At 39.0% G+C, this 72,089-nt stretch overlaps 2 protein-coding genes across 3 annotated transcripts; both read left to right on the forward strand.

The window, feature by feature from the left end:
• Positions 1–4,566: 4,566 nt before the first annotated feature.
• On the forward strand, positions 4,567–6,154 carry rgs5b (regulator of G protein signaling 5b). 2 transcript variants are annotated; one of them, XM_041803801.1, is made up of 5 exons: positions 4,567–4,712; positions 4,842–4,931; positions 5,031–5,095; positions 5,194–5,357; positions 5,483–6,154. In XM_041803801.1, exons 1-5 carry the CDS (start codon positions 4,669–4,671, stop codon positions 5,657–5,659), a joined length of 540 nt encoding a protein of 179 aa, XP_041659735.1. In that variant the 5' UTR covers positions 4,567–4,668; the 3' UTR covers positions 5,660–6,154. The 2 variants fall into 2 exon arrangements, with proteins under 2 accessions (XP_041659735.1, XP_041659736.1); XM_041803802.1 differs by having other exon boundaries at positions 5,034–5,095.
• A 29,629-nt stretch (positions 6,155–35,783) lies between these two features.
• LOC121520584 (carboxyl-terminal PDZ ligand of neuronal nitric oxide synthase protein-like) lies at positions 35,784–69,740 on the forward strand. Its single transcript, XM_041804106.1, has 10 exons — positions 35,784–36,282; positions 38,879–38,950; positions 42,692–42,784; positions 42,869–42,927; positions 43,215–43,323; positions 52,709–52,838; positions 53,231–53,358; positions 59,570–59,731; positions 68,200–68,368; positions 68,823–69,740. Exons 1-10 carry the CDS (start codon positions 36,178–36,180, stop codon positions 69,353–69,355), a joined length of 1,560 nt encoding a protein of 519 aa, XP_041660040.1. The 5' UTR covers positions 35,784–36,177; the 3' UTR covers positions 69,356–69,740.
• The last annotated feature ends 2,349 nt before the right edge of the window (positions 69,741–72,089 follow it).

A 72,089-nucleotide genomic window follows, 5' to 3' on the forward strand; every position in this document is an offset into this window, starting at 1 on the left:
CTAGCATACAGCCTCGCTAGCTTGGTGGGACTTTGTAAAGCTGGAGTTTTCACTCATCAACCTTGTTGCTGCCTGGACGACAGGAGGAGAGACGCGGACGGTGCTTGCTGTAATACTGCGGAGCTCAACATTTCCCTGGTGTGGAGAGAGGATGTTTACTGATGGCTAGTCTGCCACGAGGAGCCTTGAGTGGTAGAGACCTTGAACACCACTTGAGAAAAAAATTTTAAGGCACCTCTTTTATTTTAGCACTGCAGAGCGAAGGGAAAAATTAAGTTTTGGGCCACACTGAACCCGAGCATCGACCCAGGCCTGCCACTAAAGTTATAGCTGTAAGTGCTGGCTTTGGTAATGTAGGCTATTTGGTGCAGTTTGTTTACATGTGGGCCCACATTTTGTCAGCTTAAGTTTTGTCACATACCAGACTGCTTTGGAACAACATTTTCTGAGTAAATATTCCAAAATTTAAGATTTACTTAGTTTTCATTGTGTTTGTAGTGATTCAGATATTTTTACAGATTTAAAGTGTTTATATGTGAACTGTTTGGGGTACAAAAGTGCTAAAATCCACAGAAAGGAAGCTATTAAGTTAAAGTAAATACCTGAAGAGTTTTCTAACTTGGGGATATAAAAAGATTTTAGAGTTTTCTATCCAAAAAGTTAAAAGGAGTAATAGACATTGCATTATTAAGGAAACGGCTTTTCTTAGTTCAGTTCACTTACCAAGCTAATAAAATCACATTTCTCAAGCTAAACAATACACATACAGAGTTTAAACAAACTGTTTTAGTTACAGCTAAAAGAACTCAGGGCCCTGCTATGAGAGGGAGCAGGAGCTCTGCATAAGTTTGGCACAGGACTTAAAATCCTTGTGTGTTACATCTTTTTGCCTGTCATGTTCTTTGAGAAATTTCTATTGTTGCGAGATAGAACAATGAAACTGTCTAATCAGTTTACCTAAATTATTATTTAGTTTTATTGAAATGAAAATGTGATACCGCATCGTCAATAAGGTGGCTGTTTGGATCTGCTTTCTTCTTATGTTTTCTTACAGCACATAGACACACTGTAAAGAGACATTTTCCTGCACTGTAAATCATTATGGATTGCTCTCTTCTTACTCTGAGAAATCACATAACCGTCACAGCTAGAGGCCTTTTTTTTTGTGAGATATTTCCTGGAAGTTCCTTTCTCTCCATCAGGCCTGTGAGCCGGAGACTGAAGGCGTAGAGCGGCTCATTATTTGAGCCTGTGTCGGTGACCTGCTGCTGACACAGAGCCGTGTGTCGGACACAGCTGCAGGCTGGAGGTAAAGAATTGTTTGTGGCTGCCTGCAGAGGAAGTCGACTCGGACACTTCCAATCAGCTCTTCGCCTTTTCATCCGGCTGTCTGGGTTTTTTCTTTCAAGAGCAGTTCTCCCGGAACTGCCAGAGATATAAATCATTAGAATTTACTGTTAGCTGGCTCTGTCTGCTCTAAATATAGATGTTTTTATTTAACTCAGCAGACAATAGTTTCCACCACCAGGCTTGTTATAGGAACAATTTGCTGGAGATATTCTGGAAGCAGGAGGAAGTATCAAAGCAATCAAAGTGAAGATTGTGCAATCTTCCTTATGATACATGAAATTGTCACTTTTTTGTCACTGAACCTGTGAGGACTAATATAAATAATTCCTTCATTATCTTCCTGTAAAATAACATATAGTTAAGGAGATTGAAATTGGAGTACATACAGACCTTCACGGCCAAGGTGGCAGTCAAAGGCCATGTAGGTGGTTATGTAACTTACCAGCAGGGCATCAGGATCAGTAGTGAATGCTAATAGGTGGAACTAGGGTGCTGCCAGTCTCTGAACCCATCAGCAGTCATCATCTGTCATCATATGATGAAGGCTTTTTACCTCTGGAGCGGGGATGGGTTTTTCTCTAGTTGCAGTGGAACTAGCGCTTAGTGTTAAATGACTTCCAGGCAAGATTTATGAGAAGATTTACAGAGTACACACACAAGTCCATCAGTATCCGTATGCATTTCAAACCTCGAGCATAAATGAGCAATAAAGAGTCCCAGCTCTAAAGTAGATTGTAAACATGATACTGAGGCTTTACTCAAACCTATTCCAACAGTAAAACCTGACGAGGAGATAATTCTTTTGTGATTTTCTCAAAAATAAGAGGATGTGAGTTTGCTGAAATAACATCATGATGCATCATTGTTCCCCATCGATTACCTTGACTATGGCGGCCCACCATAGTCTAATCTTTACCACCGCAGTCTAATTTTTCCCACAAACGTTACATTTTTACTAAGGCTGCGCTGCTCAGCAGTACATCAGCGCATGAGCCATGCTGTGCACAGTACAAACAATTTGCACCATGTGTTTGAGCTACAGATGCACATAAGCAAATGCAGACAAACATTTCTGGATAAAGACAGACCTTTACTTGCACTTGACCATCTGGGTCATCAACAGAACAACAAAAAGCCTCTTGGACCCATGCCTAAATCCCAACAGGAAGTCCACTAGCTTCATCTATATTTCAAAATGAGGCCGTTTTAATGGTGCCAAAAACTTGAATGTGTTCTTACAGCCAGTACTTGACCATTTGGGATGTGCATGTTTTTTAACCTTTTTTGAACTAATTAGAGGATATTGCGGTGGTTGGCAAGCATTCAGTATCTCCCAAATTTGACAGGAAGTTGGCATAACTCTTATATGCCACTTCTGATTTTATTCAAATTTCTTGTGTATTATCAAGGTCTGCTCCTCTACATGTTAAAAGGTTAATTTTATGGTTTTGCTTACCTAGGGTAAGAAGCCATAACACCTTGTACATAAAATGTCCTAATGTCCTTTTAATTTTACATGATAAACATCATCACCTCCCAGATCACATTTATTAGCATCTTGCTTTGTCATTCTGCCACATAGTGTTCACAGCCAGTATTACCTCATCTATAAAATGCAATGTGTTAATTATTTCTTTATCCAATGACAATCCTGTGAGGATCTACAAGCTCTTTCTGCTGCGCTGCAGCACACTGCACAATTTTTTCCCCAGTTTGTTAAGGTAGAAGTGTATGCATCAAAAAGATGTGAATCCCTTTTCTCAAGAACAGAATCATAATGGGTTAGAAGTGGCAAAAAGGGCAGAAACGATGGTGAAACTGGAATTTTCGAAGTAACAGAAATGGGTTATAAGTTGCAAAAATTGGTGAACAGAGGCACTGATAGCTATTAGTGGCAAAACAGGAAAAAAGGTGGTGTTAAAGGTTTGAAAGTGGCAAAAAAGGGGTGAAAAGGGGTTACAGATTGCAAAAATGGTTTTAAGGTGGCACAATGGTCATAACAAATAGTGAAATGTGGTTAAAACTGGCTAAAATAGGTGAATGTATTAGTGAAAAGGGGTTACTGTTAAAAATACCTCAAAAGAGGAAAAAAAACTGGAAATGGTTTAAAAGTAGCAGAAATTTGTGGAAAGGTGGTAAAATGTGTATAAAGTGACAAGAATGTGAAGAAAAATTGATGATAAGGGGTTAAGAATGGCAAAAATGGCTCAAAAGAGGCAGCAACAACTGGAAAGTGGCAACAACAGACAAAAAGTGTTGGAAATGGTTTAAAAGTGGAAAATGGCTAAAAAAAGATGCAGAAATGGGTGGAAAAGGTGAAGAAATGGGTTTAAAGTGGCAAAAATGTGTATAACGTGGCAAAAATGGGCAGAAACAAGTGATGAAATGGGTTAAAATGTGGCAAAAGTGTTAAAAAAAAATAGTAAAAAATGGGAGAAAATTGATGATGATGAAAAGTGGTGAATAATAGTGTTAAATATGGGCAGAAACAGTGGTTGAAAGGGATTAAAGAGCAGCACAAATAAATGATTTCAACGTCAGAACCCAATAATAATTTCAAACACTTTTCTGCTCTAAAAAGAGGGAACTGTTAGCCGGGATGCGCTGCTGATCAAACACATGTATCAATACTTGGGGAGGGCCCATTCACCTGGTTTGTCAGGGGCCCTGCCAATTATGTGGGCAGGCCTGATTATGGAACACAGTTTTGTGGATTCAGGCATTGATTTTGCTCTTAAATTGTACAAGATTGACGCAACTTTAAAATGTCCACATCTTCCTTCGTAGTCACTAAAGTGTCCAAAAATCCTGTTGGAAACAATGAATGGAACAAACGTGTTCAGTCATTTAGATCTGAGGTCTTGCAGTCAAACTTTAAAATCTATAAAATCTTTAGTAGCCCACATGCAGGGATTTTCTGTCAGTGTGAGAACGTGGTTCTCCTCACAACATAACATTCACACTTCCTCAGATTACACACATTATCCCCACACCCTGACTGAGTACTAAAACATGTAAGAGCTGTGAAGTAACTCAGTCATCAAACTCTCACACACATTGCAGTGGCGAGTCAGTTGTCTGGGGGAAAATCAGTGTCGAGGAGTCTCCTTATCCTCCCACGCGTCTGTTTTGATTGGCTGAGAGGCGTGATGTCACAGAGTGGACTGCCCTATAAAAAAGTGACTCTGCCACACAGACGGCAGACAAGCTGAAAGCTCACTCACATCCAGAGGGGAAGAAAAGCGCCACAAGACGCTGCATTCTTTATAAACAAACATCTTACTCTTGGAAATATCCTACAGCGGGAAACATCTCAATATGTGCAGAGGACTGGACTCACTGCCTACCACCTGCCTGGAGAGGTGAGGCTTTTATGACATTTTTCGTACTTTTCATTGAAGTGATGACTTGTGTACTACATTTACATTTAATATGGATTAAGTTTCATTGAATTTCATGCATGATAATTATGTTTTACTTTATTTTCCCAGGGCAAAGGAGCTGAAAGCTTTGTTTGGAAGTTTGCTACACAAGTCAGAGCACAGCATCACCAGCCAGTCAAAGAAAAATGACAAACTGAGGTAAGACAAACATTTAAATCATTATTTATCAAGTCAGGGTAATCAGAAAGCAAAACAGTGATTTATAGAACTTTTCCTAATGATTTGTTTTTGTTGCAGCAGGTTAAATGAGAATGAGCCTTTAAAATGGAAGGAGTCCTTCGACAAGCTGCTGTGCAGTCAAAGTAAGTTTTAAGACCATTGATGCAAATGCTTCAGATATTCCAGATGTCTTAAACTATAACCAGATGTTAACTTACTCTTTTGTATCTTTTTCCTCCAGATGGACTGTGCCTGTTCAGAGCATTTCTAGTCTCAGAGTTCAGTGAAGAAAACATCGCTTTCTACCTGGCATGTGAGGACTATCAGGCGTCAAAACCCTCCAAACAAGCAGCAAAAGCCAAGAAAATTTATGACGAGTTCATCGCTACTGATGCACCACGAGAGGTAAATATCAAAAAACTCTCAACAGACAATTAACAAGGCCATATCGCTTTGATTTCCTCACATACAAAAATTTAAACTATTTGTGGTGAATAGCCAATAATCTTAAACTCTTCTTCCTCTAAAAGGTAAATCTGGACCATCTAACCAAAGCCATCACAAAGGAGAACGTTGGGCACCCTGGACAGTCCTGTTTCGACTTGGCCCAGGCCAAAATCTACACCCTGATGGAGAAGGACTGCTACCCTCGCTTCTTAAAGTCCTCCACATACCTTGAAGTGAGCAGAAAAGCCAAAACAGGCTAAAAAAAAAAAAAAGGATGCAGCTGTTTTCAAAGGGACATAAGCTTTCTGACGCACAACAGAGACTGAGAAAGTTCTCCTGGAACAGCAACTTCAGTCTAGGGACTTATAGTGCCAAGTTGTGGAGGTATTTAGGAGATCTGAAGTTGCAAAGAGGTAGAGGCCCAAGCCCGAAGAAATCGGAGACACCAAGCTGTGAGAAAGGACTGAAAAAGACTGAGCCGCAGGCAGTGTCTACCTTTCAAAGACACATCTGTACTGGACGACCACGGCTGCATGAAGGAGAGCAGCCACAGTGGCAGAAAAATGCAGAGATTAAAAAATTAGTCAATTTCACACAACAAAACTACCACTGGGACAGATTCCCTTGCACTAATGATTATTTATTCATTATTTATTTAAGTTAATTGTAAAACATGTAAATGTTTTTTTTTTTTTTTTTTTATCAGAAGTACTGTATGTGAAAATAAGTGCAATGAATTAAAGATGATAAATTTTCCAGACACAAAAAGTGATTGTTTTGTTCCTTGGAGACTTGATATTTAGAGATGGAGGATGTGGTTAATGAGGTCAGGAAGAAATGTAGAAGAAAGGAAGAGGAAGACTTGCTCATGAGCGCTGTCATAGTTACTGATTTATTTTTGGGCCTCAGTGGTTCCACTTCAAAAGTATGTGACGGTATGACACCCTCTCTCTAAAGTTACAGGGAATGGAAGATATGAAGCAGGTTTGTGCATGTACAAGTGTGACTGTTCGTTTTAGACGCTAGGAGTTATGACATTATGAGCATGTTCTCCCTTCCACAGGATAAGAATAGGTGTTGGAATAAGTCAGTCAACCAAACAGCACCAGTTCATAAGAAAACATCTCAAGGCACTTTATAAAAAGAGCTGATAGAAACCAACAGGGCAACTACAAAAACAACAAACACAACAGATTTGTTGCTGCTGTGCCAGTAATAATGGTAAAAGTGTGTGTACTATTAGCAGCAACAGCAAAGTATAATCATGAGTCCAATATAAAGATTAATAACTATAATGAGGATAAAATGGAGAGTTGAAGCAGTTAAAGTCCAGCTGATTTTGTATTTACATTAACATTTATAATGAGGACAGTAGGGATTGGAGTGTGGCAGTAGGCTGACAAACCTACGATACATGAGAGCACAGACACTCCCAGAAGATAAGTGCTGTGAAAATGTCTTTTTCACAAAGATAACCCAAATAAACATAAAAGGCAGTTTTGAAAAGATTAATTCCTTTATAAAGGGAAAAAGCCATCCAAACCTACCTGCCACATTGTGAATAAGTCATTGCCCCTAAACCTAATAACTGGTTGTGCCACCCAACAACTATAAGCAAGCTTTTACGATGACTGGCAATCAACCTTGGAGGGTTTTCATGCATGAGCGCCTGTTTTAGGTCATGCCACAGCATCTCAAACAGATTTAGGCCCACACTTTGACTAAACCACTCCAAAACCTTAATTTTTTTCAGCCAGACAGAGGTGGACTTGCTAGTGGGTGTGTGTGCCAGGCAGGTTTGGATGACTTTTTCCCCTAATAAATGAAATCATCATTTAAAAGCTACTATTTAAATTTACTCGTTATCTTTGTCCTATATGAAAAATATGTTTCATGATCTGAAACACTTAAGTATCACAAATATGCCAAATAATAAAGAATCAGTATGGGGCAAACACATCTCTGCTCACAGCAGCATCTGAAAAGTTCCATGATGTGTTCAAGGGAGCTCGGTACTCTGAAGTTTCCGACCTCCAACGTAAATGCTGTGACACTGCTTTAAGTCCGACCTCCAACTCTGAAACATGGAGGAAAAAAAAGTCTATTTGATCTAATCGATAAAAATGAATGTTTATGTTATTTTCCCGGTGTTTCATCTAGAAAATACAAAGTTTTGATCCGAGAAATCCAGAGTTTCGAGTTTCATTGAAAGCAGCAGCTCCTGCAGTGGCTGCCATCTGATTACGGGATGCCGGAGTGTGTTTGTGTGTGTAATCTCGGGCATGCACAGCTCTGTTACACCTTTGTGTGAATTGCTTGTTGCGAAACAGAGATGAGCATTCCTTTTCGCCTTTATTGCGGAATCTCTGTGTAAAAACGGCTTAAAACACAGCATTTATTATTATTTTCAAATTTTTCTTGTCTTGGTGTGTATAATTTTGTCAATATTCATTTAACCTTTATTTAAACTTAAAAATCATTGAGGGCATTCCCTCATTTCCACTGATGTAGAGAGAACAACTAATGTCGAGTGTACAACCAATAAAATGCATGAAACAGCTGGTTTTCATCATAGTTATAAAAAGGACCAATAGGAACAAGTGTCTGCAGTTTTAATATTCTTTGTAAAGTGTACCATCTGAATGAAGCAGAGAAGTTAAAGTAGTTCTTCTAAATTAAGAGTTTGCTTGTGGAACTTCAAGCATCAGCCAGTCACTCTATCATGCTAATTAATGATTTTGAGACTGGTTTAACAAAGATATTGCATATCTGATGGCATTTTGCCAATTAAGGCTTTAACACAGACAATATCCAATGCCTCTTAGGTCTTACAGTTGGGCGTGCCCAGTCTGGAAACTTAAGCTCATTTATGCACTCAGTAATTTGTTTGAGCTCCTTTTGCATGAATTACTGCAGTCGTGTAACGTGGCATGGAGCCAATCAGTCTGTGGCACTGCTGCGGTGTTATGTAGCTCAGGTTTCTCTGATAGCAGCCTTCGGCTTGTCTTTATTGTTGAGTCTGGTGTCTCTTATCTTCATCTTGACATTTCCCCAGAGATTCTCTATGGGGTTCAGTTCAGACCAGTTGGCTGGCCAGTCAAACACAGTTACACCATGGTCAGCATGAGGTGCTCTAAAATCTCCTGGTAGATGTATGACAGTGTTGACTCTGGACTTGATAAACAGTGGACCAACAGCAGCAGATGATTGGCACCACAAACCATGACTGACTATAGAAACTGAAAACATTGGACTGTAAGCACCTTGGATTCTGGGTCTCTCTGATCTTCCTCTAGACCAATTCTTCTCAAGCCTGCGACCCCCAAAATAAAGGTGCCAGAGACCAGGGACCCCACTTTACCTAAGGGTGCTTGAACACAGCTGTTCACAATTAAGAAAAGTCATGTGCAGACAAGGCTGCCCATAAGGGGGGATAAGGGGGCTTGTCAGCTTTCTGGGGTCCAGCTAAACTGGGGGCCCATGGAGGTCAGCAAAAAATAGTCACTGTGAAGTTAAGCTGTGATATCTATATTTTATATTTAACCTGAATAATATGTTTTAAATTCTTTAGTGCCATAATGGCCTTCTTAAAAATGTTAACTAAGGCAGAAAATAGGCCGAAATTGGTGGTAATGGGTTAAACTAGCAAACGTGGGTGTTAAAAGCTGAAAAAGTGGTTAATGGAGTCAATAATGGGTCTACAGAGGCAATAATAGGCAGGAAGTGGCAAGAATTTTTTTCAGAAATGGCAAAACATACAGGGAAAAAAGTGTTGAAGAGAGTTTTAAATGTACAAAAATGGGTTTTAAGTTGCAAAATGGGTTAAAATTGACAAAATTTGTGGAAAAAAGTGATTTAAAAATTAAAATTACGCATAATTGGTGTAAAGTTGCAAATTTGTATTTTAAAAAGATATTCTTTTTTTCAAGACATCTGGAGATCCCCTTTCAGTGTTTCACGACCCCCACATTGAGAACCACTGCTCTAGACTCTGGAACCTTGGTCTCTGACTGAAATGCTGTATTGACTGTCAATTGATAACAGGGCTATGGAACATTTAGCAACCTTCCAGTTCTTTTTCTCCTTAGCCATGGTGAGAAGCTTATAATATTGTATCTGGTTCATGATTGGCTCCACACAAGGAACACGACACTTGTAGTCCACTTTCCTGTACGCCTCGGTGTGCCGTGGCTCTTGTTCCACTGACACCAGCCTCAGTTCACTTCCTATGAACAGGGCCGTTTCTGGGCATAGGCAATATAGGCGGTTGCCTAGGGCGCCATGCTGATGGGGGCGCCGTCATGAGACCTGTACATTTTGAATATTTCCACCAGTTTAACAGATCATCATCACCTGCACACCTGTAACCTCTGCGCACCTCGTTTGTGAAACAGTCTAGCCTCATCTCCACCACTCTCTCTCTCTCCATGCGCACCCCCGGCACCCGCACACTGGGAGCCGAGCAAGGCATTTAGAGGAAATAAGTTTTCTTTTTCCTCGTTCAAACAGCGCTGAACGGACAGGATTTAGAGAGAGAGCCCTGTGTTGGACAGCTAACACCCTACCTGCCCTTCCCCCCTGATTTCCTGACCATTAACACCTGCGCGTGCAGTGTGTGTCATCCCACCTGCACCCTCAACATGCGCGTCCAATTCTTCCTAAAGTCTGACCATCCACGTAAAACATGGAATGACAGAAGCTGCATTCAGTTTAAGAAATTATAATATTACATTCACTTAAGCACTGCCCTTGACAAATAAGGTGTTTTCACTGTTCTCGTCAGTTTTCTCACTGAATGGAGCATGAAAGATAACACTTACATCCTCATCAGCCATAACACTCCAAAAACATCGACTATAACAGCTGGAAGCCTGGACTAATTTAACGCTGGTTATATTAATAAGAGTAACGTCAGGGTCATATTTACAGACTTCATGTACACATCCTTTGTTTTTTAAGCCATCATTGTTCGCAAGTGCCAAAAAGCGCAGCGCTCCGTCAGCTCTCTGAGAGTTTGTTTGTACTCTGTTTGCCCCTCTCTGTCCCTGTCCTTGTCTGTCAATGAAATTCTTTATGAAAAGAGGCCAATTTTTAAGTTCACCCAGGACACCAAAATGGCTAGAAACAGCCCTGCCTATGAAGTTCCCTTTAATTCTTTAATCTGCTTTAATAGACAATCCTCTGAAGGCTGAGCTCCCCCCCCTGTTTCTTGTACACCTTTTCTGGCCACACTTTTCCCTTTAGTCAGTTTTCCATGAATACAGCCTCTGAGAATAGCCTGCCCTTTCAACAATGACTTTTAGTGGCTTACCCTCCTTGTGAAGATTGTCCCCTGGACATTTGTCAAGGCAGCAGTCTTCCCCATGATTGTGGTTGTGTGTCTGAACCAGAGCAAGAGAATGCAGGAAACTTCTGCAAATTTGACTTTTTCACATTATTTTAATAGTTTGAGATAGGGAGTTTTTTATTTTAAAAAGTTGTGAGCTAAAATTTTAAGGGAAGTACACTATATTCACGATCTTACCAAGTACAAGAGCAATTTTTTGGTACCAATCTGATGTCAGTTCCCTAAATAAAGCCAGCCATGTTTACAGCAGATGAGCTTATAGCCCAAGTAAACAAAGGGAAACAGCCAGCCGGCTCTGTCAAATGTAACCTTTAGACAAAACCAGGCAACCTGTTGACCCACTTAAAGCTTTTACACCAAGCCAAGCTTAAGTACGCTACGCAACAGATGATTGTAGTTTCATGTGTTACAATTTATTATTATATGTGGCTGTCCAGAAACAAATCAGAGCATTTTCTTTGACAGCTTTAAATGCGATGGACAGTTGCCTTGGAGACAGCGGTCACCTTTATTCTAACCACCTCCATGGTTGTTTACTACTTTAGCAGCAGCTCACCGTCTGTGAGTCACTTCATCCTCACCTCTTTCTTATACATAAGCCCCTTCTCTCCATTCTTCTCCTGTCGTCTATCATCACCACCCCCTCCCACTACTACTTTACACTCTCCCAATCCATCACCAGAGTCCTGTTCAAACACTGAAAGAGGTCCCTAAAGAGGCGAGGGCAAAGCCATTAGGACTGCTCTTACAGAGGTGGAAAATAATCAAGGCCACTCTGCACTTCATCGCTCTTTCTCTCACACAGAAGTGGTGTGTAATGAAGCCTCCTCTGAATGAGGATGTGCAGTAATAGAGATTAATTGAAAAACACACATTTGTGTTCAGCTCAGCTTGCTAAAACTCAGAAAGCTTTCCCTCAATAGACTTGACTTATTCTGTATTGTGCCCTACTGATTAGTACCCCGATATGCTCTGGATTTGGCAGATACTCATGATTCATGTCTTCTGCGTAATATCGTCATATACTTTTAAAAGCATGCAGAGACCTGATGAGGTGTGTCTGCATGTGGGTGGGCACACCATGTTGCCGTATCTGTCTTTATGTAACTTCGAATTGTGCTATCACGAAGGCGTAGTCAGGAAGCTTTTGAACTTTTATGACAGATAAAAAATAGAAATGATCAGGAGGGGAAACCAAGGGAGACAGAAGAGCTATCAAGATCAGTAAAAATAATTACGAATAGTTTCACTGCAGCAGTAATTTTCACAGAATACGGATACTATTAAAGTCACAGCGTCTGGCTGTAAAATTCTACCTCTAATTGAAAACAGGGAGGACTAATGGAGGCTAAACTCTGCATTTTTGTATGATGCGTGTTAGTTTCAAACAGATGTGGACAAAAGAACAATGAAAAAGTCATCTTGAATTCAAAGAGTCTGAGCGTGACTGGACTTCAACTCACTTCCTGTTCTCCCTCGCTGCTTTTATCCCTTTCTGACCCAAATTAAATAATGACATGCCACATGTTGGATACCTGAAACATTTGAATGAATATATTACTTTTTTCACCTTTATTGCTCAAAATCCTGTATTTTTATTATTTTGGAGAAATCTAACATGAACGGGGTAGAGGAAGTATTCATATCTCAAAATTTATTATAAATTTAAAAATACTTTTATAAGAAACTAGCCTACATTCAAAACTTTGAGTAAAAGAAGTCTAGTCTGTAGAGTGGCCTTCACTATTCATAGTGTTAGATCATAATAGCTGACTTTTGAGGGAAGTTGTGACCACCAGTATTTCCTTGAAAAAATCAATCTGTCAAATTGTATGGAGTCAAAAGTATAATATTATCATCTCAAGACTCCTGTGAGAAACTTTAACTTTGTGTCCATTTTGGCACCCCCTGTGGACAAAGTGTAACCTGACACACCGCATAACTGTTTCCTATAGCCACTGAACAGTATACATTTCACATTCATCTGAGAAAACTCCCAGAAGAAGCGTTTGGGAGGGGTAGGACCTTTAAAAAAAAAATATATCAGAAAATAATTGGATGAATATTCTGTCTGTCAAATTCAATACGGCAAGCCCCACCTGCCCTGATCGCCCCAACAAAAATCCTGACAAATTACACATTTTTAAATTTATTGAACTAACACCAAGTAATGTAGGAGGCCATTTGTGCCTGACAGGTAACTGGTGTAGCCTTTGCCATGCGTCGTTCCTGCTGTCGATACTCAGTGAGTTTTCTCTTAAAGAAATCCAGTGGCTTGGTGACGTGACTTGGTCGTGTTGTCTCCAGGTATCTCCTCAATTTGTTGGGCCTCATGCTGTCTGCTGCTTCTGTTTCAGAAACAGAACACACACGGGTCTCTCCTCTGCCCCCACCACTGTTACCATGAATCCAAAACCTAGATAACTCTTGTCATATTTTCTTTTTGGTTGGCTTTTTGGTTGACTTGGCCCGTCTGTCTTGTGTGTGTGTGTGATGCCGCTGGCTCACCAACCTTGGCGGTCCGTGTCACAAATCTACCCATATTGTTCAGAGTAGCCTGCTACCGTGTTTTGTGAAAGTTTGCTCTGTTCCGCTGCAATTAACATGCCGACATTAGATTTTTCTCCCGGTTGCCTATCAAATGCTGTATAATAATTTATTGTTCTTTTAATTTCAGCTACATGTAGGCTATTGTGTGTGGGTGTTTTGTTTCGAGTGAATGATCTTTATTGTTAAAATTATTCACTTTTTACTGATTTGGTAATTGCATATTTTTCTGCCGGACAATCACCTGTGAAACTGGCCAAAGGCCAGTAAATGCTGGCTAATGCTGGCAGTCCGAGTGCATCGGTCCGTGGAGCCCTGGATCGGTAAAAAAGCGGCATGAACTGGCCTTTGGGCCGGTTTTAATGTTAGAGATCGGTTCATTCAGGCTCTGCTGCTTGTTTTCATAGCCCATTCCACCATGCTTTGGCTTAGCGTCTGTAATCTTACATGACCTATGGTTCCAATCGCCGTCGTCGCCTAAGCGTCTTTCAGTTGTAGTTCTGCACCTCAGAAGAAAGTCATGTAAACTTTATATGAAGGAAGGATAACTTTCGAAATGTCTGCCCGTCTGTACACTCATGAATCTCACCTGTTGAGGCGGTGGAGCTAAAGTTTAGCTAAGAAGCTAACGCTCTACGCAGCACAAATAGACCCGAACATAAACACTTTCCTTAGTTTAAAATGGGAGAAGTCTTCAGTTATCACTGTAACAACAGCCCTTTTATTCACGGGGTTTACAACCATAATGTGTTGTTGGAAGTGATTGATTTGGTGATCATCTGAGCCCACTGATATGATATTAAACAGAGAGGACTTGAAAACAATCAAGAACGGTCAGATACACAGAGAAAGGAAATAACAATGTTTTTGCAACATGTAGATTGAATACTCACATTTGGAGGAATTATGAAAAGAAAAAATTGTATAGAAAGCTGTTTTAATTTGAGTGTTTTCAAATTTATTTTAACCACTTGTTCTCCTGTACTAGCAGACACACAGAGCTCTGTCTATCCAAATCTCCTTGTGACTTTAAATTCGTTTTAATTTGTGCTTCTGGGGAAAACTTGATATTTAGTTTGTACAGTTATTGGGATTAATAATGCTAAGGAAGTTACAAGTACAGAAGGACAAACATGTACCAGTAGCACAGGAGGCCTGGCATTTAGTCTGTTTTATAAATAAGATAAAATAAACTTAGATTATTATGGAATTATCTTGTTTTCCCCTGTTTTGCTAATTTTTTGTTAAAGCAAAAGGTTATTTTGATTCTATAATCAGATTGTACGGATCAAATCAGACCAAACCAAATTGGATCGGATTGAATCGTTCTGTATTTTAATGAATCATCAGTGAATAGAATCATAGTCTGTGAATCGAGATTTGAATCAAATTGTCCTGGGAAGGAGAGATTCACACCCCACCTCCCACTGATCTTATTCCGCTGGTGATAACAGCAAGTCTTGACTCTTCATTTAAAGAGAACTACAAGAAGAAAGAAATGCTTTTACAGGTTCATAACTTCTTGGAAATTTCCTGAGCTAAATTTCCCAAGCTATTTTTAGCCGCTGGAGTTTCCTTCAGTAAAAGGCTGCCAATCCAAACCCTAACACTAATGGAAAATATGAGGAAGGATTTTGACAACCGCTCAAAGTAAGAGAGAAAATCGTGAGGGAAACAGCTGGCAACATTTAAAATAAAAGCCTCTTGCCAGCCAACAAGTGTCAAGATGGAAAATTTGTTACTGAAGTGTAACGATATAATAAGAAACCAAATTGATTAGTTTTTAAGTGCTTCGTATTAAAACTGTGTTTTCTGTAAAACTAATTTTATACTTTTCATTTCTTTCCTTTCCTCCTTTCTTCTTTAGCATACAACCCTAATTCTAAAAACAATGGTGTGCTGTGTAACGTAAATAAAAACAGAATACCATGACTTGCAAAACTCAAACACATATTTTATTCAAAATAGAACAAACAACATACCAGATGCTAAAATTGAGACATATCAACATTTCATGAAAAATATTAGCTCATTTGAATTTGATGGAACCAACACATCTCAGAACACTAGGGGCAGGGCCATATGTAGCATCCCCTCTTATTTCAACAACAGAAACATCTCTAAACATCTGTAAAGTGAGGAAAACAGTTAGGTCTAATGTTTTCTTTTGGTGAAAGTTCTGGACTGCAGGCAGGCCAAGTCAGCACCCAGACTCAACTGTGAAGTTATGCAGTTACGATGGATGCGGTTTGTGGTTTAGCATCGTCTTGCTGAAATATGCAAGGCCTTCCCTGAAACAGACTTTGTCTGGATGGAAGCATATGTTGCTCTAAAACCTCTTTATATTTTTCAACATGTTTCAAGATGTTTAAGCTACCCACACCACAGGCACTAATGCAAGCCCATACCATCAGAGAGGCTTTTCAACTGTGTCCTGATAAGTTTTTTACTCTGCAGGACACTGCATCCTTTCCAAAAAGAAATTCAAATTTTGATTCATCTGACCTCAGAAAAGTTTTCCATTTTGCCTCAATCCATTTGAAATGAGCTTTGGTCCAGAGAGGAAAGCAGTGTTTTTTCTTACATATGGCTTCATCTTTGCATGATAAAGCTTTAACTTGCATTTGTGGATGGTATAATGTCCACTGTGTTAACAGACATTGATTTCTGGAAGTGTTCCTGAGCCCATACAGTGATTTCCAGTACAGAATCCTACTTGTTTCTAATGCAGTGCCACCTTAAGATCATGAACATCCACTAGTGACTTTTGGCTTTTCCCTTGCACACAGAGATTTCCAGGTTCTCTGAATCTTTTTGATATTATGTACTGCAGACGGTGGGATGTTCAATATCTATGCAATTTTATGTTTAGAAACATTTTCCTGATATTGTTCCACAATTTTTAGACGCAGTCTTTTACAGATCGGTGAACCTCTGCCCATCTTTACTCCTGAGAGGCTCTGCCACTCTAAAATACTTGTTTTATACCCAATCATGTTACTGACCTTTCGCCAGTTAACCATAGTTGCAAGCTGTTTTTGACTGATACAACTTTTCCAGCTTTTTGATGCTCTGTCCATACTTTTTTGAGATGTGTTGCTACCATCAAATTCAAAATGAGTAAATATTTTCTATGAAATTTTTAAATGTCTCTGTTTCAATTTCTGTTTGTTTTCTTTTGTTGTTGTTGTTGTTGTTGTTGTATTTTAAATAAAATATGAATTTATGACATTTGCAAATCAACACATTCTGTTTTAATTTACATTTTACATATTGCCCCAATTTTGGGGGAATTAGGATGGAAATTGAAATGCAATTGCTAACATTTTATCCCTATTCATATCAAAATTGAATTTAAAATGCCTCATTAAAATACATAAAGAGGAATTTTGTCCATCATATTTTGATTTATTTCACTATTTTTTGCCCCCCCCAAATATATAAATAAACATTATTTTCACTTACTAAGCAGTTATTTCCAGCTGGCTAGTCATAAACATCCAGTGTTTTTAACAGAAGAGCCAGTTTTATTTCAGGACATCCTTCTCCAAACATTCAGCATCATAAACTTTTACTGCCTGTGTTGTAAACATCCCACACCAGTATGAGCTGGCCTGGGAGAGGCTGCACCCTCGGTGAGTGTTTCTAAACGGGGATCGGTTTAAGTGGACGGCTTTAAATGTCAGCAAAGTGTGGCAGCAGAGAGGCGGAGCTCTGTTAAACGCTGGATCTGTCTCATCTGGGTGCCCACTCCACCAGTTAAAATGAGTCAGAGGGCTCATTTAAAAACATATTCTCTGGGTGAGTGGTGATCAATTGTGTCGTCGCCCGCAGTGCTCAGATTTGAGAGACTGGTGTAAAAACAAAGAGCTGGAGTCATGGTAACCAGGTTACTAAGGGAACAAACTCATCACTGCTGAGTGATAGTCTACTAATGTTCACTTCAAAATGCTCAAAAGTACCACAAGAGCTTCATTTTCATCTCATTTGGATTGCATAATGTAAAAAACAGGCTACAAATATACTCTTTATGAGCTCTTATTTTGGCGATCCTCTTGTCAGGCATCGTTAAGAGTCATGATTAGAGGATATTTAAACAAGTGTGATATTTGATAACTTAACTCTGGTCTGTTTTGTTAACATCTGGTCGACATTTTTCCTTATAGGCCATATGGATAGAGCGAACAGTGATACATGTTTGCCTTCAATAACTTTGAGAGACATGATAATGATGGTAAAAAGCGGTCTGATATTTTTCAGTTAAATGGTTGAGTGCAGTCCCACCTCAGGGCTGCTTGTTTCCTCTTACAGTTTATAGACATGCAAATCAGATGTAAGTGAGACGAGAGAGTGGGAGTGTGATGTGGTTGGTCTGTGTGTTTAGGCCTGTCCAGGGTGTTTCCCTCTTTTCTACCCAGTGTGGGCGGAAACAGGTAGATAGAGAGGCTGTATTACAGGCAAGTTATGAAAACACATCTTTGGTTGTAGCAGACAGCCTAGTGACGTGAATCTGCTTTACTCTGTAACAATTATGATTCTGTATATGTGGGAGAATACTAGTAGTAGTATTAGTCAAGTAAGTGGAGGAAGATATTGTTTCATTTTGCAATTCATGAAAGAGAGTGACAGTGCCAAGGGAAGACAGCAAAGTTGAGAAAAAAAGCTGAAATGTCAAGAAAAAGTGGACTCCAATGTCGACTCCAAGATTGCAGTTCAAACATTATTCTCAAACTTTCAACTTTATTCTTGACATTTCAACTTTTCTTAAAGTGCATAACAAAAAAAACAACCTCCTCTTCTCATTTTTTCTTCCTCATGCCTGGCCAAGACACTTGCTGTTAACACACATGACACGTGAACACACACATGTGGTAGAAGCAGTGTGGAGGCGGAAGAGGTTTGACATTCAAACAGCAGCTGAGACAACAATGATTAGCTTACAAGTTTTCTTTAAAAAAAACTGATAAATGTAATCCACAGTTCTTCATGTGTACAATGTGGTAATAAGTGAGAATTATGTCTGTCAAACCAGCTGGGATGGATAAATTCAGTTTTAGAGATAACCTGTAAAAATCAATATAAAAACTGGGCTACAGTTCAGTATTTTGACACAATAATGAAAAACTTAACGGAAACATTCATGAGGACTCTGTTTTTATCAGCTGCTGTAACGATGACATTAGTCTGTGCCCAGAGGACAATGTTGTGGAAAGAACAGATGGTGTAATTTGATATTGTGATGTCCACTGATCTGATCTGATTGATTATTGATGTTGATAGGTTAGTTCTGATCTCAGAACCAGCATTGAAGTAACCTCCACGAGTGTCCCCATATTTACAGCTTACATTCCACACATCTGGTAGTTGTACAGTGCCTATAAAAAGTATGCACCCCCCTTGGATGTTTCACCCTTTTATTGATTTTATTTATTGTATAAGTGATTGAATAAGTATTCACCCCCTTCAAGTCAGTATTTAGTGGATGCACGTTAGGCTGCAATCACAGCCCTGAGTCTGACGGTCTGTATAGTAAGGTCTCAATCAGACGCTGCATTTTTACTCCATTCTTCTTTGGAAGACTGCTCAGGTTCTGTCAGGCTGCATGGGGATCAGGCATGTACAGCCCTTTTCAAGTCAAGTCACAAATTCTTGGTTGGATTGAGGTCTGGGCTTGAGCTCGGCCCCTCCAGAACATTGAATTGCTTTTGCTGTATGCTTCTGGTAATTGTCTTGCTGGAAAATAAATCTTCTCCAAAGCTGTAGTTCTCCTGCAGAATGAATAACCAAACATAGCATCTTGTCTAATGGCCAAAAAGTGCCAATTTGGTCTCAACAGACCAGAGAACTTGAGACCTGTTCTCAAGAAAACTTCCATTTTGATTTTGAGCCATAATAATTTGAGTTTCAGGCCAAGATATAATAAGAATGAGCAAATAGTGTGTGTGAATGTGTCTATTCAGAGAGTCCCTCTGTGGTTTTGCCTATGACTCCACCACATGTCCATTTTAATGAAAGTTTCCTCCTGCCACACATTTCAGTAAACTTCATGATTGAAAAAGCCTCTTCCTGGGAAAATTAGCCAGTTGTCTGCGACAAGCAACACATATCAAGATTAAGGATTACAAAACGTCAGCAACAATCCCTGTCCCACATTTTTCCTATAGGACATTTACTCTAACATTTTATAATTTCCTTCTAAAAGGTGAGTAAATCTTAAGTGCTGAGTACAAGAAGCACTTCCCACCATGCTTTTGTCAGCTTATTTACTATTTCTTTATTTATTCTGCATTAGTTTGATGCTTTCCTCTAATGGGATTTTACTTCAGACAGAGTTGTGAAATTTAAGACGCCATAAAAGCTTGCGAGTCATTTAATATGCTGGACAAGTTCAGACATAAATCAGACTAACTGTGCAGTGATGCTGCTGATAGCATTAAGATCCATTGCCTTATCTTCAGTAGATTATTTAAATGGGAACATGACGTTCTGAAAAGAGGAGGAAAGAGTCAAAGTAAACAGAGTAAACTGAGGCCAACATGCTTCTTTATAGGAATGTTTGATAGTAGCATGGACAGTAGCCTAAATGTGAGGTCAGGAGAATGCTAGCTTAGCCTAGCATAAATAATGGAAACAGATATGAGGAGCAGACTTTTAGCAAAGCTTTTAAGTACCAAAAATGTCTTGAACAAGCAAAGGATAAAGGAGTTGATGTGTTCTGTGTTACACCACTACTACTGCTGATGAAACTCTATTACAAGGATGAGGCAATTCGAGGGTTAGTTGTGTCACTGAACAATGAGTCACATTGTTATTTCTTTCCATTGTAATAGCTGCAAGTAAGCTAACGTTGGCTAACATTTAGAGGTATCCATTTCCTCTCTCTCCCTTTGATGTGTCCTTGTTTTCTGGCTAACACACCATCAGTAAAAACAGTGAAACTTTGAATGAATTTACAAGTTTCTCTGGGCCGAGGTCACATGACGATATTTGGACGCCATAAAATAATACCACATTGGGCCCCACCATTAGAGCCAATATCAACGCTTCACAATAACTATTACTACACCTCCATTATGCAAAAAGTTATTTCATGCTTATATAACTAGAATTATAAATAGCAAACTAACAAACCTGTTATTGAACAACTGTAAAGCACATGAAATATTTTAAAAAGTAGAGAAAAAATATAATAAATATTATATTGCTTAACGTTGTTAAAACAGAATAAATGGGTTTACTTCATTCAAACACCTTTCTAAATGTTTATTCGAATCTTTTATTCATCAGTCCTCAAACATTTCTGATCTGTTAAACCGATAACAATTTCATGACACTAAATTGTCTATGACTCTTGTACTCAGTGTCATATAGGCGTTCAAGTACATTGTGGAATATATACAAGCCGAGTCCTACTTAAGAAATGTTCTTGGGCTTCTTTTTCAGTCTTAAAGTCACTTTATTGTTCACAGTTTTGATGAAACATTTTCCTGATGTGGTGAACAAACTCTCATAAATATATCTTGTCATAAAACATTAAATAATCATGATTGCACATTTTCTTAGTTAGCTTTCCTTCCTTTAACACTGAAAGTTGTGGATCTTGGCTTATAACTCAGTGTTTTTAATGGTTGCTGATACTATTATTTACTTCCAGGCAAAACAAATTTTCTTTTTCTTTTTTTTCAAATATTGTGACTAAATTAAGCCATATTCCCAGAGTAACCAGAGCACAAACCAAACAGAAACAGGCTTACATGAACAGTATAAAAAGTTCCTCCACCAGGGGGCTCTCAACAAAAACAATAACAGATGATGAGTACAGACCAGGACTGCCCAGCTCCACCCGTCTCAGCGGTTTGGTTCTTCTTTAAATCCAGGACTCTTTTCAGTTAAAAAAATGGAACCTCATTAGGTGTATTTACTCAACGGAAAAATGTTTTGTTTTCATTCACAAATTTCTCAATGAGGGAGTGATGCACTGAAAAAGGCACTTACACGTCGAGCCACATTGAGAATCCCCGAAGTTCCTCAAAGGACTAAGTTCTTCAAACTGAGAATTTTCAAGGATACAGTCCACTTAGAGGAATTACCCACAATCCAATGCCCACCATTTTCCATGGGAGCCCATTTCCACCAAATAAAAAAAAGAAAAAATGTGAAAGTGAGGCAATTCTCGAATAAAAAATCCTTAGTCATAGTTATGAGATTAAAAAAAATGTCTATATTATGAGATAAAAAATTATGGGTAAAGTCATAATTATGAAAATTTATCTCATAATTTTGACTTTTTATCTCATAATTATTATTTAGGATTCTTCTTTTTTTAATTCCCTGACTTCCACGTTTTTCTTTTTTAAGTGACAGAGATAGGCTTCAATAGTTTTCCATCTTTCATCAAAAAAAGTTAAAGATAGCATTATATCAGGAGGAAGCCTGGTCCTCAACCACTCAGTACACTTTTAAATGTCCTGTTTCCACTGTAAATATGTTATCATGATTTTATGGCATCAAAATAAAGCTGGAAAAGTATAAGCAGCACCGCTGAATATAATTATATGAGTTTATCATATGATGAATATGATTATAAGATCATATTATATATTTTATGATTATATGTTGATATGATAGTATATTAGACAGTACTGGGTTAAAGTTGTATAAGCTGTTGTTAGTACCCCTCCCATTTTGATTTCTATGGCTGCTGGGTGTATAGGTGTGACCATTCCAATGACATGATCCCGCGCACTCGCTAGCCTGTTTCAAATATGTGTTCAAGTTTCCAGGGAGGCCCCTTGCCTCACCTTATAGGACCTGATTTGGGAGGATCCTTCCTACAGAAGACAGATAGCATAAAGGTTGCATAAAAAAGACTTGTCCAGTAACAATTATGAAAATTTAGAGTTTCTCTGTCTTTGATAAGTTAAGGGAAAGTTAAATAAAACACAAAATATAGGTATGTTCACTGTTAAAATGAATGTATTGTATTTTTTTTCAGTGTAGAAATTCTACGTACTGTATCTTTAACTTACCTCACTCGTGTGGACAGTGATAGCACAACGTGTTTCTTGTCTTGCCTATTACAATAGCCAGCATGTTGTTCTGTTTTATACCCAGAAATTACCCCACTATCATGAGAAAACAAACTTATATCAAGGAAAGTGGGAAATCCAGCACTGTTTATTGAAGATGACAAGATAAATCAGTCAAGACCTTGAGAAAAGAACCAGAAATCAGTCCTTGTCATGGTGCCAACAAGTTAGTACCTTTTTTCTTTTTAATCTGAGAGGATTGTATTTCTCATGAGTGGGCGTGGCTTCAGCTCATTTAACCAACATGCCCACACCATCCTGTAGCAGTATTTTCCCTCTTTTTTATGATTTTGAAGTTTAATTTTATAAACTTGGGGATTTTTCCATGACTGAAATTTGACCTGGGGGTTCATGACACAGTGGCCTATCATACAACAAACCTAAGTACAGATTTATTATCACTTTACAGGGTCTTTAATAGTGTATGGTTTACAGTGAGATGACCAACAAAGTACACCACACCCTCAGAATTTATTCATGAACAACCTGAGTCTCCACTTTCAAAACTCCACATCTCAAACTAGTCAAACACTTCTTAAGCGTACACAAGCTTAAAGTGGCTAACTGCAGCTGCCTGCTACATCCATTGTGGTGGCAAATTTGGTCCAACTCTTCTCTTTGTCATTATGTTTGTCGTATGTTTTGCAGTACAGGTTGTTTATACACTAAGCTTATTGCCACAAATCAACAACTTGGTCATACTTTTCTGAAAACTGTCTATATGCTTCACGTTTACTATCATTGCCATGGCCACATTTGTTGTGCTTCCGCTTTCAGTCAGCTCGCTTCCAGATTGGCTCCTGCTCCATTGCACAGGACATTTTCAGAGTGGATGCTCAGCTGTCTTCTGTGTCCCTCCCACAAAACAGGATCATAAATATTGAACAAATCATAGAGGGAAAGATCATTTTAAGACTTCACAAACCTCAGGAAAATATGTCAAGACAATCCATAGAACCATCTGATGATCAAACCCTTAATGACTTTAATCAGAAGGGGGAATCTGTTGATAATCTTGTAGTGTGTATCAAACTTTAGAGTTTTATACTAAGCAGCTCCTGGCAGAAGCATTGAGTAAACAGACACGAGAGAGGCTTCAAACTTCTCAGCTATGTGCAACAATGCAATAATAAATCCAAAATGTTGACTATTACTTTGAAACCTTCACACACTGCACCCCTACAGAATGAAACTTAATGTAAAGTGTCATTCTGTGTCACTATCTTGGTATTTTTTATGTCAGTACCTAGACTGTGTTTGTCCCCATTCAGCAAGGGGACTTTAAATGTCAGGACAGCAGACAGAAAGCGACAGCTCGTTTAGAACCAAAAATATCTCCCTTGACACCTCTCTCCCACTCTCAGTCAGCAGACCTCTCAGACACTGATGTCTATTTTTACAAGAGCAAAACTCTCTTCTGATCCAGCAAGGTAAAGTAAAACTATTGATGATTTTTACCTCATATCCTCCATGAAGAATTCTTAAAAGATCAGCCATGAGGTAAAAAAAGATGATGAGTGAGCACATGGTATCAGCTGCAGCTTAACCAGCTGTTGGGTTTTTTCATAAACTTATCTAATAAAGAAGTTTCATCATATAGATAACAATCCTGAGAGCCTGTTTTCTCTGCAGTGCATAAAGCAGATACAGGAAACTGTGACGTTTCTTCCAGCTACCATATGACTAAGTAAGAAATAACGAGATGTATGTGTGGCCTCCACACTCACAAGGTAATTGGGTTTTTGGGAAGGTCAGCTTGGTCCACTCTCACAAACGCTGCAGGCTGTGTTTTTATTGGCCAACAATTAATGCCTAAAAGCAGATGATCTCGTGCCAGTCTGCCATCTGTCACGTGCTAGCTGGTAGAAATAAACCCAGCACCTGGTTCTTATTTGTTTATGAGGTTATACAAACATGAATCCTGATCTGGCTTCATGGCAAACAGAGAAAGCAGCTTTTAAAATCTTGTGCTCAGTGGACCTACTATAAACGAGCTTGTTTAAAGCAAGAATCATGTACTTATTTAAGAATCTCCTAGCCTGATTATTCTGGTGCAATCAAACATTATATTTTTTCAACTGTTTTTAGAAGTACACAGTATGGGAAAAAGTATTTGGCCACACCTGTAGCTCACTCAGTTCAAGTGTTTCAATCAGACCCGTGGCCACAGGTGTATAAAATCAAGCACTTAGCCATGCAGTCTCCATTTGCAAACATTTGTGATATGAGTAGGTCATTCTGCAGAGCTCAGTGACTTCAAGTGTGGATTTGTGCAATTTTATCCAACCGCGATATTCCAAAGTCAACCATAAACTATAATAAGAAAATGGAAGCGTAGGAACAACAGCAAATCAGACACAAAGCGGAAGACCACATAAAATCACAGAGCAGGGTCAACAACTGCTAAGGTTCATTGTGCATAGAAGTTGCCAATAGTCTGCTGATTCCATAGCTGAAGAGTTCTAAATTTCCACTGTTATTAATGGAAGTACAAAAACTGTGTGCCAATAACTTCATGTAATGGGAGTCCATAACTGAGCAGCTGCATTCAAGCCTCACAACACCAGGTCCGATGCCAAATGTTGGATGGAGTGTTACAAAGCAGACTGACAGTGGACTGTGGAGCAGCAGAAACATGTTCTGTGGAGTAACAAATCACGCTTCTCCATTTGGCGGTCAGATGAATCTGGGTTTGGTGGATACTGGGAGAACGTTGCCTGCCTGATCACATTGCGCCAACTCTGAAATTTAGTGGAGGAGGGATAATGGTATGGCAGACATTTGGGACAATGCTATGATTCCAACTTTGTGGCAACAGTTTGGGGAAGGCCCTCTTCTATTCCAACATGACTGTTTCCCAGTGCACAAAGCTAGGACTATGAAGACATGGTTTGATGAGTTCCGTGTGGAAGATCTTGACTGGCCCACACAGAGCCCTGACCTCAATCTTACCAAGCACCTTTGGGATGAACTGGGATGGAGATTGCAAGCCAGGCCTTCTCGTCCAGCATCAGTGCCTGACCTCATAAATACTCTATGGAATGAATAGGCACAAATTCCCACAAAAACGCTCCAAAATCTTGTTGAAAGCCTTCCAAAAGGAATGGAAGCTGTTGGACAAATACTTTTGTCCATAAGTGTAAAGAAGCACATTAAAGGACAGGTTTTCTATTACATCTGATCAACACACTAATTCTTCCTGTTGGATAATGAACATTTTACTAAGCTGGCCTTGAACACACCATAATATAACTGATCTCGTTAAGCCCACTAACAAACTTTTATCTCTCTGTTAAATTTATCAGATGTGATAGCAGTATTGATCAGCTAAAACATCATATGTCAGTCTTCATACCTACCAGTAAATGTTTTTTAAAATCCAGATTCTGGTCAGTATTTGCAAATCTTATTTTTATAACCTAAAAGCAGACACATCCTCACAGCCCTCCTGGGATCTTTAGCTCCTCCAGAGGGCCCTGGACCCCAGGTTGGGAACCAATGGGAAACAAAAGTGGGTTGAAGAGTCATTTTCAAAGGGTAGCAGATGTGTGCCTGGAAAAAAATATTTGGTCAAAAGTAGGGGTGCACCGACCGATCAGCCAAACTCCGTATCGGCCCCGATTTCCTTAATTTTAGGAGATCAGCGATCGGCCGATCCTTGTAAATAAGATCAGTGGATGAGATCGGTTTCATATGCCTCTACCTATTAAAATGTGAAAAATGAAAGACTAAAGAACTGATATAATTTAGTAGTTGGACAGCAATGCTTTAAACTTTTCATTTATATTTGAGAGAACTACCTCATGTGCAGTTAAAACAACAAGTTTGTATTGTTACGGGTATTGTTTAATGTTATTCAATAAAATAAGATTGGAACATTGAAGGTGTATGCTGTCAGTTATAAAATATAATAATAATAATAATTATAATATTATTATAATAATAATAATATTATAAAAAAATCAGCATCGGCCAAAATCGGAATCGCCAGGTCAGGCTTTTTAAAGATTGGGGATTGGTGAACGGCCAGAAAATTGCAATCGGTGCACCCCTAGTCAAAAGTCTAGGATGTGCTTTTAATTTGAAGGATACTTCCACACTGCCTTGTTTTCGCTGCATCTTTTCTTCCATCTCAAATTCAGACTGTCCCATTATTCATTAAAACACTCCATTATGATTGAAATTTAAAGAAATATTGGTGGCAATTTGTTGACAAGGACAAGGTGGTGGGTCCTGACTCTAGGTCGGTTGAGAACTGAAGAAAAGGCTTAAACTTGGCTTGCATTTACCTGATATCATTATCAATAACAATTAACAATCTTCATTCTTACTTACGGGGTTGGTTATAAAAAGGTCTTAAGAACAAATGTTTAGGCATACTCTATTGGGATTTTCTCAATATGAACAATTAAAATAAATATTGAAATGACTCTTAAAGGACTTACTGAATCCATTTTTGTCTCACATGTACATCAGTGAGAACCAGATCTTCAACACGTGCCTATTTAAAAAAATAATAAGGTCATTGGTCAAAGTTATGGTGGGAAGAAGTGAATGTGTTACTTCATAAACTAATTAAAAGATTCCTCTGCAACTTATTAACAAAGTGACAGAAAGGGTTGTGTGCATGCCTGTGAATGTGAGAAGAAGTCTTTCTTCTTGTGGCAGGTGGGAAACTGAGAGAGAAGAAAAGAAACTGAACCGTTCTTGACCCTCCTTGCCCACTCACAACAATTTACCTGAGTATGAGTGTTAAAATATCTTCAGCATCTGACGCAAATGCATCTGCTGCTGCTCGTGACATGAAAATGAAAACTCTCTTGTGCGGTGTCACCTGTAGGAGTGTATTATCATACATACATGAACCTCCATAAAGTAAAACCATGTGATGACTGTGTCACCAGCTGTCGTAGCAGCCTGCACACCATGGCACGTGCAGGAACTGGATGCCCCAACCCAGACGTCATCCACTCCCACCATGACGATTTCTGGAAGTTTTTCTCAAGTACCTGAAACACATGAGTTCTGTTCTGTTTAGGTGTGATCTCAGAGGACAAGCTGTCCTCAGGAAACAGCAGCTACACACTTGTACCCCCTGGAAAAATAAGAAGTGAGGAGGGTGATTTTGTGAAGTGACAAAGCACTCTGTTCATTTTGGATTTTAATGGAGACTCAAAATGAGGATGAGAGGGAACAACAATCTCACTGAGTGCTTCCTGATGCAGGTTAACAAAGGACGAGCAGGACATGGAGAAAAAGAGGAGCACGTTCAATACATAAAATGGATTGTTGACTTTTATCACTTGTGCTTGGTCTGCTGCTGTTGTGTGCATTACATTCTCTTACAAAGCGCTCTGTTGCCACCTGCTGGAGAGAAGGAATAATTAAAGTTTGAAGAGAAAAAAGAGCAATACTGTTACTGGGAGAAGAGAGTGAAATAGTGAGCTACAAATGTTTAGAATTCAATGCAACTACTTGCTTTTTTGATTTAATGTTGTGTTCAAAATAAGCTGACAAAACCGCCAACAATCATGAACAATGGCTCCCAACTTCACACTACAAAACCTGAAGAACAGTTTCAGCAATCACATAATTCACCCCACAGTTCAGAGAAAGACACAGGAGGCCTTTCTTAACTTCTTCTACCAGACTGGGTCATAAATCTGCATGTGCCAAACCTACAGACACTGAACTGCACTAACTAGCCTCTGCCTTGTCCATAATACATAATATTTTCGATTCATTCCCATACTTGCATTGGTCTTTATATAGACATGTTTTTACTTTGTTAACCTTATTTATCCTATCTGTTTCATTTGTCATTTTTTTTAGCAGGGAGATCCAACATAGACTATCAACAAACCCTGCAATAGCACTTTATGACCACTGGAGAGCAATGGAAACAACGTGAAACAAAGAAGCAGATCCAGGCCACCCACAGAAGTAGCTGGGTCCATGGAAACCCAGAGATTAGGTACTCCCCAGTTGTGATGTATTGATGATAATGTATGTGTGTTGGATCAGTAGCATTGGTGCTAGCATCCTGGCTAACAGCAACCTCATTTTGTAACTGAAGTATGTAAAGTTACTATTGGTTCTGATGTTAAAATCCTTTATTAATGCCACTTTTTAACCAGCTTTGACCACTGTTTCTGCTCATTTTTGCCAACTTTTTTTTCTCATGTTTGCCTCTTTAACCCATTTTACCACTTTTCTCCATTTCACCTAGTTTTTGCCACTTTGAACTCCCCTTTCCTTTATCTGGCTAAAAATTTTTGCAACTTTTTTGCCATTTTCAACCCATTTTCAACGATTTTTGCCTAGTTTCCCTCTCCTTCACAGCTTTTTTGCAATTTCCCACTCATTATTGCATGTCTGGAAACCATTTTGCCCCTTTCATCCCATATTTACCACTTTTTAACTACTCTCACCATTTCCAAGTCAATGGCTGCATCTCACTTCAACTTTTATATGGCTTGGGTCTCTGGTTTGAGTCTTTCCTTTAGTCCATCCCACCAGAGACTCATTGAGAGACTGGAGGAATTGAAGCAGAGGACTGAAGCCAAAAGACTGATGTTGAGCAGCCCATGAGACTTCCTTCCTTCTGGAGCGCCACGTGAAGCGATGTCAGTTTATGATGATGGGGCTGGCTGATCATCAATCAGCTGTCAGGAGGCATAAACAGCTGATTGTGTCTGTGTGCATTTGTACTGTATTTATGCAAATCAGATATCCTAATTCTAATAAGTGTTTGTCTCAGTGTTGGATTACAAACATGCATGAAGAGAAACCTGCAGTCCATAGAAATAGGCACAAGCAAATGTTTTACTATAAAATGATTTATTAGCCTAATTTTTCAAAAATGATCAAACCTGATGTTCACTAAGGATCAGACTGATAGAAACTTTATTGACCCTGGGATGATTAAAATGTTTCTTCCAGACAGACAGACTGCTGCTGTCTGACTTGAATTCTCTTCATAATCTAATAAACAGAAATAACTGACTACTAAGAAAAGATTTAGATCTGATTCTTTGGATTTTAGGAGCTTTTAATCATTTTATGTTTGATTGTGAATCAGAAAACATTGAAATATTAAACTCCATACTGATTCACTCTTTAAAACTGATTTTATTACATTTATTCTCAATATTTCACTAAAAATGCTTATTTCAAACACTTTTTAAATCCCAGCCCATCAGTTATTGAGCCTTTTAAAACTGCCTAAGTTATATCAGTATTCACTTTTTTTAGGTCTTAGTGTGTATTTTAGCCTACACTTGCTGTTGTTGTCTTTGTCACTGTGTTTTATCTTTGTTTTTATGTAAAAGCTGCTTTGAACCAATTGCACCTTGAGGGATTTATAAAGTTGTTGAATTGAATTGAATATATGTTTTTTTTTAAAAAAAGGTTATTATATATATGTTTTCAATCCTTTAGAAATCCTAAATCCTTTAGAGGTGTTTTCAAACTCTGTTTTGCATAATAGTTTGGAACAGCGCATTTTAAGTTATTTTGCAAAAAAATGCTATTTGTCTTCATTGGTAATTTTGTTGAATAACACCCAGATTACAATATAGTTGTTGAGGAATAATAAAACCTATTGACCAAAATTATTTAGGAAAAAATCTACAGTGTATGCATTATAATCTGGAACACAGTGTAGATGTGGGAACATCTTTCCACTGCTGCACTGCCTCATCAGAAGTCATAAACCTTCAACATGGAAACTACAGGCCAAAAAAGGGGTTCATAACTGTTAAGTATTATTAGACCAGGTCAGTGAATTAGTGAAGAAGGTCCTAGAAGGATTCATGGATCAGACAGATCATCATCCAACAGTGATTCAGTTCTCAGTCTATGGTTAGTCTGCTGTTTATTGTCTGTGGTTAGATAATTGCTCTAAATCAGTGCCCTTTGAGAAAATCAGTTCATTGTGATAAAGGGTTAATTTTACCCGTTGGCTCTTCATAGGTATATAGAGACTCCCTGCAGTTCTAGTGTTAATTGCCTCAGGCGTGCAGCGTGAGTCCATGAGGTTCTTGAGATGGTATAAAATAGGACACACTAATGTTACATCCCAAGCTGCTGTATGAAATAATGAGAGTAAAAAAAGCCCAGCTCATGTAGGTTATGTAACTTTATTTCTTTCACTGCAGTATTTACATATTCATTTTCACCCTTTCAGAAGTAAGAAATACCCTCAATATGAATATATATTTGTCTGGAAAAATACAGAACAACTCTTCAAATGTAGCACAGAAAAAAACACAAAAGTAAACTTGAAAGTTTCACCTTAGCATCCTCCCATCAGGTTCATGTATGCTGGGATTCAGTTTAGTTTCCATTTAAACCAGTATAATACTGCTTCAATAAATCCTGTCAGATCTAGAAGGGCGGTAGACGATCACATCCTTCATGTCAAAAGTTTGCAATGAACTCTGGGTAAGTCCCACTGGGAAGTCTACATTAATGACAAAAGTGTGTAATATACCCTACGAAAAAGTATGTCAATCTAATTTTGACAACCTCAGAGCTGTTTTTTTGTCCTTTAGCCTTTCATTTAATTCAATGTGTTTTTCTCTTGGTTACTCTATCCTTTTGTTTAACCTAAAGTCTTTCAGAAACTGCTGTCTTCTTTTGGACAGATTAAGCGAATCAGAAGGAAAACAGGAAAGATGCAGAATGTAATGGAAAGTTTATCGGTGCTCAAAGCAAAGCCAAACACAGTAAACCTCTACCATGTAACATTTTATTTGATAAAATATCCCTACAGTGGCCATTTTTACTGTTGAGACTGCTTTAAAATGTAATAAACCAGTGTTGTTTAAAGGCTGTTTTTCTTCTGTGACCACGGGGCTAAAAAGTCTTTAGATTTGATTTGAATCTGCGGGCAGTAGAGTTTATTAAATTTGATATCAGTCTGTTTTTTTTAATCAAAATGATAAAGGCAAAGAGAGCCAAAAGGGAGAGATGTTTTCTTGTGATAAAGCAGATACAACACAGTCATCCTCACTAAATTGTCTTCCTCCCAAACTGCAGCATAAAAAAGCACCAGAGGTATTAAATCAACAGTTTCAGTTTATCTCACCCTAAACTCTTGCTTATTCAGCAAATTGTATTCCTTATCTTAATCTACATTCACAGCACAGCCCCTTCAAATGGTCTGACATGAAAGAGTCTGCTCCATAGTTCTAGTTCCTCTGCTCTGTGATACTGTAATTTCACCCTCTATAATAGATCCTCAGAGGCTCCAGGATGTGTGTGATGGGAAGAAGAAAGGTCAGAACTGTCAGCACATCTGGAAGAATCCATGAACACATCAGAGAGTGACTTGTCATGTCTGAGATCTGCCTATTTAAAAGGAATCCTGCATGATCAAACAAGTTCATCTTGTTGGATAGATATTTGTATCTCTTGTATGTATATTGAACTAAAAAACTTACTAGATATCTGCATTTTGAGTAAATTTGAGCTTATAAACTCACCAGGATGCCGCCATGTTTTGGTCCGTGCTGGTGGTGTGATGTCACAGTTCCACAGCGCTCCTCACTGTTCCTATGCAGGCAGTAATGCTGTTTCAGACTGGCAGCCAGTGTTAGGGCTGCATCTCACACACAGAGAATTTTACAATCTGAGGTCTCTTCTATTTTTTATTTGCACCATGAGCAGTTATCGTCCATCTAGTCAGGAAAATGATAAATACAGAGCCATATTTACCTTCTTGTAGCAAATATTTATGTCCACATCTGCAGAATATGTTTGAAATACGTTTCTTGATGAACCAGACGAAGGCCTTGAGCTAAAATGTGTCTGTTTAATAAAGTTGTTCCCTGAATGTCTACTCTTTATGAAGCTTTCTGTTTCAACACAGTTCAGGTAAAGGTAAACAATACGAAAGCACTTCCGGTTTTTGCTTTTCAAAGTAAAAGTCCACTTTAGCATTTCTTCAGAGAAAAACCTATCCAATAAGATGAACTAGTCTGATCATGCAGGGTTCCTTCTAAAAACACAGGATGTGTAAGCAAGAGGGCAGAATAGAGGTTTGTCTCTGTCAGCATCCAGAAAGACCAAACCGTTTATTCTGGTAACTTTGTCCAAAAACAGAAAAAATGCACAGAGACAGAAGACTTCTGACTATCTGAATCGTTGTTCACTGCCTTCATGTTTGTGCTTCAAATACTCCAGCCTGCAGTGAGATGCATCAGTTTGCAGGTGTTTCAGTCTCACACATGCTAATAATGAATTCAGGCAGTGAGAACAGAGCTAATGTGAGAAAGCAGTGAAGTGATATCTCTCTTTGATTTGTGCACAGCTCACATTAAACTTGAAAGGAGTTTTTATTACCTTTTAAAGCTGTTTTTTTTAAGTGCTCCAAAATCAATTCTTCCAAATAAAGCAACATGACTGCTTGTGCTGACTTTAACCTGCTTTCGATGCAGACCTGCTTTTATTGAGAAAGAAATTTTGGGGAGATCAAAGATGATGCCATTACTTAACCACAGAAAAAAGGACCATTGCTATCAAGAAGAGAACTAAGGGAACAGTAAAAAGGTAAATATTTGATTTCAAAAGGTGCATTTGACTTTTGACTTACTGTGTTTTTATAGTGAAATGTTTAATTAAGAGGCAGTGATCTCATTTGACATCACTGTGGCTAGACTGGCTTAACCAAAGTGTGCTGATATGGACACTAAAGCATGTGTTTAATGCAATATTATTTAATTAGTGCACCAAATATGGACCCTAATTAACTGCAACTAATGTTGATAACCATAGATTGTTTACTTCTGTGTTAGGTTGTCAAAATGTTTGATTATTCTATTATTTCAAACACATTACAGCATCTTTTAAAGCTATTTTCTTTTATTTTGATCATTAACTCTTTAAAGCCTGATACCCCCAATAATAGCTAGACAATTCTCATTGTCTCACCTGGCTCATAATCTCTGTTCCAGTTCATCCCAAAGTCTTCATAGTCTTTGCTTTGTGCCCCGGGGGCACAGTCATGCAAAGGGCTTTCTCCAAACTACTGTCACAGAATTGGAAGCGTAGCATTGTCCCAACTGTCTCAGTATGCTGAAGCATTAAGATTGGCCTCTAGCTCAAGATAAGGGGCCTAGGCCAAACCCTAAAAAAAACAGCCTGATACCACTATCCCTCCTCCACCAAACCTCACAGCTGTCTCAGTGCAGTCAAGCAGGCAACGTTCTCCCGGGATCCACCAGACCCAGACTCGCCCATCTGAATACCAAACAGAGAAGCATGATTGGTTACTCCACATTTCCGCTGCTCCACAGTCAAGTGTCGGTGTGCTTTACACCACTCCATCTGACTCTTGACGTCAGACTTGGTGATGTGAGGCTTGCACACAGCTGTTTGACCCTGAGAACCCATTCCATGAGGTCATGGGTGTAGCACAGGGGGGGAAAAGGGTACTGATTACCCAGGCTCACAGTAGGGAGGGGCCTCCGAGAAGCCTGCGATGAAAAATGTGTTTTTATTCATTTTTTCGTAGTAATCAGTGTCATTATTGGATCAAAAGTGACTAAATAAATCAATCAACGGACTGAAATTTGTATCAAATAGAGTAAAATACAATACTCGGGGGCCCCTGTTCCTCCCTTTAATGTCCACATGGTGTAGGCAAGCACTGCAAAATAAATTTAATTTGACCATAGTTAAAATATTGCTAATAAACCAGGAAATTGTGGTTCAGAAATACATTAAAATTCATAGATTTTATAAAAATGAGGCAACATTTGTTACATGGATAGCCACTTAAGGGGCAACTTTGTTCTTTCTGGGGGCTCAATATCCCTAGCTATGCCCCTGCATGAGGCTCCCAGTTTTTGTGCTTCCATTAATGCAAGTGGAAGTTCACAAAATTCAGCTATGGAACCAGCAGAGTATCGGTGACTTTTATGCACCATGTTATGGCAGTTGCTGTTGCTCCTAAACACTTTCACTTTCTAAAAATATCACTTACAGTTAACCATGGAATATCCAGCAAGGATTAAAGCATTTTTGTTGTATTTGGATGAGAGCTAAAACCGTGATTCTAAATATTTCTGCAACAGATGGGTAGCGCAACCTGTGCAGAAACAAAAGTGTTGTGTGTAAATCTACATTTACTACTGTAGCTAGTTTTTCCATTAAAATGTCACTGTTTATGCTCTACATAATTTCTAGGCAATGCTACTTTGTGCTGTCATTATATTCTTGTTTTTCTTTGATGATAATTTGTTGGTCAATGAAAGGAATAATGGAATAAAATGATTGTGAATATAGCAGTCTACATCCTACATAAATTAGATCTTCACATAAAAAGCCCCCTTCTTTCATTACCTCCGCCAAGGAGGTTATGTGATCGGTCCGTTTGTTAGTTTGTTTGTTAGTTTGTTAGCAACATAACTGAAAAAGCTGTGGACGGATTTTGATGAAATTTTCAGGAAATGTCAGAAATGGCATAAGGAAGAACTGATTAGATTTGGGGACTGATCCAGATTCTGTACTATTGGGAGATAGGGCTGATGGCGCTGTTACCACTTTATACCAGGAGATGGCGGACATGAGTAACTTCAATCCCAGCATCATTTTGGTTGTGTTTCCATTCAAAGTTTTGGAGTTTATAGAATTTGAAAGACGCATGCCTGGTCAAGGAGACGAGTCAGAGCGTAACAGAGAGAACGACAGCGAATTGTAGCGAGAATACTCACAATGCTGGGAGGAATAGAGGAATATTCACCCCCTGCCATGACTTCCAGTTGTCCAGTGAGACCATAGGTGAGACTGTCAGTGCATCTGTTGGGTGGCAGGCAATGCTTCCAGCATGAGAGTTCACTTGTAGCGAAACCAATGCTTTTCCTCACCATGTGTCCACCCCACTGGGAAGGGAGTGAATGGGAAATGCCATGGTGGGAGGCACATTGGGACAGATTCAGAAATTTTTTAAAGGATTCTTCACTACTAGGAGACATGGCTAGTCGGGAAGGTCTGCGCTCTCTGGGTGCTTTTCTAGTTATATATTATTAATAGATTAATTTTGTGTTTTTTTATTATGCTTTAATAAATATATGTCCTCCATAAATGTTCCCATCTTGTGCTCTAGGTTACTGTGTCTCCTGCAGGACCTTCGTGCTTCTTTCTTTTCATTTATGACATTTTGTTTTTATCTTCTAAGAAAAGTGAATCGTTTTCTCTGAAATTGAAAGGTACATTAATCCTCATGTTGTAGTAATACTCTGAAAGCACTTCAAGGACCCTTGGGAGTTCCTGAAATCCACATTTGTGGATTTGTTTATTCCCTGTGTGGCCACTAGATGTCCTTCAAACAGTCAGGCTCAGTACAGTAGCAGCTGATAGAGTCATTACAAGCACAGTCCGTCTTCATTTGTCACATCTTCCACCCAGTTAAACGGCTAGCACGCTCCATGCTGCTCAATATTGATCGTTAACTCCGCTAAAGAAACACTACATTTGGTTGTCTCGAAGGACAAAACAATCATGCGTTGAGATCCGTGCGTCATCTGGACCCCGGCGGTGCGTACTGCCTCTCTCCGTCGTGCCTCAGACCGGAGCTGGAGGGTCAGTTTGTGCACACACCGATCAACGGGATCCATAAACCAACCAATCCGTCGCGTCTCAACCTGGATGACCCCCGGAGTGACGCGTCTCTCCGTGAGGGTGAGGAGGGTGCAGGAGCGGAGAGAGGAGGAGGAGGAGGAGAGGAGGCGCAGATCTGCAGGTGCTCTAGCGCTGTCGTAAAACAGGAGAGTCCGCGAGCATCAGAGCGATGCCAGGGGTAACCAAGTACAATTTAGTGGATGACGCGCACGATTTAAGGATCCCCATGCACAACGACGAGGTGTTTAAGCATGGGGTCAGCTTCGAGGCGAAGGTAGGGACCCTCTGCATCACAGACTTTATGAGTGACAGCCATCAGTAGATGCTTGTGGATCATTTTGAGCCCAAATGTCCAAACAGTTACCACTGTTCATCTTTATCCATGACTTTTCCTGAATGATTGTGTTTATCATTTCTATAATGAATCCACTTTTGGGAACTTTTGATCGTTTTTAATTCAGTCACGTTTGACCTTCCTGTTCCTTGCATGAACAGTGTTGCAGAATGAAGATCTGATGAATGCAACATGAATTGTCTCTATCTCAGGACAAAGTTGTGATGAATGGAGGACATGCCTGTGACTCACTGCATTTTTGGTTTATAGTTTTGTTTTTTTCCTTGATAAATAGCTCTGACCACAACTTGCCAAATCCACAGTCATGCTTTTGAGTTCAATTTGTGGTCATAAAACTCAACATAGTCAAATAACTGATTTAAGACAGGAAAGGAAGAAAATAAGGGGCTGGATTTTTTTAGTTTTGGTATTCAAGATTTAACCTGCTGAGGCTTGAGCTTTTTTTTTGTCATGCATTTTTAGTTTCCTCCACATTATTCGGACCTGATCAGTTTTAAAGCTCAACCGTTTCTTTTAAAAGGAGTTAGTTTTCACTGTAAATGATGTCAACAAATCTCCTGAAAGTTCTGTTTCTGCCAAAAGAATACAGCACTGAGTTATAGAGCAGATGTTCTGGCTCTGTCAGTTGGTCTCCAGTCAGTAAGACATGGTGTCTGTCACTGAGAGAGGTATGGTTAAGTTGTTTTGATGATGGACTGTACTTGAGAAGGCCAATCATCATCAAAATGTCCACAAAAAGTTCAGAATTTCCTGTAAAAAAAAATATCCAAAATATTATATAGTATCCCAATATATTTCACAAATTCAATAAAATGTCAAAGAAATTATCCCAGTGAAAATCCTTAAACATTTCTGTAGAATATTTTCAAGAAAAGCACGCCAAACTTTCTGGAAATTTCCAAGAAAGCATTTGAAAATGTCAAAAGACAATTGCCTCAAAAATTCCAAATACATTTCACAAAAATGTACAAATACCCAATGTTTAAAAAAAACTTCCTCAATATAAGAAAGCCTCAAAATTTCCCAAATTCTCATGAAAATACCAAAATAATAAAAGCAAATTTCCCCAAAAAATGAAACTTGCAATGCAATGAAACTTCCCAAATTATACAAAATCTCCCAAAATGTATTCAGATATTCTCGTAAATGTTTCACTTTATTATAAAGCCTAAATATTCCAATAAATCTGTCCCAAAAATTGAATGTAAATTCCTGAACATTTTCAAGTGAATCCTTCAAATTTTAAAGCAAATTTTAAATTTTCATATGAAATTCCCAAATATTTACAAATGCACTCCCCTAAATTTCCATAAAATAATGGAAAATTCCCCAGACATCCTTAAATAATGAAATACCTAAAATTTAAAAAATCTAATTCCCCAAGATTCAAATAAATCCTTAAAAAAAATCACAAATACATTTCCTTTATTAGCATAAAAAATGCCTAGAAATTTCCAACAGACTCCCTGAAACAAATTTCCTAAACTCCCATTAAAAATTTCAAAATAGATCCAAGTGAAAATCTGTCAAAACTTGCAATATAACTCTCAAGAATATGCAAAGATATCCACAAAACTTCCAAGAAATTTCTCGAAATATTGAAGGCACAAATACCTCACAAGTTCCCAATCAAATAAACCCCCTCAATTTTTAAAATTTAAAAAAAATCCTGAAAAATCAAAAATACATTTCCTTAATCCCTAAAAGACTCCAAACTCCCCCAAAGCAAATTTCCCCCGAAACTTGCAGTGAAACTCTCCAAAAAAAAAACAACCCCTGGATTTCCATGAAAACTTCAATGGACATACAGAAATTTTCACTGTATTGTAGAAAACCAAGATACAATGTCCTCATATGTAGTTGCAGGGTCTAAAGATGCTTAATTTGTCTGCATTCATCGCAAAGAAAAAAACCAGAAAAATAGTTTCAGTACAAATTTCTAGAACCACAGTCATGCGTTTGAGTTTAATTTGTGGAAATAAGATCCGCAAATATTCAAAAGCTGTTACGAGCAGTAAAAGAAGAACCTTCTCATAAAATGAAAGACTGGATTTGTCAAAGTTTTGGTAGTCATGATATAAAATTGACTGCATTCATCACTTAAATTTTTTTTTAAAAAGTAGCAAATCGACTTACCAATAATCTGTCTTAAAGTAGCTGGAGGAAAATAACTTAACTATAAATTGAATTTATCTCGAGTTGCACATAGAAAGTGGTCAGAGCTCAATGAGAAGTTCACAGTTTGGGGGAATCAGCAGGGCCTCATGTACAGAGGCTGGGGTCCTCAAAGAAGGCAGCTGGGTGTCACATCTGGCCTATGGCTCCTTTCTTGTTTGTCGTTCTCCACCTTCTCTCTCTTCCCCCTTTTCTGGCTTCATTTTCAATCCTGTCTCTCAAATAAACAAAGAAGTCTTAAATAGAAAAAAGAGCATGGTTTGCCAGTCTAGCCCTCCTAAACTATTCAGAAGCATTTCTTCACATGAATATTCAGCTGTAAACCTCTTATGTTTTGCAGTACATCGGCAGTTTGGAGGTTGGTCGCCCTGGCAGCCGGATGGAGATAGTCGCTGCAATGAGGAGGATCAGAGTAAGTCACTTAACCCGCCACTGAACTTGACCCCTGCGTCGATAGCAGTCTTAACACATTAAGAGGGGCCCGCCGACTGATGGGGTGCATGCACAATGATCCACTCTCTCTCACCCTCTCGTCTTCATCTCTCACCTCGTGCTCCCTGCATCCTTATCCCCTCAACATCCTCTTTACACATAAATCACCAGTGTGTGTAAAACCACACGCTCTGCAGTTTCAGTGGGCTGTCAGCAGCGCTTTAAATCAAGGCAGGATTTATGAGACAGATTTTATGGCTGAGGAGAGATACAGCGAGCAGGATTTTATGTGTACTATTAGAAAAACCAACTGGCTCCGGAGCCTCTCTGCAGACCTGACAAGGCCACAGGAAACAGTGCTGCCTTGTCATTACACATGACTGCAGTGTGAGGCGCACAGGGAGGAGAGGATTTAGCCGCATGTCAGCTGTTGGATCTAATCTAACAACCCAAGTTATTGTATCGCTTAGAGGTCAAACACATCCAGAGTGACACCAAGAAAGGACTTAATCCTGATCCCTCATGTTTGCTGCAGTGTAATGGCCATTTGATTGTGCCGGCGAAGATTTACAGATGCTGTATGTTTGAATTTGCTCTGACATATCGCTCAGGATTATCTAATTGGTTTTCTGGCTCTGTTTTTCTTCCTAAAAGCTTTTGCATGCAGAAGGTTTTTCCTTACAGCAGCAAACACAAAAATAATATGACAGGCCTTTAAAGACCCGGCCAGCCATGTCCATGTAAATACCTTTTTCATCCATTCCTAAACAAACACATTCAATTAAACACCTTTGGATTGTAGCTCTTATCTCTAAGCCAAGTTTGCAGTGTGTTTCTCTGCAAAGTTTCAAAGCAGAAATAATAAACTGGAGGAGATAAGAGACTGTAGAAAAGAGTGAAATACAATAAACAGAATTACGCCCTATGTGGGCGAGATTCAAATTGATAACACAAAAGCGAGTCAGCAGCAGAGTGAGGGCTGTTTGTGAGCTCTGTAATGGCTCAGTAATTAAGAGTCTCTGTTTCTGGGGAGAGACGTTCTCACCAAGGTTATTATAGTTAACAAACTAAAATTCAAAAATCATTTTAGTTAACTGAAACTAAACCAAAACTAAGCTTTACTGAAAAAATTAAAACTGTATAGTGCGCTAACAAAACTAACTAAGATGAAATAAAAACAGAGACAAAATAGTCTTAGTTTTAGTCTTTGACACAACCATATTGACTGGCACCTACACCAGAGTCTGGTGTAGGATCGATTGGTTAAGTCCTCATACAGTGGCAGTTTTATGTCTGGAATTGTATTCAAACATCATCTTTAAACAAATAAAATAAAAAGTGAAAAATAGCCTGTTTGAATATGTTTTAAAAATGTATGACGTTCCTCAGCCCTGACATGTATCTGAAAAAACTAAAACTAACACTTAATCTAATAAATCATTTCAAATCATTGAATCATTTTTGCAAAATAAAAACCAAACTTAAATAACAAACGGCAGCAAAAACTAATTAAAACTAAACTGAAATTGAAAAAAAAGAAAGTGAAAACGAAATAAAAGTAAAAACTATTTAAAAATCCAGAACTATTATAACCTTGGTTCTCACTGAATATTCAACATGACCTCAAAAGGCTTGTAGCAGCTTAGAGAGAAGAGTAAAGGTGATCAGACACCAGCTGACATGTGAGCTCATGGAAGTCTGAGTTAGTTACCAAACACCAGTACTACAATAATAAAAAGTATTCACCCCCTTGGATGTTTTACCCTTCTATTTATTTTATAAATTAATCGTGGTTAATATAATTTGGCCCTTTTGACAAAAAAAGAAACGCCTCTAATGTCAAAGTGAAAAAATATTTATACAAAGGCCAATTAAACAAAAATATGTAAGGTAAAATAAGTGACTGCATAAATATTCGCCCCCTTTAAAGTGACTGACCTTACTCAACAGAATTCCAGCCAACTGGTGCTAGTAATCTCACAATTAGTGAAATAGGGATCACCTGAGTGCAGTGAATGTGTCTCAAGTGATTGTAGTATAAAGACACCTGTTTCTGGAAGGTCCAGTCAGTGGTTTATCAGTACTCTTGGCTACCATTACACCATGAACACAAAAAAACTCTCCAAGCAAGAGAAAAGGTTATTGAAAATTATAAGTCAGAGGATGGATACAAAAAATTTCCAAGCCACTGAACATCCCTGGAGTTCAGTTAAATCCATCCTCAAGAAATGGAAGGAATACAGCACATGTGTAAATCTGCTTGAGTAACAGTGTAAGAAGGAGACTAGTCAGAGAGGCACCTGTGACTACTCTGAAGGAGTTACAAGCTTTATGAGCAGAGATAGGAGAAACTCTGCATACAACAACTGTTGTCTGAGTTCTTCACCAGTCAAAGTTTTAAGGGAGATTGGAAAAGAGAAAGTCAAAACTAATATGAAATCTTGACTAGAGTTCCCCAAAAGCACGTGGGAAACTCCATGGACAAGTGGAAGGAAGTTGTTCTGATGAGACCAAAAGGATGTTTTCTGGACATCAGACAGGACCCTATATTTGGCAGACACCAACACCAACACTGCACATCACCACAAAAACACCAGCCCCACTGTGAAACATGGTGGTGGCAGCATCATGCTGTGGGGATGCCTCTCGGCAGCTGGAGTTAAAGGTAGAGGGTAAAATGAATGTGGCAAAATATAGGAAATTCCTGGAGGACAATATTGAGTGTGCAAGAGAGCTATGGCTTGGGAGAGCATTTATTTTTTAGGAAGATAATGACCTAAAGCATACAGCGAAAGCTACACAGAAATGGTTTAAAGACAACGAGGAGTGGCCGAGTCAAAGCCCAGATTTCAGTCCAATAAAGAATTTGTGGCTGGACTCACACTGCACAACACTGTACTGTACTGTATCCTAACATATCATAATGTATCCTATAATATTGCATGTGACAGTAAAATAGCTATGTGGTTCTCACAGGTTTATAGACAATCACTTCCAGATTCATTAGTGATAAAAATACAGGATGGGACTCACTGTGTTGGCAGCAGTGATCCCTTTTCATCTTGTAAGACTTCTTTTATTCTGAAATGTCAAACAGAAATGAGAAGACAGTTCCAAATCTGTAATAAATAAAAGTCAGCTCCTGGTTGTTATTTTTACACAAAGTAAAGAAAAGGATGAAGAATTTCCTAGTCTGTCATGCAAGGAGAGGACGGGTGATTCCGCAGAACTTCATCTGATCAATTAATCATCTGATGCTGGACTGTGTGTTTTCAAAGTCAGACGTGCTATTTCACATGGATTCAAATGGTTCTTAGATGTCTGAGCCCTGGTATTTGGAGTATGAGCCTGCAGTGGAGGCAGGGGTACGGGCTCTTAATCATGGAGAGGGATGAAAGTGTCCCGCACATGTCTGCTTCCCTGTGGGACGTCTGCCTTTGAACGCTTTAGCAGCTCACAGAAACAGAAACCGACAGTTTCTCAGTGTTTACTCAATCTCAGATTTCCCCTAAGGAGGATACAGTCAAAAATATCTTCCCATCTGCACAAGCCCTTCTCTCTTTTTCAGTGTATCATTTGCCCTGTGTAAAGAGCTTCATCTCTGAGGGTACATGCGATATTTTATGCGAGTCACACTGCGCGGCTTAACAATCAGTTTGGTTTTTTTAGAGCTTTTCGCTATCCTTGAATGGTAATTTGAGTCTCATTGTTTCCTTCGCAGTATGAATTCAAACTGAAGAACATAAAGAAAAAGAAGGTCAACATTGTGGTATCCACCGATTCTGTCAAAGTGATTCTGCGCAAAAAGAGGAAGGTGAGTTTTCTAGGGTGCAGACTGTATTGAGCTCAATCATTTGGCTTTTAGTCACTTTCAACCCACATTTTTTATCTGATACAGAGAAAAGGATGGTCATGGGATGAGAACACAACCTTGGTGACACAGGACCCCATTTATAGGTAAGCTCTAGAGTTATCACAGTACCAACAGTTCAAATTAAAAGCAAAACTAGTAAAATCATATCAGCACATTTTGATTCCAGGGTTAGAAAAGTACAAGTCCTAGGCAGATATTTTTAGTTTGTGGCATTACCAAAAATGACAAGCAGACTCCTGTACATTGTCTTAATTGTAGAAACAATGTTGGCAATATCACTCTTTCAACAACCTTTGTTGGGCTTTTAATTTATTGATAAGAGTAAGAGTAATTAAATTCCAATTCACTTGTATTGTCTTCATTTTGACAGGATCTTCTACGTGTCACATGATGCCCAAGACCTGAAGATCTTCAGTTACATTGCAAGAGAGGGACAGAGCAACATTTTCCGCTGCAATGTTTTCAAGTCCAAGAGAAAAGTAGGTTTGACTCCTGCCAACAATGAATGCTTTCAGCTGATTATGGCTATATTTCATATTTTCCCCAAATTAAATGAAAAGACCACAGTTGTAAATGAGTTAAGGCATAGCTTAAGTTTTTGTAAGTGATATAACCAGTAAGGCCTAATACATCTTCCTCTATCATATCTGATTATTCATATCCTGATAAGTAACATATCTTGTAAGTCTGTAAAGTAAGTGTTTTTGTGGTCATTGTGTCCTTTCATTCCGTAGAGCATTTATGAGATCAGGCACTGATGTTAGACAAGAAGACCATCATACTCTGTTCCAGATCATCCCACACCAAACTCATCAAATCAAATCTTTATAGTCCTTACTCTGTGTACTGGGAAACCGTCATGTTGAAATAGAGAAGGGCCTTCCCCAAACTGTTGCTGCAAGTTGGAGGCAGGATTGTCCAAAATGTCTTGGTATGCTGAAGCATTAAGGTCCTCCTTTACTGGAGATAGGAGGCCTAGCCCAAACCCTGAAAAAGCCCCATTCTATTATCCCTCTTTACTCATCTGATTGCCAAATCCAGAAGCGTGATTCATCCCTCTATAGAACACGTTTCCACTGCTCCACAGTCCAGTGTCAGTGTGCTTTACGTCGCTCCATCCGATACTTGGCATTGGACTTGATGATGTGAGGCTAGCATGTAGCTGCTTGGCTATGGAAACCTGTTCAACGAATCTTCCTCAACACAGCTTATGTGTTTACATTAATGCCAGTGGAAGTTGAGAACTCTCCAGTTATGTTATAAGCAGAGTGTTGGTGATAAAAACTGCTAAGGCATCATGTGCTTAGTAGTCGTTAACCCCACTCTAGGATTTTTTTCATGGTCTTCTGCTTTGTGGCTCAGTTGCTGTTGTTCCTAAACGCTTCCACTTTCTAATAATATCACTTACAGTTGACTGTGGAATATCCAGTAGGGATGAAATTTTGTGAACCATCTTATTTCAAAGGTAACATCCATCACAGTACTCTTCAGAATGACCCATTTTGTATCACCAGTGTTTGCAAATGCAGACTGCATGGCTAGGTGCTTGATTTTCTACACCTGTGGCAACAGGTCTGATTGAAACATCCATACTTAGTAACAAGTAGGTGTGGCCAAATACTTTTGTCCATATATGGTATGTCAGCCCTGCAGTGGACTGACTACCAGTCAGGGGTGTATCACCACCTGCAACCCCATCTTTGTGACCCACATGGAATAATTGATATAGATATTTGAAGAACAGATAAAACTTACAGTTTGAGTTATATTTTCCAAATAAGAAATATTATATATTTTCAAAGGAAAATTGCCCTACAGTGAAATAGTCTTATATGAAAAAATCAATACAAGTGTCATGTCTGTATTAAGACTGCAGAAAGGGAGCCGGTGTGTGTTAAAGTTATAAAAATAGGTTTATTTCTTGTTCACCGTAACTTCAAAGGCTCCTGTCTTTATCTTATAGCTCTTATTTATTATATACTTTTTTAATTGCCCTTACTGTCAGTGCTGAACCATAATCCAGCAAGGGATTGCTAATAACTCCATTTCCTCAAGGGTCCACTTGAGGCTGGCTGAAAAACCTAGTACCAATGTTCTCCACATGTCCTGTCTGCACAGCCTTCTGTCCACGCCACTCATTCAAGAGCAAATCTCACTCTTCCTAAATAATGTTTGTTTCCACAGGATGTGTCCAGTCTGTCCCTATTGTGTGCCAGAAGCATCACACCACTCCAAAGTTTTGAAATGAGTCTATTTTGGATAGAGCCATTTCATTAACAAAATCAATGATGAAAAGTGTTTGTTAACAACCTTTCTTGAGGAGACGTCACAAGGAAAGGCTAAAAATAGCCCACTGATGATAAGACCTAAAGTTAGATTAGTTTCAAATGTCAGATGCAGAAGATGAAAATTCGGTTCTTGGCAAGAAACCTGAATAAATGCAGTCATTCAAGGGAGAGATGTTTGATTAATCAGCAATATAAAACAAATATACAGTATGATTTCAGTTGTAAATATTTTATTGTTATCCTTCCAGTAAATAAGAGACAAATATTCCTGATAATAATATTAATATAAAAGCTTCCTGGGTAAAGTCTACTCCAGGGTGCTGAAACCTCACATACATGAGGACCAATACAAATTTCTTCCTGACTGTGGGACAGTGGACCAGCTCTTTAACCCTGTGTTCTGTAGATTTGGAGAAGGCTTATGACAATAATGTGAGGACCACTGTGGGAATATGGAGTCCTCGGGCAGCTACGGTCAGCGGTCAGTTCCATGTATAACCAAAGTGAGAGTTGTGTTTGCATCCTCAACACAAAGTCAAACATGATCCTGGTGCTTGTTGGCCTTCATCAGGGCTGTCCGTTATCTCCAGTTCCGTATGTGTGATTTTCAGCTGAGTGTGAAGTGGGTGGGATGAGAGTCAGCACCTCCAAGTGGGGAGGGTGTTTGGCCCAAGTGAAGGAGTTCAAGTATCTTGGGGTCTTGTTCATGAGTTAGGGTTGAATGGACCGCTGTGATGAAGAAAGAGCTGAGCCAGAGGGCAAAACTCTCACTTTCCCACCATCATTCCTACCTTCACCTATGGTCATGAGCTCTGGGTAATGACTGAAAGAATGAGATTGTGGGTTCAAGCAGCTAAAATGAGATTCCCGATGAGGGTGTCTGGGCTCAGCCTTAGAGAAACGGTGAGGAGCTTTGACATCTAGAGGGATCTTGAAGTAGAGCCATTGCTCCTTGACTTCAAAAAGAGCCAGTTGAAGTGGTTTGGGCATCTGATCAGGATGCCTCCTGGTCATCTCCCTGTGGAGGTCTGATTTTTTTTAATTACTCATCTGTTTTAATTGTATTAATTTTATTTATTTATTGAAAACAGAAGGCGACAGGTGAATGCAGGATGTAATCAGGGAACGAGGACGGTTCAGTTTGTCAGAGAGGGAGAGAAGGTTAAAGGAGGCAGGTCTTTAGGTAGGCACCAGTTAGGCCAGTTAAAGGATGCTAAGGACTGGGAGATGCAGGTAGATTTAGGAGGGAAACTGGTTGTGCCACAGGAGATAGTTTGCACCAATCTTAGGCCTGACATAGTGCTATGGTCTGCCAGTCAGTGTGTAGTTTATTTTATAGAGCTGACAGTTCTGTGGGAGGATTCTGTGGAGGAAGCCTATGAAAGGAAGAAGCTGAGATACGCAGATTTAGGAGCAGAAGCTGAACAGTGAGAATGAAAGTTAGGACTTGTCCAGTAGAAGTGGGATGTAGAGGGTTTGTAGCAAGGTCAGCTGTGTCATTACTTAGAGAGCTGGGAGTGCAGGGACAGAATTTGCAAAAGACAGTTAAGGAAATGTCAGATGAAGCAGCTCAGGCCAGCCAGTGGATTTGGATGAGGAGGAGTAATGCCAGCTGGGGCAAAAATGAAGGTTAACGAAACCCTGTAACTTCTCTATCCGTTAGGTTTGTTTAATCCTCTCTCTACTCTGTCTTTCCTCATGAAATTGAGGGAGTGGGGAGGGTAGAGCGCCACACCACGCCAGGCCGGGGGTGTGTGTTAACCCACGACAGGGTACCACACTCTTAGCTCTGCCTCCCCTACCTTACTGTGAAGCTTGCTCTCTCTCTCTCTCTCTCTCTCTCTCTCTCTCTCTCTCTCCCTCTCTCCCTACTCTGTCTCATTTTCCCCTCTTTTTTACCCTTAGTTATTGGTTGTTGCACTGTAATTGTGAGTGGTGTTAAGGAAGGTAGTATCAGCATCGTCACTACCTGGAGCCTGCATGTACAGAGCCTGGGTCTGTTGAAGGTGGCATGCTGTTGAGGCTGTGTGGGCCATGTGGTAAGATAGGTAAGATGATGTCTGCGTGCTAGCATGGTGGGTGGTGAGAGCCGGCATGGAGGGGGGTGGCTCTGGGACGCTGGCGATCACTGTTCAGCCCTCTGGAGGTGTCATGGGACTAATTGGACGAAACACTGACGAAGGAGGGTTTCCACTTGACAACCCCTGTGAAGTGCAGGTTTCTTACAACCCATCGGTCTGCACGGTTGACTTGCGGAGGCAAATAGTAATGGATTAGGGATTTCTTCACTGAGTGCTGATCCTCTTTATAGGGCACAAGTATCTTGTGTTTCATTAAAACTATTCTAAGAGTAAATCATAAAATGTTCATTGATTCAAGTGAGATGGAGATGACTTTGCTAACATTTCAATCTCAATTTTCCGGCTTCATAATACATTGTTGTGACTAAGACTATGTCACATGCTTTGTACCATCTTTAGTTTGGTATCTTTTCCACTCTTTATGCTAAGATAGGCTAACTTGCTGCTTTATTTAGTTTTGTAGAGATTGTAGAGAAATGAGTGTGGAAGCAATATTTTTATCTGACTTCATGCCAGGAAGCATGTTTAAGAAATTTGTTTTAAATTTAATTATAATTTTAAACCTTTTCAGTTGTATTTGAGGATTTGAAAAAGACAAGTGCAAAGATGCAAGGTACAAAGAAACAAACATGGTTTGTTTAGGGCATTATCACAAATGTATACATTAATAAGCCTCAGAATATCCTCAGCTTATCCTTTAAATCGACTGCAAACAACAATGAAGCCCAGCCAGTCAATCACTGCTTTTGTTATGATGGCATTATGACAAATTTCTTTGTGACTCACAGTCCCATTGAACCTCAAATAGGGCTAATTAATATGACAGAGCCCTTATCTGTTTTGGTAAAATTCCCTCATCTCCAAATATCTGCATATAAAGCAGGGACATTTTTACTCCGTGACAAAGACAGAGCATCAGTGAGGTTGACTCCTGTCCCCTCACCATGGAGACCAGACTGACGGTGACTTAGTGAAGCTGAATACTAATCATCAAGAGGGGGGTGGGTGGGGGGGCTTTTTCTCTCAGCACTTAACTACATTTCCGCCACAGCGGAATGAACACCCACCACATTGTCAGGGACACGGCCAGTTGTGCCTCAGTGCCTCCTCGGAGCTGTGGAGCCTTATCGGGACAGTGCAGATGAGGCACGTGTGCTGAGTAGGAGGAGATGGAGCAGCTGATAAAAGGAGATTTAATTTATTTTCATCACAGCATGTTGCAGCTCAGCAGGGCTGACAAGTCAGTGCAAAATGACAACAAAGCCTTTTTGTTTTTGGCCTGAAAAGCAAATTACAATTTGTTTTGAATGGTCCATTCCAAAATAATTCTTGCATTTGTCTTGTTTTATCAAGAGTTAGGTTAAATTTCTAATTGCCTTTTGGCAGTTTGATTTTCCAGAGGCAGATGATGTCAGCACTCCCTCTGGCACCACAGACAGCATTTTTTAAAAATTCACTTACAGTATAGTGAGATTAACGGAGGAATTGGTGGATAAAGAGTAATTCCATGGGATAAGGATGCTGCCACTGGACTTTGTATCAGGGCTTAAGGGAGGAAAAAATCCTTACAATCGATAGAGGAAGTACTGCTGCCTCAAACATTGAATTTTCTTTCCCCATGAGTCCAGCTAAAGGAACAGTGATTCCCAAATTTAATTGCTTTCAGACCAATCGATTCAGCTTGACAAGACATTATGTTAAACAAGGCCTTAGCTTTGTTTTATAGATAAATGATAATAGGTAAACAGCCAAACACAGTTTGCAGATGAATTGATATTGGTCTGCCAAATGTATTTAGAATAATAGTTTGACTTATACATAATGCACCATTTGCTCTTTGATTAATTCATGTTTGTTTGCTCCACTTAGCACAAAAACTGAGAGAATAAGACACAAGGAAAAACCTTTAGGGTGTTGTTCAATCCAGTGCAAGAGGATCTATGTCTTACTATCTAACACAGTGGTTCCCAAACTTTCTCACATGAGCCCCCCTTTGGCAGATGAAAATACACCATATGGACAAAAGCATTAGCCCACACCTGTTAGTTTTTTTATTCAGGTGTTTCAATTAGACCCGCTGCCACAGATGTATAAAACCAAGCACCTAACCATGCAGTCTCCATTTGCAAACATTTGTGATACGAATGTGTGATTCTGAAGAGCTCAGTGACCCTGAGGGAACTGGAACTGTGATGGATGCCACCTTTGCAGTAAGATGGTTCACGGAATTTTATCCCTGCTTGATATTCCACCATCAACTGTAAGTGATAAAATTAGAAAGTGGAAGCATTTAGGAACAACAGCAACTTAGTCATGAAGCTGGAGACCATTTAAAATCACAGTGCAGGCTCAGCGGCTGCTGAGGCACATGGTGCATAAAAATTGCCAATGCTCCGTTGATTCCATAGCTGAAGAGATCTCAGCGTTCACTGGCAGTGATGTAAAAAACTGTGCTGCAGGAGCATCATGGAATGGGTTTCGATGGCCAAGCAGCTGCATGCATACCTCACATCACCAAGTCCAATGCCAATTGTCTGCTGGAGTGGTGGGTGGACCAAGACATTTTGGACTATGCTATGCATCCAACTTTTTGGCACCAGTTTTCAGTCCCTTTTCTATTCCAGCATTACTGTGCCTCAGTGCACAAAGGACTATACAGATGTGGTTTGGTGAGTTTGGTGTGGTAGAACTTGACCGGCCCGCACAGAGCCCTGACTTCAACCTCATCGAGCACCCTTGGGATGATCTGGAACGGAGATTATGAGCCAGGCACAAATTCCCACAAAAACACACCAAAATCTTGTGGAAAGCCTGCCAAGAAGAGTGGATGCTGCAAAAGGGGGACCAACTTCATATTAAAGTACATATAAAGCACATTGTATTTAAATATAATGTGATTACAGTCCCTGTTGGTGTAATGGAAAGGGGGACAAATACTTTTGTCCATATTGTGGATTTTCAAACATTGCTTATCTGCACTTAATATGGCATTTACACACACTAGTAGCAAAGTTTATATGTAGTGCCATATTTATTTATAGTTGGAATCTAGTTCACCTAACTGCTAAATCAGAATGTTTTAACTAGATGGTTGAAGTCATCTGAGAGACCAGCTCTGGTTGGTTTTATTTGTTAACTACAAGAGAAAATGTTGCTACAGTGGGACTGTCGAGTAAGTAAGTAAGTAAGTAAGTAAAATTTATTTGATATAGCACCTTTCATAGAACAAGTCACAAAGTGCTTTACAAAACAAAATATAAAACAGCAAAAATGCATACAAATAGCAAGAATAAAAGACAGAATTAGTACAAACATACAAAATTACCAGCTCAAAAAGATGTGTTTTCAGCTGCTTTTTAAAAATCTCAACTGAAGCAACAGAGTGTAAGTTAAAGGGGAGAGAGTAATTACATGACCTAATGGTAACATATACATAGAAAATAAAATGGGGCCCAGGACAGAACCTTGAGGCACACCGCAGGAAAGACTGCAAGATTCAGAAAGGTAGGGGCCAACTGATACTGAAAGGGACCTCTCTGAAAGGTAACTGGAGAGCCAGTCAAGCGCACTTCCAGTCACACCCACCCACTGTCTCAGTCTGTCAATCAGGATGCTGTGATCCACAGTGTCGAATGTGGAGCTCAGGTCAAGAAGCACTAAGATGGAACATTCTCCTGCACCAGAGGCCATCATAATGTCATTAGTGACTCTGAGTAGAGCTGACTCTGTGTTTCTGATAAAAACCAGATTGAAATTTGTCAAAGATGTTGGGTGCACTTAAAAAAGAAGTGATCTGATTAGCAACAGCTTTCTCTAAAATTTTAGAAAGGACTGTCAAGACAGTCTGGCTGCAGACAGTTCATCTGGGACATTGCTTTATTCATAAACATAGTCTGGCAGTTACATTCATTAATGACCACATTTTAAACATTACAGACTAAGCAACATTTCATTAATGAAACTGACAAAAAGGTCAGAGGTCTAATCCAGGATTAGATTATGTCTCTTTATTAGTAGTGGTGGCCAACACAGCTTTAGCGTCATTGATGTGACTAAATAAGACAATGTACCTACCTAAGGTAGCTTTAGCAATGTGAGCTTTAGCAAACGTAGTGAAAGCTAACTTAGCTATGTAGATATGTAGCTTAGGTGGCTGCTTGTGAGTTAATCTTAAGGTGTTTTTAGCTATATTAACTGTGCAGCTCTGTAGCTTATGTGGCTAGCAGAGCTAAATAAACTACTTTGCTTTGTTAGAATGTTTTCATGATGGATGAGCTTTTTTCCTGTAAGAAGATTGTTTAATTGGCTATTAAACCTCTTGTAATCCAGTTTTGCAGGTGAGGTTTTTGACTTTTAACTTTTGGTATCCCAACCCCTTACCTGAACCCTTGTCCAGGAAGTTTAATCAGATTTTATTTTGAAAGTTTTTTGCATATATTCTTGTTCTGAGATATACGGTGTCTCAGATGAACTGTCTGTGAGGAGGGCTGACAGAGTTGTACGGTCTGCAGCCAGAACCCTCTCAGGAATGTTATAACAATAGGGGGGATGAAAAAAACATAGGTGTAGTGTTGCTCTCTTCATCTGTGAGCTTTTGAAGTGGATGTTGCAGGTTGTTTTTAACTGTTTAACCGATTAAATGTGGTATATTTAGTCATCAAACAAAGTGCCCCAACCCTCACTGGTTTACAAGACACCTGAAAAAGTGACAAATATCATTACAAAATATAACATCCTTTTTACAGATGGTTTTAAACCTTGTATTCTGACTCCTCTGTAGCTCAGCTCTAGCTTTCTTATTCCTTTAATACCACTCAAGGTTTTCTCCATTTTCTTGTTTGCAATGAGTCACTCTTACTTTTATTAACTATACTGTTGTTCTGCATCAGGGTGCTGTGTGACTCATCTTCTGAACATTTGAAAGCCAGCATACAAGCAGGATAGCATTTTATTAACTCTATGGTAGATGTGTGTCCAGAATCTACTGAATTAAAAATGCTAGTGTTTAGCTTCAATAGCTATTTTTTAATTCATGCTAATTAAACAGTCCTGTTTGATGACCTGATGATGGGATACACCTACTGAGTCTCCTGCAATCACAACAAACTTTCTATCACTCCCTCTGCCGACAAAGTTACTCGCCTCTGAAATTGACCAATCCATCACTATGACAGCAGAATGTATGCAGAGAGGAGTAGAAAGACAAGGACACAACGCTGTTAGCTCGTAATAGTGTCTGACTTTTATGGGTCTCTGTCTCGCCTCCTTTTCTTTCTACTAGTGTGAATATTTCCCATCATCTTCCTCTTTACCTTTGCACAATAATACCCAAACACACCTTCATCTATCTGCTTTCCCTCCTCCGGCTCTTCATTTTCTCCCCTGCTGTGCCTCCTCATTTTTGTATCCTGCCCTGCTGCTGCTTCCCTCACCTCTGCTCTCATAACCACAACACACACATTGACACACACTCTTTCTCTATGTCATCCTTACAGTCACAGGCCATGAGGATCGTGCGGACTGTAGGTCAGGCGTTTGATGTGTGCCACCAGCTGACCCTGCAGCAGAAAAGCGATAGCCAGGAGGATGAGGACGGGAAGGCGGAGGAGTCGGAGGCAATGCCAGGTGACCCACACCCACACATTCAAAATGAAACCCACAAATCTTGGCTGTCTGTGCCCCTCCTGCTCTCCTCCTGTCACACAATCCCCTGGAAAAGCAACACACAATCTCGCCTTGCCTGCTTCTCTTTCATAAATAGGAATGCCTGCAGTAACAAACAGCAGCAACTGAGCACACCTCTCAGAGAAAATGTCATTATCCACCATCATTTTTTCCTGCAGCTTTCCATGGCTGCAGCTGCAGATGTGTTTCAGCTTGAGTCATTGATCAAAGATGTTGTGGGCTTCTGCCAATTCTGTAGCTGCTGCTGTCATTGCCTCCAGATATGCTGCAAATGTGAAGTTCAAAGTAAAAAAAACCACATGAAAATTCCTATTTATCTGCTCTCTCTGCAGCGAAGAAAAGGTTTGCGCTGTCAGAGGAGACTGACCTTGAAGCCACAACAGAAGAAAGCATAGAATGTGTCTCTTCATCAGACCCAGAGAAGAGCAAAAAGGACGAGGCCCTCGGTGACGACGGGAAGGTAAAGTATAGAAGTGGTCCTTGAACATTTCAGCGACGCTCATTCAAAGCCGTCACAAACACAGATGGGTTGTAAAGCCTGCAGAGATGAAGCAAACACTGCAAAGTGTGATTTATGGATGCCTGTGGCTCCAATCTGGATTATACTGCAGCTAAAGACGGGGGCTAAAACAGATACAGTTTCATCATCAGTTTATTTTCCATAGGCTATTTCCTTTGTTTTGTTGTAGAAAAGATTGGCCAAAGATTGGCTATTAACAGCACCCGTAGATTCAAAACAGGACAATCTTTTTACCAGCCTACAACATCAGTTACCATAAAAGTTAGAATAAAAATAAAGAAGTATTCACCCCCTTTGCTGTTTCACTTTTTATTGACTTAAATCTTATAAATCAAGCATGGTCAATATAATTTAGCTTTTGCCGAAATTTTCAAAATTGACTTAATTCCTAATCAGACAACCAACAAACCAATAGACAGCTTATCGAGGGCATGGTTGTGGTTATCATTGTTGACTTCATAGAAATGTCTTTGGTGCATTTATCCAACAGCTGCTGTTTTGTTTGTCAGACATCTACAAAATTTTAACTACAGGCAGTTACTCTATACAGTTCTGTGGAAAAGTGTTTTCCCCACTTCCTGATTGCTTAGATAATTGCATATTTGTCACCTTTTTTTTTATTTTAAAACCTTTAAAACCTGAAGATAACCTGAGTGAATACAAATACAATTTTTAAATGATGATTTCATTTGCTAAGGGAAAAGGCCATCCAAACCTACCAAAATGACTCTAAGAGTGCATTGATGACTCATCCAGGACGTCACAAAAGGACAGAGAACAACATCTAAAAATCTGCAAGCTTCACTTGACTCAGTTAAGGTTAGTGTTTATGATTCAATAATAAGAAAGAGACTGGGCAAAGATGGCACCCATGGGAGAGTTCCAAGACCAAAACCACTGCTGACCAAAAAGAACACAAAGGCTCATCTCACATTTGCTGCTTCATGACCTGGACAACTTGTTCTATTTGATGGAACCATGAATTCTGCGCTCTACCAGAAAATTCTACAGAAGATTTCCCAGTTACTAGTTTGTGACCTTAAGCTCAAGCACACTTGAGTTATGCAGCAGGAGAATAATCCAAAACACACCAGCACGTCTACCACTGAATGTTTGAAAACCAATGTGGCTAAATTAAAACAATTTTGTAAAACAGCTGGCCAAAATTCCTCCACAGAGATGTGAAAGACTCATTGGCAGTTATCCCAAATGCTTGTTTGCAGCTTTTGCTGCCAAGGGTGGCACAACCAGTCGTTTGGTTTAGGAGGCAATTACTTTTTTATATCGGGCCAGGCAGGTTTGCAGGGGTTTTGTTCCCCTAATAAATGAATCATCATTTTAAACATTTCTTCTTTGTTTTTACTCAGGTTATCTTTGTCTAATATTTAAGTTTATCTGATGATCTGAAGTATTAAGTGTAACAAATTTGCAAAAAAAAAGAAATCAGGAAGGGGCGAATACTTTCTCTCAGCACTGTACATGACAAAAATCTGCTGTACAAACTGGTGCTGTCAAGTCTTAAAAACTGGTTGGTGTTGTGGAAAAGACGGCATTAACTTGCATCATGGGAAATGTAGGATAAAATAGTTCTGACCAAGGAGTTACAGCTATGAATTAGGAGAAACTGAAGCCTTTGCTTAATATTTAAACAATAGATATAAAATGTACATCCAAAGAAAACCTAATGTAAAAAATCAGGTAAATAAATCTTACAATGATCCTCTCAATTCCCTCTTTTTACTCAAAGATACGAATAAATACTAAGCCTACATTTGTTCATTCCCCTTTGAAGACAGATCCAAAGATAAACAGGATATTTTAGAACCATGTTTTCCAATAATTTATGAAGTAGTGCGACTAAAAAGTCAGAGATGCCCTGTAGAAGATGTTTCTGCTGCTCTCAGCTCATGATGAAAGTCGGGCTTCATAGCATCTTCAGATGAAAAAAAATACAGTTGTGTCTTAAAGGCTTGTTGGTGGAGAAAATGTTCCAGGACTCTCTTCAATATTGATGTGATCATGGTTTATTAATGAAAACATTTCTAGGTTCTCAATGCTGTGCTAATCCTGAGATGTTAAACAAGCAGCTATCTCATATTTGCCAGCTTAGTCTCTGTTGTACTCTGTCAGCTATACGACTCAGGAGAGATAACCTGTGCTGTGCTCTGTGTTAGTTTGTAGGATATAACATCTAATACCTGGGTTACCTCGGAACATCAAAACATTCTCTCTCTACTTTTGTTAAAGCAGTTGTCCTGGCTGATTTCTGATAACTCACTACATGCAGTTTCCCTCCTTTCCATGTATATGATTTGGAGGTCAAGTGTCCTTCACAGTCCCTTTTTAATGAGTCCAACATATTGATCCCTCATCTCAGATATGGCAGATAAGTCGTGTCCTTCATGGTCGCTCTTCTCCCAGCAGCGCTCTAAAATAATTGTGTGAGTCATAATTCCTGATGGTGGAAACGGTAATAGCAGCCTGTCTGGTCACTCTGTAGATCTATTTAAAGATACTATAGACTGAAGTCCCATTAAAGCATCACTTTTACAATTAAATCAACTAATGCTGCTCTTTACTTTGAATTCAGACTGTTTTCCCTTTACATAACATGATTACTAAGTCCATATTAGTCATGCTTTTACTGTAAAATAAAAAAACAACTTATTTAAATGACAAAATCCACATACATAAACTTTCTTTTATTTCACGTAAGCTTAAAGCTCCTATGATCTATATATTACACTGATAGCAGATCAAATGAAAATTCTTTAGTAAAAGAGATTGCTCTAACATCTCTACATGTCTACTATGGATGTACTAATACCTTGCAATGCCATTAGAAATATGTATAAATATGGATGATTAATATCAATTTGACAAAAACATAAATTGCAATGCCCTTTCTAAAGAATGGAGGGTGCCGTCTGCTTATGCCTTTTTAAATTAAACTTTAATAATCAAGGAAGAGACACGGGGGTTTTCTGTCTCTGCTCCCTCCACACTCATACTGAGCTCTGATGTCAAGCCCACTCCTCACTGAAGTTCCTTTAATGAAGGCTTAAGGGGAGAGCAGTGGTAGAATGTTACAATGTAACATTGTAAATGACATTGTATAGAATAAAATCTACTGTCTATGGAAGCTAGGACCATTATATTTTTGTCAATCAAATCAAAGTTGTCCACATAAATAACTGAAAGCAAATCAATCAAGATCACTTCTTAATATGAGGGGAAAACACTTTTTTAACATTCTGTTATTTCAGTCTAATGTTTATAAGGTTGTTAGTACTGCAAGTTCATGTAAACTACATAAACACTTCATAGTCAAATAAATACCATACGTACCATTTTCAAGACTGGAAAATAGTTGAAGAGATCCTGATTGTAATGTAAACTTTTTCATTTTTTATCCAAATGATACAACTTTTTTGTCTTGTTTAACGCATTATGCATTATGCATTTTTTAGTTTCTCCCACATATTTGGGATCAGCAGGACATGATAAGTTTAAAAGCTCAGCCTGGGCTTCAAGAAGGAGTCAGTTTTGACCCAAAATAACATGCAAAAATATTCCGTAGGTCCTCATTATTTTGATAATGGACCATAAGGACTTGTTAAGGCCAAGGAGAGACAAAATTTCCACTTAAAGTTCTGAATTTTGTTAAACTCTCCCTCTCCAAAATCCACACAAATTCCCTGAAAAGTTAAACCCCCACAATTTTCAAGTTCACCCCCCCCCAAAAAAAAAAAAATTAAAATTTCCCCCGGATTCCCCAAATTTCTATGAAAATAACAGCAAAATTTCCCCCAAAAATCCCTAAAATTTCCATGAAAATCTTTATAAATAGCAATGGACAACCTCCAAAAATATTTAATTTCCCCACATTTGCAAATTGTTTTTCCAAATTATCATGAAAATACTAAAAAAAATTAAATGACACCCCCCCACCCACCCATCCATTCCCCCAAAAACAAATCAAACTCCCATAAATTACTAGTACCCAAATTGCTATGAAAATGCATGAATATTTCCACATAAATTCCCTGAAACATCCCCAAAATTCCCAAATTCCCATGAAGTGCCAGCAAAATTCACACAAATTTCTCAGAAAATTCTCAATGAAACTCAAAAGATACAAACAAATCTCCATGAAAATACTTGAAACATTATTTTCATGGAGACAAAAGATAACTCAGTGGACAAGTCAAAAGTCTCTGCACCCTATGTGATCAAACATTTACATTTCTACCGTTCCATTACTTCTTTTTCATTCCATAATAAGTTCCTTTTTTCTGTGGTTAACCTCATTTCAGTTTACCCAAAGAGCGGGGTCCAGCTGCAGACAGCAGATCTATGACACCCCCTATTACAGACCACTACGGTGCATCACCACCTCTATCAGAACAGGAGGGATGTAATTTGCGGGTACCATGTTAAGAACTTTTTTTAAATTTTTTTTTCAATTCAGCTTTATTCCTCAACAAAGTTAGACAGTAACACTCATGAAATAACCATATTTCAAACTTTACAGAGTAAGCAAAATCTCATAAGCTAATGTAGCTTCGCTAGCTACGTAGTTAAGATCACTCTGTCAGCGAAAGTAGCTGAGCAAGCCACCGTTTGCATAACTACTTCTAAAGTTAGCTTTTTACAACAAGGCATAATCTAACATAGCTAACCTAGCTTTGTTTCCTTTAGCTAATTGTAATTTAAGTTAAATCAGTGACTATTTTCAATTTTGGGTTAAGCACCCCAGTTTTACAGTCTTAATTGACTCATAGAGTTTGTTCTTGGCATCAGATTAAAAACGTGGCAATCTGATTATATCAAAAGAGCAGATAAACCAGTTATTAAAGACAGAAAACACATAGATCAAAACAATCAAAGAACTCAGCATAGCTGGAAGCAGTAAAGCCAAAGTAAAGAACATTTTACATGTTAACCATCTGAAACCAAGTGTCAATAAATTCATATCTTGCTAAATTAGGCAGAGGTTTGCTGAAGTGGTTTGTCATATCAATTTTAAAGGTGCTACTGCTAAAAACAAGTTCATTTTTGTTTTTTTATCGATATTACTAAAAGACATTCTCCTCTCCAGCCTGTACCATGGCAGAAGGAAATAGATAAAGGTCTGTGTTTCAGTATTTTTGGCTTTGGTGTCAGCCTCTCAAAATCAAACACCGAGCTCCTCTATCTTCTCCATTCATCAAACACTTCACCTGCATCATGGGGAAATTTATCACAGAAGCAGGTAGGGACACAAAATCCTACATCAACCGCAGCCTCAGTAGAGCCCCGCCGGCTTCTTTATTGATCCGCCTTTGGTCTGAAATAAAACACACTCCTTCATTCGCTTTATACTTCACATGGTGGATATGGCATTGATCTCTCTTCCTCACATAAGAGGCTTTCATGCCTCATTCTGTCTATCTGTACATGCAGCACAAAGAAACCTGTTTTATGTTCTGTTGGAAGTTATTTTTAGAATCATTTCAAATCAAATACCTCACAACATTCATATTGCAGTGTAGAACTTAAGAAAAATGAGCTATAAAATACACAATTTAGGGCTGAATCGCAGAATCTTTTCTTGAAGATCTTGAGCATTATTTTTTTTTGTTTGTTGTAAGATTCAAATGTAAGTGTAGTGATTTTTCAGTCTGAATGTAAGGCAAAAGCCCCAAACTGTATCTGTAGCTCCTTCTACATGGAGCTCAGACTGGAAGAGAGTTTTTATTTTCCACTGTGAAACTTTTTTTAAACCCTTCTCTTCATTTAACTTTCAGTTTGATCTTCTGCAAAGTCTATCTGTACCCTGGAAGTGGCATATTTTATTTTCTCAGCTTATTGGTAAAAACAATGTTATGTGTTTGGTTCTTTATTTTTTAATCCAAGGGCCATAGTGGTATGCTACTTCACCTCTCAAGGTTCGTGTAGTAATTAAGGTCAAGATGGGGTGTTTTCTCTTCTAGTCTTTAAGTTTCTTGTTGTGATTTGTTACTGTCTGTGTTTATTTAGCGGTATGAACATTGAACCTATTTTTTTGTCGCAAAGAAATAGGCGTTAAATAGCTGAAAATAACTTTCCTTTCACATACCTTAAACTTTTTGATGCTGCATGGAGCAATTCACTGTCGTTTATCCCCTAGGTGTCCAGTGACCCACCTCTCCTGCTGAGCTCCCCCCTCCTAGGGGCTTCTGTGTTGGGTCAGTCCACAGCAGAGGCTCCCCTCTCTGAAGAGCACCAGGTTCAGCTCCTAAAGAAACAACTGCAGCAGCAGGAGCAGCAGGCACTGGCAGCTTCAGCACAGGTACTGATGGCTTTTGCTTTCTTCTTGGAGCGAAAGGAGATATTTTTGATATATATTAAGGGCTCAAGGACCCTACTGTATCTGTAGGCGTTATCTTTCTGTTAGAAGAATTGCTAATTTGGGGGGCTTACAGAAAATTTGCCTGCAGTGGAAATTTTGGTATTTTGGTGGAGTCATGAAAGTCCATCTAGCAGGGGCCCCAAACGTGGGTTAGGGGACTGGGTAAGAGTTATGTGCTTGAAAACTGTGACACATATAAATCAGGTCTACACTAATATTAAAGTCTGTTGGGATGATCCTCTGAAATGTACAGGCAGCACATGTACATACAAACAGCAAAGTGATTTTAGCTGATTGATTAATGATTTTTTTTGCTCATTTTAGACAGCCTTGAGATCTAACGTTGTGTGCGTTCTCAACATAGGGCAGGACCGTGACCCAAGCTGAAAGTTAAACTACTTTTTTTGTACATTTTTTGCCATGAAAATACACCAATAATGCCATACAACTTTTAAGTGCTTATGTCAACCATCACCAAAGTTTACAAGGATGATCACACTTTGAATCTGAATATATTTATGCATCAATGTCATTTATTTGTCATAGTGCCCCCTTCTGGCAATTGAACATTTCTGCCTCTGATTTCTTTGAAATTTTCCTTTAAATAGTCAGCCCCTGCACACCATTCAGCTTAGGCTAATGATTTTAGGTCTGTCTATGGGCCATCATAAGACTTCCAAAACAACCTCTTGGAACCATGCCCAAATCCCAACAGGAAGTTTACCAGCTTAATCTCAATTTCAAAATAAGGCGTTTTTCACGGCACCAGCGACTTAAACCTATTATAACTTCAGCATACAATAATGTTTGATCTTCTTTCTTAAGACAACTGTATCATCCTCCACACACCCACATGCAAGCTTTTTATCATAGCGCCCCCTACTGGCAACAGGAAGTGACACAAAAAGATCTCATATTCATTCCTTCTTCATGCTTAATCTATTGAGCTCTGATTTAGAAAGAAAAGCCTCAGTAATTGGCCACAAGACAGAAATGTTTCATTGAAGGATGTCTCACTGGCAATGCCTAACATTTCAATATCTGTCAACAGAAAGTGACACAACTGGGCCATTTCTTTATTTGGGAGCAATTTGTTATCTTGCCATTTTACAGGAAGTCACTGTAACCCATATGGGAAACTTCTGATTTGCATCAAATCTCACATGATTAGAGTCTCCCCCTCTACATATTTAAATGTGTATTACTGTACTTGTTTTTACTAATACGCCACCTACGGCAAGAAAGCAGAAGCATGTCTAACACATAATGTCCTGCTATTTTCTCATTTTACATGATCAATAATAGTCCTAGGGGGGTCGACATGCTTTCTTTGCTCTGCTGCATCACACAGTATGGGTTGCTTACACCCAGTTATTCCCTCACTCCCACGGTTGCAGCACACCCAAACATGTATCAGGGAGTAAGGGCCCTTCAGTGCTGTTTGCTGCCCTAGTTTGTACTTTCTTTCCCTTCTTCTTAGATATGATATGATTGATACATTTTATTGTCCTCTTGGGGAAATATATCTTGTTTGCAGTGCTTGCCTCTACAGTACAATCAGTAAATGGGTCACTAACAAAACTCAGAGGTGCAGGTACTAATGAAACCATCTCAAACATCGATAGCACATGATTAATGTCACACAGGATTTTCAGAAAAAAAGCACATACACAACAAAAGAAAAGAAAAGGATAAAGTGATAGGGACACTGTGATGCCATTGTACAACCCATCCGGCTTTAAGAAACATGATTTAAAATTTTAATTAAGGTGGGCACAAACAAGTTTTTAAGATGGTTCACTTTACTCTGTATCAGCTGCCAGATGGCAAAAGCGCTTACTGAGAGTGGAGAATGTGTAATAGGTTTGATAATACTCACAGTGCTTGTCTGAGAACAGACTGTTCTTATTTTGACTGAAGGGAGAGGTTTTCAGTCCTCTCCTTAACCTTCATGACAGTCTGGAGCAGAGGAGCTAGCTTCTTGAAATGGAACCCCTCATGATGACCAAAACAGTGTTTTACTGAGATTGTTCAAGTGCAATGATAAGAACTAAAACAATAAAATAAAAGACTATATTTTAGTTAGCTTTATGCCCAGAAATATCCTGCGAACTATTTTTTTTCCTCATATATATGAGCTTCAGAAATTCTGTTTCTCCAGTCAATTAATATAGATCTTTTTAAAGCTCTAAACTCTTTAGTTGTTATTCATAGAGGAGGGACTGTGGACAGAGCCAGAAACAGGAATGAGAGAGTGGGGGCGATTTTATGTACCCCTCAGAAATCAAGTATGTGCTTCCTCTATGCCAGTATGCACTTTTAATCATACAGTACAACAACTTCTTTTTGATTATAACTTTAACACTAGATCACAATAAATCTTGCAGCCGTTACTTTTGACTGGAAAAAGTTTCTAATGGATTTTATTGAATATAAAGTTTCACCGTATGCAGACGACATGTTACTCTTTATGTCTGACCCTTCCTGATTGCTTCTTGTTTTTCCTTTTCTTGTACTTTTAATTAGAATGGAGAAAAACAAATAGCTAGACTTTGACCTTTATCTTAAATATTTCACTGTCTTATTTTCTCTTTAGGTGGCTGTTGCTTGTTCAGATTTGTTTGTCTTTTATCAGTGTTTATTTATAGTTTTAAGTGTGCATCAGTCTTCTTGCATAGAGTATTTATCTCCCTGTTGGTTGGAAAGCTTTTCTCTCTTGGTGATCTGAATATTATCCACATAAAGCTATTCCACAGTGGCCTAATCAGCAGACTGCCAAACTTTAGTTTTACTATTGGGCAGCAAATCTAAAAATTGTTTCAAATACAATAGAAAAAAGGAAACTTACTGGCTTATGATAGAGAGAAACTTTTTCCAAGAATGTTTCATCTCATTATGCTTCATTGTGCTCCAGCGTCCCATATGCAGGGCTAATAGCCAAATATTATTCCACATATTTTGCACTTTGTTGTTTTGAAATATGGCAACAATTTAGACATTCCTTTGAGATCTGTATAATACCACCAATTCAAATTGTGATTAAGTTATTCTGCTCAACTAAAAGCATAGTTATTAAGGGCTTATTTTTCATTTTTAAGCAGATTGTTCAGACATTTTATAACTCCAGATGACACTTTGTCAGAGACTGACAAATTAGTAGCAGATTTTCCACCAATATCAGTCAGTTCCTTTCACAGCCACATGCTAACCACACTCAGTTCATGAGATCACATCATCCTGGAGGTGAAATATAGGTGACATGTTCCCCTTATTGATGAGAGTAAATATGACAAGACGTGTGTCCTTTACAGGACAGTGAAGGGATCCAGAGGGAACAGAACTTCAGTGTACCTTTGATCAAAGATGACTGGGAAATGCATTCATGTATTTTGAATGGCCCTTCCTAAGCTCATGGTATATGTATGTATTTGCACACGCTGAAAGGTCACTCTATTAGGTACACCTGTTCAATTACTTGTTAACACAAATAATTAATCAGCCAATCACATGGGAGCAACTCAATGCATTTAGGCATGTAGACGTGGTCAAGACGTCTTGCTGAAGTTCAAACGGAGCATCAGAATGAGGAAGAAAGGGGATTTATGTGACTTTGAACTTAGCATGGTTGTTAGGGCCAGACAGGCTGGTCTGAGTATTAAGGAACTTCTGACCTAGGGTTTGCAGAATGGTCCACAAAAGGGAAAATATCCAGCAAGCAACAATTGTGTGGATGAGAATGCCTTGTTGATGTCAGAGGTCAGAAGTAGGGGTGCACCGATCAATCGGCCAAGATCGGTATCGGCGCCGATTTCCTCAATTTCAGGAGATCGGCGATCGGCCGATCCTTATAAAGATGGGTGGATGAGATCGGTTTCATATGCCTCTACCTACTAAAATGTGAAAAATGAAAGACTAAAAGAACTGATATAATTTAGTAGTTTGGACAGCAATGCTTTAAACTTTTCATTTATATTTGAGAGAACTGCCTCATGTGCAGTTAAAACAACAAGTTTGTATTGTTTCATGGGTATTGTTCAATGTTATTCAATAAAATAAGATTGGAACATTGAAGGTGTATGCTGTCAGTTATAAAAAAAATCGGTATCTGCAAAAATCGAAATAGGCAGGTCAGGCTTTTTAAAGATCGGTGATCGGCCAGAAAATTGCAATCGATGCACCCCTTGTCAGAAGAGAATGGGCAGACTGGTTAAAGATGATAGAAAGGCGACAGTAACTCAAATAACCACTTGTAACAACCAAGGTATGCAGAACACCATCTCTGAATGCACAACACATCGAACTTTGAAGCAGATGAGCTACAGCAGCTGGAGACCACACTGGTTCAACTCCATTCAGCTAAGAACAGGAAACTGAGGCTACAATTTGCACAGGCTCACCAAAATTGGACAACAGTAGATTGGTAAAAAGTTGCCTGGTCTGATAAGTCTCAATTTCAGCTGCGACATTCTGATGGTAGGGTCAGAATTTGGCGTAAACAACTTGAAAGCATGGATCCATCCTGCCTTGTTTTGACAGCTCAGGCTGGTAGTGGTGGTGTAATGGTGTGGGGGATCATTTCTGGTGGAACAGGAGATTGGCATCATGGATGAACAGCTGACAAATTTGCAGCAATTGCACAATGCTATCATGTCAACATGGACCAAAATTTCTGAAATGTTTCCAACACCTTATTGAAACTATGCCATGAAGAATTAAGGCAGTTCTGAAGGCAAAAGAGGGTCCAGCTCAATACTAGTAAGGTGTACCTAATAAAGTGGTGGTGAGTGTAGATCAATAAGCCTGAATAAGAACTGGTTTTTACTGTCGCTGTCGCACAGTAGGCAAAGAGAGCAACAGAAGGAGCACACTTAAACAATTTGACTTCTTAAAATTCACAACCAAAAAGACTTTAAAAACATTTGAAGAGCCAGGACTCAGATGTGTCCTTTTAGGTTATTTTAATTCCGGGCAAGAAAGTGTACAAACTAAGATCAACATTTCTTGACTTCTTTTAGTGGTGTGAACAAAGATCAGACGGATACCTTGCATACAAGAAGCATGTTAAGTGGTGCAGGTACAACCTTCACAATAAAACTGTAAAGACTTCCTGAAAAGCACAAAACAGCCTAAGAATTGATATGTAGTTCTGTGCAAATATGTACATATATGAATAAACACATACATCAGAATATGTATGCATATTTCTAAACACACATATCTCCATGCATACATATCACAGGACCCTAGGACTCAAAAATTATAAAGTTTTTAATATAGAAAGTCCTTTTAAAAGTTCAGAAATTTTGCAAAGTGTAGGCAACTATCAATATAAAGTTTATGTAGTTAGTACATTTAAAAATTACCACTTCAAAATAAGTGCTCAGGGGTTCAAGAGAAAATGCAACAGTCAAAAAGCACAACAGAAAGACTCATCTAGTGACCCAAGAAAATTGTATACACCAAACCATATAATACTACAAACATTTGATGTGATAATAAAAAAGGACAATCGTATGGTTTCTCAAATACATGCAGAAATGTCTGGTTTCCAATAAAAGGGAGCCTTGTGTGTGCAATATTTTGTTCCTACCAAGCTACAACAGACATGAAAATCAGAATTCATTGTCTCACATAATCAGTTAATGGATAATGAAGTGCCAAAGCTGATGTTATTCACAGTCAGTCTCTATTCATTAATCTGTCCTCTGTGTGAATGTCGACATTTAATTGAACACTGCAGTAAAATCAGCTGCTATTGTTATCATCACAGTGGTGTTTGTTCTTGTAATTGTTAAACGCTTTCGCAGGAGTGAAAGCTGACAATAGTTTCCCTTGAAAGAAAGAGAGATGTCTGGGAGCAAATAACAGTCGACATGCTAGTCTCTCTGTGTTGCTCTTCTCTGACTTTAAAGTTTCACCATACTAAGATGCTCATTATTACAGCGCTTTTTACTTTAAAACCATTTCTTTGAGCTTGTTTCATGTCATGTAGTGTTATCTTTTTATATTTTCTCTCAAAATGTTCATCTCATGGGCCCTGAGTGGTGTTTTTAGTTCAGTTTTTTTCTTAGGTCTTTTCTTTTTTTGTGCCTCAGCAGTGACAGTAGCCGAGGCTCTAGGCATTATGTTTTCAAACTGTTAGTCTGTTCCGCCCTTCTTGTGAGTGTGATATCTCAAGAACACTTTGAGATAATTTCCTACAAACTTTGAACAAGTCAGTGTTATCTCTGCTGAAAATGTGACTAAAGTGTTCATCGACAGCCTTTTTTGTCCAACAGCCAAGGTCAGACCAACACATAGGTCTGTATGTGACTGACTGGCTGACTGACTGGCTATGTAACTTAGTGAGTGACTATACTTTCAGAGCCATACAGAGTTGCGTCATTGGAGGAGTGGTGTCATCTAATGGCGGTTCATTGAGCATAGTGGACCCCCGCTGATACCATTCTCTGTTAACCTTGCATAGCAGATGGATTTGGTGCTAACATTGGTGCCAAACTGAAGGCTATTCGGAACGATCAGTGTCAGTTGAGAACAAAGCGGTGGCGACAGGCAGCTTGGGTGTATTTAAAGCTGTTTGCAATGGCTGCCTGCGATTGACTCAAATGTAGCTTTAGCATGGCATCAGTTTTACTAGAACTGGATTGCATCTCTGTATGAAATACAAAATAAAAACTACACCAAAAGCTTTTCATGATGTGAAAGATGTTTTCTCTCTTCTGCATCTGCATGAGTTTGTGTTCATTACAGGGGGAAAGGGTTAGTTGTTGTGTAAGTGGTTGTGTGTATTGTCTGCTAGTTGACCGTTTAGCTAGGACATAGCCACAGCAGCAGTTTTGGTAGAACATTTCTTTATCAAAACAAGGGCAGAAAGCAACACTGAAGGTTTTCATGACAAAAAGGATGTTTTTGCTCTTCTCCCGGTCTTCTGCGGCATGGCTTTGTAATCGGTACAGGTGGGGGTTTCCACTGTATCCAATGGCTGCTGCAGTGGTAGCTGTTAGCTCTAATGTAGCTGTAGGAAAGTGGCAGTTTAATCTGAACCGGACCACATTTCTTTTTACAACAAGAGCATAGAACCACACTGACAGCTTGTCTTGGCAGAGAAGATGTTTAGCACGCCTCCTGACCGGCCTTGGCATCAATTTTATTCACAGAGGAGCTCTGCCATAAACAATCTAAGGAAGTGGTAGCCTGTCGGCTCGACAGTAGTTCATGCACAGAATGTCATTTTGTCTTTTCATCCGATTGGCCCGTCATGAATGTGACAGAGCATTCCTCCAATTACCCTCCGAGAAGTTTTTTAAAAGTCCTGCCCTTTCTATGGGAGCTTTCCTAGATGAATGTGAAATATATGAATGCAATGGATATACGAAACATTTGATCTGCCGTATCAGATTAATGCTCTGTCTATAGCACTGTGGATACCTGTTTCGGGTGAGTAGGCGGAGCTACTCCTCTCCCCTGTCTGACATTACATCAGGCATCCCAATTAGTTGCGGTCAGCCCTATGCTAGGTTTTAACCTAGTCTTGCTTGCGACACAGATGAGACTATGGCAAGCTATAAACACTAAAGATCTATGGTAGAAAAAAATCTGTGACGAAAAATAACTAAATTTTTTTGCCAAGGACACTGGATAGGACTATTATTTTAGTGGTGACTGTCAGACATTCAAAATTCATGATATTTCTCCTTCGTGTGTTCAGTCTGTCAAAACACAAGCAGAGGTGAGAGAGCAGAAGGAAAGTGATGTCACTACATCAGAGAAAGTTACCGTTAATGTTTTTAAAAAGTGTCACTGTTACCAAATAAACAGATGCTGAGAGATTTTACATTGAACCAAAGTACCACATGTAGATCAGACCTTTAGAGGTGTATTATTTTTCAACTGTATCTTAATGTGATGTTAAAATCCTCATCAGAATCCTCTGATGGAGATAATGAGAAAGTTACTGGAATAAAGAATCACAGTTCTATCTTATTTGGAGATGATAATCAAAGTGTGCTATTTTAATTTTCAATCAGCGGCGTGTTCAGTAGGATGTGGTGAAGTATTTCACCTCATTAAATTTCCACCTCTTTCATTCCTTTAAACTCTAACATAAAAGCTCAAAAAGTTTCCAGTCATGTGAAATATGCCCCAAGGCGAAGTTTCAAAACCTTTGATGATTTCAGGCAAACTTTTTTAGTCCGAGTGCTTCCAGCTCGCCCCAGCTAATCTCACTGACAGATCTGATTCCTAATGCTGATGTGCCATAAATGAGAGAATGAGAGATTCAATGAAATCTAATTAACAGGCTGCCTCACAGACGGTGTTTTATTTAGTTACTGCCTGCTGTGTCAATTAAGAAGAAATTGAAGGACTTTGTGGGTCTTTACCCTCACTCTGTGTGTTGCTGCGTTCAGGTGCATGTACTGCAGGAGCAGCTGTCGGTGGAGGTGTCTGCACGGACCGAAGCACAGGCGAGAGTTCAGAGGCTCCTGCAGCAGAACACAGACCTGCTGCAGCACATTTCCCTGCTGGTTAAACAGATCCAGGAGCTGGAGCTCAGAGCTGCTGGGCAGTTAACATCCAGTGAGTTTAAAATCTGCTGCTATCTTGATGCGCTTTCAGCATCTTTTCCCATTTGCAGCTCATATTTTGTTCTTTGTTCCTGTCTTATTCTTTCTTCCATAGAATCTCATTAAATGTCTTTCTTCTTTTCCCCATTTCCTTAAGTCCTTCCTTTTATTACGGCTCCTGTTCTCATCCATTTCTGGCACGTAATCAATTATCCTATGGCAGCTCTCTCAAAGGTTTCAGTGCTGCTCTCTGCTCCCCCCTCTCTGCTTTTAGCCGATGGCCATATGCTGCCACAAAGCCATGAATTATCAAATCCTGTCAGCACAGACCCCATCCAACTCCATTTAATCTCTTCCGCTTTGCTTTAACCCCTCTCTTAATAGCTTGTCTCTGTTTTTTATACAAAATGTGATAACTACCTCTTTAATCTTACACCCTTCTTTTGATGTTTTGTCTCTGTTCTCAGTGGGCTCCCAGGATAGTCTGTTAGAGATCACTTTCAGAGCTAAACCCCCCAGCGCTCCCCATGACACCCTCACCTCTTCTTCATCTTCGGGTGCTTTAGCAGCACCGTCCCTGCTCCAAATCAGCGACAGTGCCTGGGTCTCCAGCCTCCCCGGACCCTGCTCTCCAGGCACCACTGGCACTGCCACCAGCCCTCTGGGATTAAGCGGCAGCGGAGTTCGGCTTGAGTGTTTCCGCTTCTCCTCCCGCAGGGCGGACAGCCAGGAGCAGAGCCAGGACACGGGGGAGACCCCCAGCGACGGAGCCCCAGATGAGAGCTCACTGCTGGGAGAGCAGGTCCTGGGAGCCCTGGAGCTGCTGCGGTTCAGGGAGTCAGGGATCGGATCCGAGTACGAATCAAACACAGATGAAAGCGATGACCGGGACAGCTGGGGGCAGGGGGAGGGGGTGGGGGCTGATGGTGCAGCTCGACTGTTTAATGTGCTGAATGCAGAGAGTTTGCCGGACTGCCTAGGAGATGAGATGGCTGTGTAGTGGTGCTAATAAAACAACACATGCAGCTTTGAATTTATGCACCAGCCCAATGGGAAGGAGGTGAAATTTATTGACTTTATTACACAGAGATCATGTATTGTGACATCAGTTAACCACATTGTCTGCAGAGATGAATAATTTGTAGCTGATTCTGCACAGTGCTCACTGACCATTGATCTGAGTAAAGATTTTAATTTCAACTCAAAGTTTTATTGAGGGGTTTCCTTATCCACTTATATGAGGGGTAGAATATACAATGCCTATAAAAGTTATTCATCCCCTTAGATGTTTTACAGTTTAATTATTTTGATAACTCAATCAGGGTCAATATACTTTGAAAAAAAACTGCTTAATAATCTTTTTAAATGTCAAACTGAAAAACAGATTTCAGCAAAGTAATGTCAAACAAAAATAAAAAAGACAAAAGTATTTCCAGCTGTGCAAGCTGTGATTGAGACCTATCCACACAGACTCACTACTGAGTTGAAGGGGGTGAAAATTTATGCAGTCTCTTATTTTACATGACAGATTTTTATTTAATTGACATTACTCTAAAAAATTCTGTTTTCATTTTGACATTAAAGAGGGTTTTTTTGTAATTTCTTGATCAAAAAGCCTAATTATATTGACCATGATTAATCTATAAAATCAATAAAAGGGTGAAACATCAATGGGGTAAACACTTTCTAAAGGCACTGTAACATAGGCTGTGAAAATGAAAACAGAGAAACAGATTCAAACTAATTTGATCAAATTGATCATGCAATTTTAGTAAACCTTTTGGGAATATCTTGATAACAAAAAATGTTTAAATTATTTTTACCTATTATGATTTTACACACCCTATGACTGACACATTGCCAGCATAGTTTGAAGAAATAGTTAGGTTTTATCAAATTCAAGTTGTATGACTTACTTGTCAGTAGTAAGTATTAGTCACAGGAGATGTTTTCTGCTTGGCCCTTAAAAAGCAACAATATTTAACTTTTATCTGAAAAATAGCTTTTCCAACGCCAGTCTTATAGAACTATGTCTATAAAGGCATCATTTAAAAAAACCTTAAGTACAGTGTTTCTGAAGAAAATCTCATCACCTGGCAGATGTCACTATTGGCAAATGTATTTGTAGGACATTCTGCCAAAGCTCAATCATCCACATCTGCTGTGTTAAGCATCAAAGCCTCATTTTATATATTCATCTTCATCCTTTAAGTAGCACAGAGTGGAGTAAAGCTTCTCATTTAAAGGATCCTCTGGAATTTCATGTTTTTTCCCACAAATAGCTCGGCGCCATAAATGTTTAGTAAAACTAACCTCTGACCTTTAATCACTACAAGTTATGTTGCACCAATCTCATACCCTAAAATGTGTTTGTGTCATGAGAGTGGATGCAACCAAAGACTGTAACTCAGGAACAGAAAAGGAGAGAAACTGACAGAATTAAACCCTTATACACATGAATTGCCATTGTCATGGTTTTATTTTCCATTCCAAAAAAGTATAACTGTACTTGATTGTACACACTTTGCATACAGGGTTATGGTTACACATCCTCTGCATGCAAAGTTTGCAAACAACGGGCTGTAGGCACTGGCAGAGTCAAATTAGCCCACAGTCTGGTAACTTTACAGTTCCTCATCAGGCGACATGGCTCTTCAGCTTCTCACCCTCTGTTTGTAAAAAACGAACGTTGTTTATGAGGGGTAGCAGGCCGATATGCAACGTGTTTCACCACAGTGCAGTTGCACTCAGTGCCCTGTGGTTGGCTCCAAAGATAACCAAACCAAATAGCTTCTCATTGTTGCTTTTATTGGAGAACAAAATGATGAGACACTCACAATTTGTGGTCCAAACAAAGTGGCTTGCTGAAGAAAGAGTAAAACCTTGAGAATTTTCTCATTAAGCATAAACTTACCCAGACATTGCTAAGTTCTTAAAATATGCAGTTACTTTGGAAGAATGGTCATATCCGTAGCCATGTATTGCCTAGATTTCATGCCACAGACTCTTCCCGGTGTCTCCTGTGTTTGATACACTCACTATTAGCAAGCACCTCATACAACTTCATTTCAGAAAATGGGAACTCTTCCTTTAAAGACAAATTCATATCCAAAATATGAACAAAATCATTTATAGTAGTAATAAGTAACAGTAATAATGTTACTTATTAATATTAGCAACCTGTACCAGTCCGTATTAACTATGAAAATGTTAAACCAAGCGTCTTCACTGTTTTGTGTGAAATTAAAGCTCCTGTGAGGAATTTTGGTTTGTCTCAGTTTTGCGTCCCCTGTGGTCAAAGTGGTTTGTCTTATCCTTGATAATCTTGTCTCTTTATCTTGAAGGTTGTTTTCTCTGCTTTATGTTTTTTTACATTCAACTATATCGCTCACTGTGAATCTTAACTCTGGAAAAGTCTTAAGCATGCTGTTCATCTAAAATGAAGCCTACCCCGCAGCTGCATCTTTGGTCTGGTTTGCTTTTGCAGCACTAATAGAGACACCTGTATTCATTTCAGTCTGTTTAGTAACCAGATTAAAAACTTCTCACAGGAGCTTTCAGTAAGCCCGAAAAGACAAAGTAAGACTCATTAGTGGTGTTAAGAGCTTCCTGATGCTGAGATCAACATGCTAACATCCTTTGTAATGTTTGTCGTTATCATTTCTTTAAGGTCAATCAGTGTGTTAATAGTATGCTAATTTTTGCTAAATAGCATTAAACAAAGTTAGAAATTA

Source organism: Cheilinus undulatus, linkage group 13, assembly GCF_018320785.1.
Source record: "Cheilinus undulatus linkage group 13, ASM1832078v1, whole genome shotgun sequence".
NCBI lineage: Eukaryota > Metazoa > Chordata > Actinopteri > Labriformes > Labridae > Cheilinus > Cheilinus undulatus.

Excerpts from the sequence above, each read along its gene's own strand:
- rgs5b (XM_041803801.1), top strand. The coding sequence starts at position 4,669 with ATGTGCAGAGGACTGGACTCACTGCCTACCACCTGCCTGGAGAG. Across the intron at positions 4,713-4,841 it reads CCTACCACCTGCCTGGAGAG|GGCAAAGGAGCTGAAAGCTT; the intron begins GTGAGGCTTTTA and ends TTATTTTCCCAG. Across the intron at positions 5,096-5,193 it reads CAAGCTGCTGTGCAGTCAAA|ATGGACTGTGCCTGTTCAGA; the intron begins GTAAGTTTTAAG and ends TTTTTCCTCCAG.
- LOC121520584 (XM_041804106.1), top strand. The coding sequence starts at position 36,178 with ATGCCAGGGGTAACCAAGTACAATTTAGTGGATGACGCGCACGATTTA. Across the intron at positions 52,839-53,230 it reads GGAGTCGGAGGCAATGCCAG|CGAAGAAAAGGTTTGCGCTG; the intron begins GTGACCCACACC and ends CTCTCTCTGCAG. Across the intron at positions 59,732-68,199 it reads CACTGGCAGCTTCAGCACAG|GTGCATGTACTGCAGGAGCA; the intron begins GTACTGATGGCT and ends TGCTGCGTTCAG.